The sequence below is a fragment of the Arachis ipaensis genome, chromosome B5 (genome assembly GCF_059453495.1).
Source record: "Arachis ipaensis isolate K30076 ecotype BB chromosome B5, ASM5945349v1, whole genome shotgun sequence".
NCBI lineage: Eukaryota > Viridiplantae > Streptophyta > Magnoliopsida > Fabales > Fabaceae > Arachis > Arachis ipaensis.
The window spans coordinates 6,245,418-6,307,655 of record NC_142440.1 but is presented as its reverse complement, the minus strand read 5'-3'; the positions used below and the strand labels follow the sequence as shown (position 1 = coordinate 6,307,655).

Here is a 62,238-nt window from a genome sequence, read left to right as displayed (position 1 = left end):
CTACATATTATTCTCTTTCTAGCTAACAATATGGTTGTAAGTTCTCCTACTCATACTCTCTCGGATTATAATCACTCATAATTAGGAATAGGAATTGAACAAGAAAACAATTTGTTATAATATCTTTATAATAATACTTTTAGAGTTGATTTTCTTATTAAATTTTGTAGTTATTTCCTGATTTAATTTGGATAAGATTTTCAGTACCATTTATAAATAGAAGAAGGATAAATTAGTGTGTAAACTAATAGAATTTATATTAACTGATAAAATAAAAGAAATTAGTAATATAGAATTGTAATATATAGAAGAAGGATAAATTAGTGTATAAATTAATGAAACATAGCTTAGTAATTTGTCTTTCAAAGAAAATATTAAAAATATCTAAGAAGATAATTTCTCATTCCCAAATGTCTTCATGTTTTGCTTTCACCTTGCTCCTATATTACCAAGCATTTTCTTGGATTACGAGACACAAATCGTTGTACTCCTCTAAAACCATATCCACGGTAAGTCTCATTCGTGTGGAGTCGTTAATCTGCTTGGAGCACCAACAATATAATTCTAATTAGAAGTGTGTTGAAAAAATTATGTTAAAAATATTTTGTTATAAATATGACCTGAATATTGAACAAATTACTTGTTAAAACTACACCCAAATTACTTGTAAAGATTACAAACCTAAAAAGTAGAGATAGAATAGCAACATATAATATAAAAGAAGCAGGACAGAACAAATACAAAACAGTAATGTCATAAGACAATATTAAACAAATTAAAAAAAGAAATACCAGACAAATTAACATGATTTAATCTATATATATATATAAAAAGAAATACCAGACAAATTAACATGATTTAACCTATATATATATATATATATCATGGATTGGATATTTGTGTGTTTTGTTTTTGATATATTAGTTTGATTGTTATTCAACAAGGTCCTATTCCATTTTTAATCTTTTATGTACTGCATAGCCACTTATTCCTGAAATCTCTTTAGAACACAAATTACTAGCATTCAAACATGTTTTACAAAACGCCCCATTTTAGTGTCACATAGGATACTCTAATTACATGGCTACACTCTTGGTCCATAATAGTTAGGGGTAAAAAAAGGCCAAGCGGCCTGCAACCTGGCCTGTGTTTGGCCTGTCCTGGTCTGACCTGTTATAAAATAGACATAGGCTTAGCCTGTTATAAAAGCCTTATTATGTTAATAGGCCAGGCTCAGGCTCATTAATTAGCCTGTCAGGCCTGTCTGGGCCTTTTAATATATAATTATATATAAAAATATTTTTTTTATTATTAACAAAATTATAAGATATTTTAAATTTACTATATTTAATTATAAATAACTGTGTATATTTTAAATACTTTAAAGTTTAAAAATTCTTATAAATATTAAATATGACATTTTATATATAAATATGTTTATTAAAAAAAAAATTTTTTAAATAATATTTTTATTTTTGTAAAAAAAAATTAGCAGGCCTTTTAACAGATTTCAGGCCAGGCCAGGCTGAATAACAGGCCAGGCTTAGTACTCTGAAAAAAGCCTATAGCAGGCTGCAGGCCAGGCTCAGGCCAATCAACTACATGACAGGTCAGGCCTGTTAAGAACAAAGCCTGGCCTGGCCTGACCTGTTTCCACCCCTAATAATAGTATAAGCTCATATGCTGCATAAACTCATGGTCCATACAGTTGCTTTTATAGTAGTACTCTATCCATACTAGCAGAACAACTTCTTGCTTCAACAACCATCTAGGACTCATTTCATTTGCATCAATCTGCCCTTTAGCCCTTTATGCATTATCATAAAAAGAATGCTCTTTTTGTTTAGCACAAGTACATCAAGTATCTCTAGTTAAGATATGTATCAGATATATCAAGCAAATAAAAAATATTATGAAAAGTAGTTGAGTTCTTAATTACAATGAATACAATTTAATTTTAGATGTCTACACTGAATTGAAGGAAATCTCTTTTTCGATTCAACCCACACTTTCATAATACAGTATTCAGATATTAACAATTTGAACTCAACTACTAACCACTTGAACAAATTATTCAAATACCAATTTAGAATACAGTAAGCAAATAACAAAACATTAAAAAACCACACAATTTGAACAGCAGCCAATGATTTTGATGGATAATAATGAAAACTTGGTGCTGAATTTCATAGAATTGTCACTTCTTAAATGCATATCTTATCAAAATTCATGCTGGAGGATTCATTCTATACAATAAGCACCAAAAGAAAGTAATGGCATAGATCCAATAAATTACTATGGAAAGCCAGATTATAAGCTTACCACCCAAGGCGTCATTCTATGACCACCTAGCACCTTTACGCAACTTCCAATTTCACAATCAATTATATATCTTTACTATGTGGTCACTTCTGTGCATGGCAAACAAACAAATTCAATCACAACAGAAATCTTAAATTCAATTTGATAAAGCTTTAATTTCAACAGTCTTAATTTTTTTTAGAGCAGCAATTGATATAAAATTCAACAGAGTCATAAGGGTGCACTTGATATATACAAAACAACACTTAAACACTAAACTTCAATTATAAATTAGATACTGAAATCATAAAAGCACTTTAAGTATTACTACATACATAGCTCCTTTTAAGTACAGTTCTTAGGCATCAATAGCATTGCTCATGAGCTTTTCAAAAATTTCTTGTGAATAGAATTTTGTCATTCACGAATAGATTAAATCTATGGCATAATTAAGTCAGAGTAGAACACCTATTTGATATTTAAAAGATTAGAACCCTTATAAATTAGCTCCAAAAGCTATTATATTCTCATATGCTATTTGAATGATCAATATACCAGTGTGGCCTAACTCATACGGTAGAAAAACAAGAGTTATTGACCAAACAGTTGAACACGACTAACCAGTATATAGATACAGAGAATTTTCTCAATTCATGGACTTATATTGTTCTTTGACTAATAAATGACAAAGAACTATGCAAAATCTCTAAGTGGAACCTAAGCAATACAAGCATGGTAACATGAAAAAAAGGGATTAGCATATTTCTTTTAAAATCCACCGATGTATTTGAAAAGTTTTATATGATCCACAATCTCACATCGTGATGATAAATTTCACAAATAAAAATTTTTTCATACCATGCAAATAAAAAAAAATCATTAACTGAAATAATTTTTTCCGAAGGGTTATTAGATGGTTTAATCAAGTCAATTTATGCACCATTGAAAATGTAGAGAATAAAGCCCTAAATTAGTCCTTAATCTTTCTTCGAGTAGCCACTTTAGTTTTTACTCTTTGTTTATTAGTTTTTGTCCTTAAACTTATTGCGAGAAAGTCCCTAAACTAACAAAAGGGCACAATTTAGTCCTCACTTCAAACAACCAAAACATACCAAAAGAATGGACTGATCTGTCTCACAATTTGTAAGTTTCAGGAATAACAAACGAATAAACAAAGATCAAAGATGAAAGTGGTCACTCAAAAAAAAGTTGAGGCCAATTTTAAATTTTGCTCAAAATGTTGGTGTCCCTGCAACTAATCTTTCATCGTCCTTTAAAAATAGTAATCAGTATTTTTAATTTGTTTTGATGGGAAACAAAATAATCAGTATTTGAAACACAAAAACAAGGAATTTCATAAAAGTGCAATTACCATCTTACTTCTCTTAGCCTCTTTATCACTGTCATTACAATCATCACCAGCAGCTTTTCTGATAGAGTATAGCAGCAGAAACCTAATCAAGAACGGGAACAATATACTACAACTAAGTTAATTCGAACATCAATTTCGTATTTAATTAAACTCAAATCATATATGCGGGTTGCGCTGCAAAGATGAGCAGACGAGAGAGACGACACAGGGAGAGGAAGAAAATGGATCCATGAATTGAAAAGGCATAATGATTAACTAACCTCCAAGCGTTGAGGCAGCGTCTTGCGCAGAGGCAGCAGCGTCTTGCGCGGCGGCAGCAGTAGGTGCGTGGCGGCGGCAACAGGTTGCGGCGGAGGCGTGTTGCGGCGGCGAGGATATGCGAACGAGATTTGTAGCAGATAAAAAGGATGAGAGAAAGGGAGGAATTGAAATTGGATGAAAAACCTAGCAGACCTTCTCTTCACTGAATGCTACTAATCTGAAATAAAAAAGAAATGGGAGAGCAGAATTAGGATTTTCCAATCCGCACTCTATTTGGGAAGGAGATTGCTTCAATCTCGTTGATGCTCTCCAAGAACTCTAATCTCTCTCAGTTTCTCGTACCCGAAAAAAGGGAAAAGGAATAAAGTTTAAAAAATTAATAATTGGAGGGATCAAAATGCAATTAGTAACCTTTTAACAAAAAAAAGGTACATTTTGTAATTATTTTTATAAAGGTTAATGATACTCTTACAAAAATATAGGAGTAAGGAATCCATGGCCAGTTATTTAAGTTATGATATTGAAGATTTGATGAATTAAAGGATTAAGAGAAAGAAAAAAATAAGTTATTTTCATTTAAAAAATTTAAAAAAAAATAAAAAATTCTCTTAAAAGTATTTGTTTGAATTATTACACTTTATATATTATATACTCCTTATGTACTCCTTATGTACTCCTGCTAAACAAAATTATAACACATAAGTCTATATCTATTATAAATAAAAAAAATAATCTAGACATAGTTGTGCAATTCATTCAGAAAGCGACTCAGATGGTGACAGAAGCGGTGATAGAAGTGGTGCTGACAGAGGTAGTGGCATGAAATAGGCAGGAAAGAGTCTCTTTACAGCTTGACAAACCAGGAAAATTAATATGGAAGACATTGACAGCCAGGAGTTGATTTTCTCTAGAAAAGGATTGTCTGAAGATTGAAGGAGGCGTAAGTTGGGTTGCCTTTCAACAATTAATGTGGCTAATTATGATGTTGAGAGTTTGATGAATCTTAAGGAATTAAGAGATGAAAAAAAAAATTCTTGTTTTTTAAAAAAATATTTATAAAATTATTATATTTTATATATTATGTACTCTTTATGTACTCTCACTAAAAAATTACAATAAATAAATTTACATTTATTATTGATAAAAAATAATCTGAATAACAATTATTTTCAAAAGGCACGGTAATAACTTAGCTAATATTTCTCTATTTGCTTCTGAAAAAATATTATTTGTACCACAACGTTATATAAAATTTAATTGATCGAATTTAGTGAACAGCAATTTCAATTTAAAAAATTGATAACTCTAAAAATATTTGAAAAGTATAAAAAGAAATTAAAATTTGTTGGAAAAAAAAGAAAAGTGAATCTACATAAATAATGTGTGTATTTGGATTGTAGTTTGTCAAACTTTTGAATAAAAATAATTTTATAGAATTAATTTTGAAGAGAAGTAAATTTGTGCAATTCTATACTAAAATTGATTTTGATAAAATAAATATTGTTTGGGTAATATTAGTTAAAATCACTTTTAGATAGAAAATTACAATAATGTTATTTTTTATGCATGTTTATTTTTTGGATATTTTTTCTAATATATTTTTTATATAATATATTTTTAGTACTCTTAATACTTTTTTTTAGCGTCACAAAAAAAATAATACTTCTTTATTATGTTATTATTATTATTATTATTATTATTATTATTATTATTATTATTATTATTATTTATAATTAATTTTTTGTTTAATTTACTTTACCTAATGAAATCTGTAACATCCTACCACATAGAGTTTTACGCTTAAGTTGTAAAATAGAGGTGGTGTGGTATTACAACCTCTAAATTAAAATATATACATAATAATATTGAAAAGAATACAGTATACAAGGAGCCTTAAAAAACAGGTAAAGCAAAATCTCAAAATAAAAAGCGCAACGCTCCGGAATCGAGATTACTTGCGTGCTAAGAAAACCAAGGTTCATAAGTGTAAATAAACAGAAAGTGAGAATAGAGGGCCAAAAATACAAAATAACAAGCTCCTAACTCAGCCTGCGAAGCTAAGGCTGGCCGGAGAGTATTTACATAGGTATATACATAGCCCAAAGCCCCAAAAAAATACATACATATAAGCCTTGTTCTCCGTAAACCTCTAAAAGGTACAAAGTAAAGCAGTAATATACACAAGAGGAGAGTCTAATACATATACATATCAAAATATCAGAAATAAGCCCCAAAATGAAACCACTTCGCGGTAGAACTCTAGACGCCTAGTGAGGTACCTCTCGACCTGCATCTGAAAAATACAACATTGTATGGAATGAGAACCGGGAGTTCTCAACATGGTAACGGTGTCAACATACATAATATATAAGGTCCCGAAAAAGCCAAAGACAATCCTAAAACTCCGATACTCAAATCAAAAGCTTAAAGATTAAACTAGAAACTATAAACAGGGTAATCTTCTAAAGCTCTTAGTTCTAACTCACTCGCTGACTTAATTCTAATTTACTCTATCAATCTCTCAATTTTCCCCAATCATCCAGAACTCACCCTCGTCACTCCTCCGCCAGACGAGGGCATCTCTGTTGCACAGACAAATAAAGCATACAAAGAAAACACAAGTAGGATACAATTATAACATGTAGCAAGTATAACAAGTAACATAATAATCACAAAGGTAAACCCAAGTAAAACATAGCAAACAAAACAAATATATGCAGATGATGTATGTCTGCCATATGACTGATGAGTCTCATCTGTCAGTTATAAAGCCAACCCGACAAGTCCGGTAGCTAACCCTGGATAAAACACTACAACAAGGAACAGGTATTACTCGTCTTCCCATGCCGGTGTTTCGCCCAACCCGGAATAGGTATTACTCGTCTACTCAGGTAGGTGCATCAACCATAACCCGGGTAGAAATTACTCGTCTATCCACAGGCCATGACTCGGATAGGAATTACTCTTCCATCCACAAAGTCATATCTTGGATAGGGATTACTCGTCTATCCTCAAAATTATAACTCATCATTTTAACATTCATAAATATATATTCATGCATAATTCTCATCAAACTCATAATATCAATCATGACAATCAACATCGCATTGTTCTCAATCCTACCTTATTCATCACTTTCAGCATCTTCCTTCAGTACTAAGTTACCCCCCTTTCATAGCTTAATCTCTTCATTATACTTAAAACTAATATTTATGGCATAAAAGAGTGAAAATAGAGGTTTAGAAGTTTTAAATCATGTTTAAAATACAAAAATTGAGCTTGCTGAAAAAACAGGACTCATAACTGCAGATTTCATAATTCACATTACCAACTTCCGGCGTCCATAACTTCCTCTAATAAATTCTATTTTTTACAAATTTATACCATTTTAAAGCTCTTGAAATTATCATTAATTTGAAATAGATTTTATTTAAATCCAAAATTTAAGGCTCAAGCTATGAAAATTCATTAAAAATAAGCTTTTCCAAAGATCACCAAACTCCTATTTTTACCAAAACCTCATTTCATACCCAAATATTTCACAACCAAAGCATCACCAAAACTCAACTCCACACCTCCCATTCATTTTACAACACACCACACTCAATACTCTCAATTATTCAATAATTCCCCGCATATACACATATATCTTCACAATTCCTCAACCCAAATCAATAACAAATATACTCATATATATATATAGTTCCCATGCCACACATACTAACATACGCATTTAACCCTTTCATTCAACAATTACCAACAATAAATACTTCATTCCACTACATAGTTTTTGATTGCGGATGGCGGCTCATGGCGGTGAGCCAAAAATCCGCCATAAAGTTATAGCGGATGGCGTTGCGGAAAATGGCGGAAATGGCGGATTACCTAAAAAATACACATATATGTACAAAAAAATATGCAGAAAAATTGCAAATATAATAAACTATAAAATCTATCTATATAAGCAACTTTCTAGTCATAAAACATCCAATTAATATAGCAAATATAGTAGCAAATTTAACAAATAAACATAACATCAAGTTCAAATCATAAGTTCATAACTCAAAAGTCATAAGCAAGCCATAAAATAGAAGACACAACATAAAAACTATAGAACATCTAGATTCTAGCTCTCATCAAATTCATCCAAATTAACACGATTATTATCATGTCCCTCTGCCCCCTCATCATCATCTGATTCGGTATCATTGAATTGAATCTCCTCTTCTTGTTCTTCTTCATTTTCAGAATCCTCTTCATCTTCAAATTCTGGTTCTTCCTCTTCCACAATTACTGCCTTTCCTTTTCCTTTTTTTGAAGCCTTAGACCCACTTGGTCCACCTTTTGCACCACCTCTTGCAGTTGCAGGTTCTTTTCTTTTCCTATTTTGTTGTCTTCTAGTATTTGTTGTAGGATCATGTCCTCCCATTGCTTCAAAAACAAGGTTCCAACTCAAAATGTTGTCATCTTGATGAACGAAATCAGCATCATCATCCACACTATCATCTCGAAAGGTGGCAGTCCCAATTTCTCCCACTAACCACTCATTACACTCATCAATATCATTGAGTGCAATAGGGTCAACTTCATCTTTGAGGTTGTACCTCTCGATGAGTTGTTGGTTATACTTTATGAAGACCAAACTTTCCATCCTTTCATGATCAAGTCTATTTCTTTTCTTAGTATGAATGTGCTCAAATATACTCCAATTGCGCTCACATCCAGAAGCACTACAAGTCAAGCTCAAGATCTTGATAGCAAGGTCTCGCATGTTTGGAGCTTCATGCCCATATGTCCGCCACCAAAATGCTATAAAATTAAAATAAATTTGTCTAAGCCTTTAACCAAACTAAATTTATAAAGCTTTGTAAAATTTATAACAATCTTACCGGGTGAAATCTTTTTCCTTTGAGATTTTGCAAAATCTGATCCAAAAAGTCCATAGCCGGCCTTGTATAGTGCTTGCTCCTCCAATATCTTCTGTTGCACAGCTTGACTTGGCACCAATCTAGTGATGCACTCAAACCACCCCTTTGTAACTTCTAAATCCAGCTCAATCCGAGGGTTGTCATAAAACAACTCGGGATTTAGAAAATGACCGGTTGCATGCAATGGACGATGAAGTTGGCAATTCCATCTGTTGTCAATGATTTTAAAAACATCATTGTACTTGCTCTCATCATTAAGAAATGTTTTCATGATGCATTCCTTTGCCTTCTCCATTGCTTCATAAATATATCCCATTGGTGGCTTCTTCTCTCCATCAACAAGTCTAAGCACCCGAACAAGAGGGCCCATGATCTTAAGGGTGTACTTGACATGATTCCAAAAAGAGGGCATGATAACAATCTTTGTTGCCTCCCTCCCCTTTGCCTCCTTTGACAACTTATTCTTTGCCCATTCATCCGAGGTGAACATTCTTCTCAAATTTCCTTTCTCCTCATAAAGCCTTTCCAAAGAGAGAAATGAAGTGGCAAATCGGGTGACTGCATGCCTTACCAACTCCTTGCCATTTATGAAGTGTCTCAACATAGCTAACGTGCTAGAGTGACTATAGGTGAAGCTAACCAATGAAATGGCCCTTTTTATGGTTTTTTGAATTAATGGTAACTTCCCAATGTCCTCAAGCATCAAATCCAAACAGTGGGCAGCACAAGGAGTCCAAAACAAATTTGGCCTTTTCTCCATCAGCAACTTACCAGCAAGAACATAATTACTCCCATTATCAGTTGCAACTTGAACAACGTTGTGCTCACCAATTTCCTCGACAACATCATCAAGAAGCTCAAATAATTTCTCACCAGTCTTCACATAATCAGAAGCATCAATAGACTTCAAAAACATTGTCCCAGCTGGAGAGTTTACAAGAAAATTAATAATGCTCCTTTGCCTTTTATCCGTCCAAGCATCTGACATAATAGAGCAACCATACTTTTCCCATTGCTCTTTATGACCCTTCAACAATCCTTTGGTGTAATCCAACTCCTCATTAAGCAGTGGAACTCTTAGAGCATGATAACTGGGAGCAGGTAAATTGGGACCAAAGCTTCCAACAGCCCACAACATTTCTTGAAAACTCTTCAACTTTACCGGGTTCAATGGAATCCCAGCTTGGTAGAACCACCGTGCTATGTATCGATGAACTCTACGAACTGCTTCCTTATTACATGCTTCTTTGATGTTCTGCTGCCTCAATTTCTCTCTTTTGTTTCTTGCAATGGCAGTTTCAGGTTTTCTAACAAACAAGTCCATTGGACCTCTAGCACTACTTGCACCCCCTCTAACACTACTTGCACCCCTTCTAGCTGCTGCCATTGGAGCTGGATTATAAGGTTCATCAATCCCTTGAGCATCTTCCTCCGACAATCCAAACCCCAAACTCTCTAAGTCAAGTTCCCTAGCATTGACACTCTGTTCTTCGGTGCTTCCCGGGGTAGCACTTTGTCTTCCTCGATTTTTTTTTATGGTAATACTCCCATAATTCAGCAATAACATCTTTTGGAACCATTTTACATCCAGCAACGTTTCCAGGCTTGATCATTAAGTGCTCTTTTGCCCGTGTGATGCCTCCTTTCATAATTTTTCCACAAAAAGTACATACGGTGTCATTGGTATTTCCTTCTTCTACTGTACTAATATATTTCCAGCCTGGGTCAACTCTATTAGAGCGGACAGCTGCAGCGGGAGCAGGACCAACAGGGGCAGCACCAACAGTGGGACCAGCAGAGGCAGGGGTAGGAGCATTAGAATCAAGGGCTTGTCTAGAAGTGGACATTGTATACTGAATGCAAAAAAATGGAGGAGGAGAAGTTTAACACTGTCACTGATTATTGAGAAAGAATGGGTAGAAAGAATGGGCAGCAGGGAAGAGAGGAAAGAAAAAGATAGGAGCAGACTAGCAGAGAAGAAGGGGCACGAACCAGCAGTGTCAAAAGGTGATGAGCAGCAGTGTTGAGAGAACAGAGACGGGCGGCGCGTTGGGTGGCGCGTTGGGCGGCGCGACGGGCGGCGCGACTGAGGGCGGCTCGACGGACGGCGCGACTGAGGGCGGCGATGGATGAGGGCTGGTGAAGAACTCTGGTTCGCAGAGATGAGAGCACAGAGACGAAGAGAGGAAATTTTTTTTGAACAAGAGGCAGAGTAGGGAGTTATGAGTGAGGGGCTGAAAATTAGGGTTAGTGGTTAGTGGGATCTGACCTAGGTTTATTAAATTACCCTAACTACCCTCATTTTTTTCTGGAAAACCCAAAACAGCCCGCCATTTCCGCCATACGCATTGCGTCCCGCCATGGCGCCACCGCAATTGCGGCCGCCATGGCGCCCCCCGTTATAACCCCATCGCGGCGTCCGGTGAATGGCAGCAGGGTCAAAACCCGCCACGCCATACCGTTATGGCGCCGCCATAACCGCCATTTCAAAACACTGTTCCACTATCATGAATGGCTCAACATTTACATCAAGAATTGCTAATCTATATCAAGTACACGAATTCAACTTCCATCAAACTCAATCAAATTCATCATCAAACACCAACATCACACTTTCAACAAAATCATCAATCACTACTCATTCTTAATATCATTTAATAATTCCATCAAAGTTACTAAACATTAACATAACTACACATTTCAACTTATCCTATAGTCATCTAGCTTATGTTTTCACAAGACATTATATATTACATACGAGAAACCAAAACCATACATTGGCCAATTTTCGCACAATCCAAAACTCTTCAAAATAACAAATCCCTCTTTCTTGCTCCACTCCTCAAGTTACCAACAATCCAAGCATCCTATTAACACATTATAACTAATTTCACAAAATTACCAAAGTTACTAAATTGAACATCATAATTATAATGAACCATGAGGGTTAGAAGAGTTCTCACCTTCACCCACTGATCCTTGAGCAATACTCACAAGGAGTCAAGGCTAGTAAACCCCTAGAACATGAAAATTATCAAGGAATTGAGTTCTTCAAACCCAAACCAAATTTAACACACCAGCAGAAATGGAGTAAGGTAAACGCGAGTTACTTACAGTTTTGTTCCGACAGAATTAAAGAGCTCGATGAGCCTGACGCGTGGCCACAAACGGCATGCAATTCCGATCGCCAGAGCAAAAGTTATCCCACTTTAAAGGTCAGGTTTTTACGAAACCCTCTTCCCCTAACTCACTCTTTCATTTTAACGTGACTATTGCAGAAATGGAAAGAAGGAGATGCTGAAATGGATTTTATATAAGTGAGTATGGGGTTCGATTCACTCGGTTGAACCAGTTTTTGTTCGATTCGCTCATTTGGCTCATTTTGGGCTAATATTTTTAATATTAGTGTCTGATTTTTTGCATTAATTATTTTTTTACTCATTTTCACATTCTAAATTATTTGTTACACAAATCCAAACCGCCCCGGGTTGTCGTTTGTCGGTTTAATGCTGGTTCGCGATTTTTCGTAAAATTGCTATAATTTCACGCTCTCAACAAATTTCCGAGCGCCGTTTTCTCTATTAGTTCTTTAAATTAATATTCTAAATATTTTTAGCCATTTTCCGACAATTTAGAATATTTTTAATTTATGTTAATTATTTTTTTATCATATTAAAATGCCGGGTCTTACAAGATCAATAAATCATATTATAAAATAATAATAATAAATATAATACACAAAAATTATATATAATATTAAACAAAAAATTAATAAATAATACAAATAATAAATAATAATAAAAACTCATATAAAAAGAAATAATAAAAATTCTATAAATAATACAATAAGATATATAAAAAATAAGGTTGATAAAAAGAAAATAAATATTGAGTGTCAATAGTTAAAAACCTGTTAGTAAAACGCAAAAACTAAGAATGGTTGTTTCTTGCAAAGAAAAAGATTAGTCAAACCAAAAATAAAAATTTTAAAAAAATTGAATAATATTTTTTTTTAACGAATTTGCCAAACACACCTTTAATATTATAAGAAACTTGCACTAAAAACATACACAAATAATTAGTATTATAAAAAGGAGGTAAATTCATGATTTGTGTGTCTTTTTGTTGTTTGATATATTAACAATGAGTATAAAAATAATTTAGATAAAATGTTAAATTGTTAACAATAGACAGTGGTGCAAAGGGGACTGCTACCTGTTCTGGATATTTCAGTTTTCATGTGCCCAAAAAAAAAAGGTATCCATCTCAGTTGTTGGAATTATTTCACACAAGTAACTAATGAATCTGATTACAATGGATCACAACAAAGGGGTAGATCATCATCATCATATTGTTGATTTTTTTTTTATTTTGGTGTACTCATAGTGGATTAGTTGGTATTATACCCTTTCGGCCTTTTATTTTTCCTTTCATAAAAATGTTTAGGCGTTTAGCATATATGATCCGGGGCTTACAATACTTGTAATACATATTGGGCCATTTAATCTTTAAAATAATTTCAGAAACTTATCATAAGGCCCAAATAATATTAAACATAAGGGAACATAAGTTTAGAAACTTATTATAAGGCCCATACAAAAAAAATAATATTATAAGGCCCAAATGGTATTAAAAATAATGGAAACCCTATATTTCATCATTTATATTTTAAGAGATTCTTAGCCGCGTTGTCGCGGTTTTAGATATTCTCCAACGTTATTATGGTAGCATTTGGACTCATTTAATTTCTTGAGCTAAAACTAATTCAACTTAATCATCAATAGCAAGAAAATTAAAAATACAAAAAAATATAAGAGAAAAAAAAATTTAATGGAAAGAATATTTCACTACACAAGTATTTATTATAAATGACTCATATTTACAATTCAAATTCTCACTCCTATTTATAGTTATTCACTCTTTTAATGAACGGTTAGAATTAAATCTAATCAACTGTCTAATCGAATGTCCAAAACTTTTATTACAAAAATCTAATTTACTACATCTTTTTAAATATTTCTAAATTATTCTATACCCTCTTCGTATTTTTTACATATATTCACACTCTTTTAAAATTTTCTAGGGTCTTTTAAAACTTTTCGAGACATTTTAAAATGTTCCGAAATCGTGTAAAACAATCTCAAACACTCTTAAATATTATACAAATACCGTTAAATGATTAAATATAACATCTTAAAATTTGTCGTGACAACATGATCATATACAAAGGTTAATTTATGAGGGTCTGAAATAAGTGAAAAGATATTAAAAATGGCATGGTTTGGAGTTTGAAACCTTGAATTATACCGGTGCACCAAAAATGGAGAAAATGACAAAGAAATAGAAATGATAGGAGTGTGAAGGTGAAAATGTGTCATGTAATGTAAGCATCAATGTGTAATATGTACGTGACTGGCCCTAGCAGTATATATATGACTATGAAACACCAACAGAACGGATATGCATTGTTCTGAAATCTGAACAATGATCATGCCATCAGATTTTTCATTTTACCAAACCCCACCCCCTAACCAGAATAAATTAATAAATAAAAAGTGATAGGCTTTGGCAGGTTTTCATGTGATTGCACAATCATAGAGTGTGAAAAGATCGTACCATATTGTTGAGCAAGAGAGATTCATTATGTTCTTTCTCTTTCGCAGACACAGGGACAGATAGGAATGTGCCATTGTATGGTGGGACTCCTCTGATCACAATACAACAAGAACCCAAAAAAAGCACCTTACCCTTCATTCTCACTTTCCTCACTCACTCTCTTCGTTAAAACCAAAAACAATATATTTATTCAACCACCAAATTACTATATGCTAACTTAACTAGAGATCTTGAATTTAAATTTTATGATTATGCAACTATGTTAAAACTTGAAATGAAAATTTGCCACCCAAAATAGCCTCATCCAACTGGAATACGATTGATTGGCTCTAATAACAAAAATTATCAGTAAAAAAAAAATATGATGTACACATCAAAATTAATTATTAAATTAATTTAGTAGCTGACTTTTTATATACGCAATTTATTTGTAAAAGAAATGAAAAAAACCCAAAATCCACAGCTGTAAATGCATGTCCTGTAGTGATGATAGCCAGTGACTAACATTCTGATGAAATTAGTGGGTTTTTGGTGTTTCAAGGTTCTACTTGTCTTATACATTATCGTACTAGAGGTTGTGAGGGTTATTCTAAAATTCTAAAGCTTAGGCTTATTATTATGGTTCTTGTTGTTGTAGCATGCAGCAATTATTATATAATGTTAGCTTGTTGTTGGGGTAAGGGGTAAGGGGTAAGGGGGCTCGTCACCCAAAGGGAGAGTGTGTTTCCCTTTTCGGCCTTCCTCCTTTTTCTTGCTTATTATCTGCATTTTCTCATTTGTCTTTCTATGTTCCATCACTTCAAAACTTGCAAAACATTAATATAAATAAAATATATTTTGCTTCCTCTACTTTCTCCTCATCCTTCTTCTCTTTTATTCTCTGAAATCATACCCAACTAACACTCTAGCTTTCTCCACTCGCTCTCATCAAAGGCAAATGGGGTGTGATCATTGTGGTCAAAGACTAAGCTTTCTTAGGTTCTCTCTTCTCTTTCTCATAGTTTCAAGCTGGAGTCACCATGGATTTGTTGCTGAAGGTACATACATACATACATACATACATACATACATACATACATACATGCATGCATGCATACATTCACATCACATGAGTATAGTTTTGGAAGCTTCTAATAGAAACCATCTAACCAGCAATTTACCTTGTGTTTTTGTTCTTAAAAGGAAGAAAGAGTCTAAAACAGAAGGGTTCTCAAGAGGTAGTGAGTGAAGATGATAAGATGATGATGAGAGCACAGATAGGGTCAAGGCCACCAAGGTGTGAGAAAAGGTGCAGGTCATGTGCACACTGTGAGGCTATTCAGGTTCCTACAAATCCACAAGCTAAGAATTCAAAGCTTAAAACAATTGCTTATGCAAGTGGTGAAGACAATTCCAACTACAAGCCCATGAGTTGGAAGTGCAAATGTGGCAACCTCATTTTCAACCCCTGATGCTGCCTCATTTTACAATTTAGTAATCAATTTGTCAACTCTGTATATGAATTACACACTGCCAAGTGATTCTTTCTTCTTTTTTTGGAGCCTTTATTTTTGTTTTTATTAGTGTCTTTTTCTCTCTGAGGAAAATCTGTTTTTTCTTTTTTTTTTTTTTGTATGCTAACATCATAATTAAGCCCAGGAAATAATCCTTCATTTCTTTCATGGCAAATATTTAGTTTGTAATCACCTGAGGATGCTAATGCTGATCATTCTCCGACATGCACTGTTCTAGTTGGCTTAATGTAATGATTCTGTTGGTTGCTCTAAATTAAGTGAACCTTTTTGTCATAAGAATCTCAACCTGTTAAGTGTTAAGAGCAACATGGTTGCTGTGTTCTGTCCATTTCTAAAATTTTGGGGTGCTTGTAATTACACATTTTCTTCTTATTTTTTTACTTTACCTACTCCATTCTTTGCTAAAATATATAAAATATTCGATATATGCATGCCACACAATAATAAAAAAAAATGGTTATTATTAAAAGATTTGACATATTTATCTGAATATATTTAAATGAATCTCCTAACGTTTTATAGTACTATCTTGATGTATTCATGAAAATAACCTTGTCAAAAAGAATGGCTAACACATGAATAAATATCCGTGCCCCTCTTCAGACTTCACTACTAACATTTTAGTGAGGATGGGGAGAAGACTTAGATACAAGATTTGGGTACAAGTTGAAAAGGATTTCACCAAACATGGCCCCAGGCCCTGTTTGGTTTGCCTCAAGGATCCTACACGTAAGCATGAGGATCGATCTTTTATTTTGTTTTATTTTATTTAAAATGTCATGCTGTAATATCTTATCATAACTTTGGTGCTTTTGATTGTGACATGCTTTGGTCAGTACCTTGTGCTAGAGCCAAAACTTGAAACAAACAAATTGCAATCGATGGAAGCAACAAGATATAAATTGACATGATAACTTTTGATTGTCCTCTTAAATTTGGTTCGCAATATCCCTACCAAAGTGAAAGAGATTGATTACTTATTACTTATTAGAGTTGTCTTGAGCCATTATTAGGTTGCTTCCATTTAGATTTTTCTTCTCCTCTGTCCCTTGCTCCTTAATTGGAGTGAACAATCTAGAATTCTAGATGGCTACCTCCAACATCCACAACATTTTTTTAACCAAACTTTACTTTTAAGTTCTATATATATTTCCACTATTATTAAAGTCAAATTGGACTAATGAATTTAAGTAACAGAGTTGTAACTTTTGTGAATGCTTGGAGAAGTGTAATTTTTCTAAATGGATACGTTGCATTTGAGTCTCCATTCTTTGTGCTGCACAACTGGAGCATCACTTTAGATAATGTGTGGTCAAATGGCAATAGGCACTGATAACTAGTCACTGAAGGGATGCAGTGAAACTCCTTGAAGCAACCTAAGACTAGTGATATACATACACGGCCAAATATTTTTTCCAATGTCACAAGAAAAATGCAAATGCCTGCTGTTTATTTTCCAATAACGTGCCGTTGAACTCTCGTGTCCGTGAATACAGGGGAAATGGTTAGTTGGAAGGAAACTATAGTTTTTATTTATTTATTTCTATTTCAATGTGACAACACAATAAACTAGTCACATGATGTAACTCAATTCCCATATTGAACCTGTGGATTGGTATATCAAATAGTGAGGAATGCAGGGTCACAGCTTCTGTTTTGAGTAAAGTAAGAATATGTGTAGCGTTCACTACTTCCACACATTTCCATTTCTCATTTTTGGTGCTGAAAAGATGGAACACAACGGAAATCTTATACTAAGATGTTTAATAGCTTCAAACTTGTGATTTGTATAATTTATTTCTCTCTCCTATGCAAAATATAACTCTGTTAGTTTTGGAACAAAAGAAATAATTTAATAATATACTTCAGAATAATAGGTTTCATGATGTCAATTGAAGTCGGGATTGATTGATTTGCACAGCCAAGCTTTGCATAAATAAGCTGCAAACAGTGTTGTCTTTAAAAAATCCATTTGTCCTGAAGCAAATTTTTAACGCCTCATATTACATGCATAGCTTCTGTACTATGAGCATATAACTCAATGAAAAAGCAGATTGTGAATCTAAATGGTTATACATTACAGCCGTGAGTTATTATGTAGCTATAAATCTGCACATATTTTGAAATCTTAATCTTGGGTTTAGCATACTAAAAGTGACTAGCAGTGATGAAGAGACTTTAAGAAAATGACTAGAGGAAGAAGAGAACCTTTGCGATAAAAGTGGATGGAGATAGAACCAAAACAAGTTATAGTGTGATTTTTTAGACTAAGCGATAAGCAAGAATGGAAACAGAATATATGGATCAGTGAGATTAGATGAAACAACACAATGGATGTCACGTGAGGGAGGAGGGAGAGCCTCCCATGCACATGAATATGAAGTATGAACATGAACATCCTAAACTCAAAAAGAAAAGAAAAGAGAAGAGAAGAGAGATGATACTATAATATAAAGAAAGAAAGAAGAGAATGTTTTGTGCAAAGGTGAAGACAGAAACAAAGTGAAAAAGCTTAAAGGGGACCACTGGAAGAAAAGAAAAAAGGGGGTTCAGGATTCTGATTCCAATCCGTCTCCACGTCCATGGGGATGACCCTTCGTCAAGTTTTTTTGTGCTGTAAATATCAGGAACACGGTTGTGAAGTTGCCCCATCCCTGTGGCATGGACAAAATGTACTGCTCTCAACTACACAGCAGTCATACTTTAGTTGCCATCTGATGTTGATGGCCATGGCCATGGGGGCCAGTACCTCACACCACACGATCCTATAACGCCCTTTTGTCAGGGCATTTTCATTTTTTATTCTCATGCATTTTCATTTTTGAATAATACCAACATGGGGCCTGTGATCCTTGCCTGCCAGTGTGACAAGACCCCTTTACTCAATAATTAAGGCCCCCCGCCCGAGATCATCCAAACAACTACTGTCCTAGAAAACTTGCACCTCGTTTTCTATCTCAAATATATATTATGGAGAGAGTTGCTAGCCCACTTCAACATAATTAATTCAGGTGAACGCAAAATGTGATACATAAACTACACAGGTTTCAATGACATCGAACCAGAAATATTCACAAGGGGCTTGCTTCGGATAGCAAAGAGCACGCATACATTGGAATGAACTACTAAACTAAGCTGATATAGTTTGGGGCATGTAAAGCACAAGTATCCACTAGAAAACATCAAGTATCACATTCAGAAGGCCCAATATAAACCTACTCGGCACAGCAAGATTAATTTATTTTCATAGGGTTGACCCAACGGTCGGAGGTCATGATTCCAACAAGGTAACCTAAGTTTTAAACCAAGTGATTGAAGCACTTGGTAGTCACTGATATCTCAAGCTTGGAGAGAGTAATCTGAATCTGTTAGGAAGATACAGGGTAGATGTGTTAGGAAGGGGTAGATGAAATTGTAAATGTTTCCATTGGTGGTGTTATTGCTTCTCAGTCAGATGAGATTATTGTATATGGCTCTCGCTGCATTGGGCTGGGCCTTCCCAGCCTAACTTCAACCAAAAAAGTTTTAAACAAAGTGATGTCGCAGTCCAACTAAAAAAAAAGTGAAGTCTCAGCCACGAAAACAAGTGAAGGAATTTGGGATGAGGCTCCAAGCTCCTAAATTCAACCATAAAATCAGGGATAAAGCCATAACAGAGTTCAAGAGAAGATTCAAACCCTGACCAAAAAGAAAAACTTCAAACCAATATTCTAGGCACACGAAGATTTGGTTTAGTGGTGGACATGTTGGCCTCTGATGATGTTCACCTGGGTTCCAATTCTTGGAGCTGGTAGACAAGAAGATCCATGCATTAAAGCAAGTCAAAGTAGATACACCACACCAACGGGTGCTAGCAATTGCTTCACCAGATCATCTATATATAAACTCCACAAGATGATTGCAGTAGCAGCCTAGCAGGTTCCAGACTGCAGACTCCAATCAAACCACTGTTTAACAAGCTCGCAAAATTCTACTAGCCAAAGTGACTAACTGCAGGAACCTGGTGAGTGTGGCAAATCATGTAATGGCTTGCAGTTTTGACATATGGAATTGTAAACCAAGGATAAAACTAACTCGAAACAGCATAACATCCTACTCCTCATCATTATTCCTTCTTGACTGGATTTTGACTTTGGAAAACCTGATTTTGTTTTGGTGTAAAAAGATGCATGCTATGAGCAAAGGTCCTGGAGTCCTCGTTAGAACTGGTATCAATGGTAGAGAGAAGAATATATGATTGTCTATAAAAATTGGGCATTTCTTCTAAAAGTAACAAGAACCCTAAATTGAATTATGAGAGTTCAGAGAATCCCCGAGCCCTCAATCTCTCCCCAAAAGACTAACCAAATGGCAAGACCCTACCCTCTTTAAATTATTCCCTCATACTATTTCGTGACTAATTAACTGTAACTATTCCCCTTACTAATGGTATCCTAACAATACTCATTATCATGAAGGACTTCACTCGGGCATAGTTAGTAATAGTGATTATGTGATATACAACCATAGAAGCCACAACAAAACGGTTAGTTGAACAGAGTAAGAAGTTACCTTCAAAACGAGACATAGCAGACCAAATTTACTTACTGGAAGCCACAATAAATGGTTTTTATTTATTTATTTATTTTTAACACTTATGGAAGCCACAAGAAACAATTTAGCAGGCCTAATACATTTCTTGTCACATTTGCACTGATTTATTGGTGAATTTTATATAGAACCATGTCTAATCCGACTAGTTAAATTGGTCATGTATTTTTCAATTGAACATATGAATGTAAGGTAAGACTTCAGGCTGATTCTTCTCACTTATGATACATAAATAAAGTAAAAACGGTAGACAAAAGCTGGCATATCACCATATTCAACAACTCAAACAAGAAACAACCAAGCAAATTGAAGGTTGTCGATAGCATACAACCATATGCTTTATTCAACTATCATCGTCTAGTTCAGTATTCTGAGAGCAAAATGCATTAATACAAGAAACACAATATGTAGTTGGCATACGTGTTAAGATTAACAATGAACAAAAACAATAAAACAAAACTAGAAAATGAGTATGAGCATAAGTGTTCATTCCAATATGACAAAGTAATATAGGTACGTGCCAAGAAATGTAAGCAATCCTAGAAAGGTATTATTATACATAACCATTTAAGAGCATGTTTCATCCTAAATTACCTATTGTGATTCTCGAAACGAGTCTGGAAGGGCGCCAAAAACCTGGGTGATCATCGATTATTTATATGGTTGAGCAGCACACATATTTAGCTATCTCCGAAGGGATGTTATCCAGGTCCAATTCATTCAGCTCGCTATATATGAATCCAATTAAGTCATGAACTTCCCTGATAATCAGTGCTGTGCCCATTGAATCTCTTTGATGTTGATACCTTCCTTCACCATTTCGTAAAGTGGACTCATCTCCCTCAACTTCTCCACCTGCTTAACCGTGAGTTCAACCGCCCTATCAATTTCCTTCTCTGTGGTGAACCTCCCAATCCCAAACCTAATGGAAGTGTGAGCCATGTCCTCATCCACACCCAATGCTCTCAACACATAAGAAGGCTCCAAGCTTGCACTGGTACAGGCACTGCCACTAGATACAGCAACCTCCTTCAACCCCATAAGAAGACTCTCCCCTTCAACATAAGCGAAGGACAAGTTCAAATTCCCAGCATAGCGCCTCTCCATGCTTCCATTCACCACAACCCCATCAATCCTGTCTCTAATCCCATTAAGCAACCGCTCCTGCAACATGGAAACCCTCCTCTCATCATACTGCATCTCCTTCATTGCCAACTCACAAGCTGCACCCATCCCCACGGCCAAAGGGGTAGGCACAGTTCCACTCCTAATCCCTCTCTCTTGTCCACCACCGTTCATCTGAGGCTCGACACGAATCCTCGGCCGCCTCCTAAGATACAAAGCCCCAACACCTTTAGGTCCATAAATCTTATGTCCACTCAGAGACATCAAACTCACATTCCACTTTTCAACATCAATAGGAATCTTCCCCAAAGCCTGAGCTGCATCAGTGTGAAAAGGAACATTGAATTCCTTGCAAATCTTCCCAATTTCCTCAACAGGTTGAACCACCCCAATCTCGTTATTGACAGCCATCACAGAAACAAGACCTGTATCAGGCCTAATAGCAGCCCTAAGCTTCTCCAAATCAACCAAACCATCAGACTCAACGGGAAGATAAGTGACATCAAAACCCTCCTGCTGAAGGTAGCGGCAAGAATCAAGAACACACTTGTGCTCCGTCTGGGTGGTAATCACGTGCTTCTTCTTCTCCCTGTAGAAATGCATCACACCCTTAATGGAGATGTTGTTGGATTCAGTTGCCCCTGAGGTAAAGACTATTTCTTTGGGGGAAGCGCCTACAAGGGCCGCAACCTGAGACCGTGCTCGCTCAACAGCCTCATCCGATTCCCAACCGTAGAAGTGTGTTCGAGAGTGAGGGTTTCCGTAGCGAGAAAGGAAGAAGGGGAGCATGGCGTCCAGCACGCGAGGGTCCACCGGTGAGGTCGCTTGCACGTCCAGGTAAAGCGGTCTACCGGAGATTTTCACCCCTTTCATCGTGATTCCCGCGGCGTCTTCATAGGGTTGGGACGAGTCCGCCGCCGCTGCTGTCGCAGTTGAAAGCGGTTGGCTGCGGAAGAGGATGCGGGCGGATCTTGTGAGGTGGTGACGGAGATTAGAAGCAAGTAGCTTCGAGGTCATTGGATCAGTGAGTCTGAACGTACCTTGCTTACTGGTTTGGTAAAGAAAGAGAGAGAATTTGAAAGGGAAATAGATAGAAACTGAGCAGTGATAAACCTAATTCAGGATTTTGCTTTCAAGGAGGAACAAATGCCCATCATGTCTATCAAACAGTAGCTTGCACCGCTCACAGGCGCGTTGCATCTACGACTCCCAAGCCGCGATTTGCCTCACTAGTCACTTTTACTGCTTATTCTTTTACTTTTCACAATTTTTTTTATTATAATTAATTAATTATTCACATGGAACTTTTTATTTTTAATATTAGAGTGGTAGTAGTGTTTTTTTAAATTGTGGATTGTTGGGATATTATACTCAAATGTGGAATAGTATAATTATAAAAGCGAAAATCGGACCGTCCGATTTATTAGAAGTACAGAAATCGGACTGTCTGATTTCTAGAGATCCACAAATCGGACCGTCCGATTTGTGTTAAAAAAATTAAAAAATTTAATGTACAGAAATCGAAGCCTCCGATTTGTGTACTTTACACGGTTTTAAAAAATACCAAAAATTACAATATTAAAGTATATCACCACTTCTACTTCCATAACAAAAAAAATTAGCCACATATTTATTGATAATTGTTGAATATTCTATGTAATTAAATTATAATATTATATTTTTTTAAACACATTTAACTATTTAAGTTCACTTAAATATAATTACTTCTCCACATATTTAATTTTATTGTATGCATTTTTATTTATTAATATAAAAATTATTTAAAATATTGTATATAATTAAAAATAATTTATATTTTAATATAAATATCAAATTTATACTATAATGTATTTACAAAACTATATGTCGTATCTCTATGTTTAAAAATAAAATTTACTGATATCATTTTCCTGTGTTATCCTTCCTACTTCTTAACAGTAGTTGATGGGGCAGAGAAAAATTGAAAAAAAGGGGTGAGCGTATGACTTGAACTCTCAGATATGAAGTCTGAGATACACGCGCACATTCCTAATTTTGGGGAATCTGACGGTGGAAGGGTTTTATGGTAAGGTTTATGAGAAGCCACGTGTTTGGTTTTATTCCACCATGGGTTTTGTTCACGTAGTGCTTAAATTAAATTAAATGGCGGTGCTCCTAACATTTTCAAAAGACGGCGTCGTTTTACCTTTTTCATTTTCTCTCTCTTTAGTTTTGATGGACTACTTTTGAAGTTAGTGGGAAAAACAGTTAAAAATAAACTAAACTAGTTTCAACTTGCAAGGCTATATATAAATGAGTGTGAGGTCTTGTTGCCATTGCCATTACCATCTCTGCAAATAGATCTTGTCCACACTACATCGGTATCAGATCCAAAAGCATTCAATTCATCTGAGGGAAACTCCAAAAGCCTCTTTCTTATAGGTAAGTATGTCTTTTTGTGACTTATTATGGTTTCTGTTGTTATTGCGATGCTTCTTCAGTTTGCCATTTCTTTTCCATAAACAAGTTTAGATCTCTGTGAATGTCTTAAACTTTGAGCATGCCTTCCTTTAGCATTTCATTATGTGAGTCTCTCGCTCAATTCAATGTTCATATATACTGCTGTATTATGATTTCTCGAACTGAGTTGGCTCCTCAATACGCATATGCTGCTCTTTCCATTGTTCTCTGCTACTGATTTCAGATTTGAACTTTAAATCATGAATTGATATATCCCATTCTTACACTGGTAAATGTTCTAACCTCGCGTATGTGATCTTGATTTTGGTAATAAAATATCTTTTTTACTGGTAAGCTTAAGCTATTTGTAGTTGTAGATCGGCCTGCATACTATATTCTAAATGTGAATCTTTTAATTTGTTGTTACTCTTGGTTCGTTCTAATCAGTTATTTATCTTCACCTCTGATCAGGCTTCCGAGAAAATATTAAAGAAGGTGAAATTTGGAGGCTCGTCATTCAGGACTATTCGGCATGTTCAGGTCATCTCAGAGGAGCCCGAGATCCAAGGGCTTCAAGGTGAAGCATGCTGTACAAATATGTGTTGTGCTAGCCCTTTGCATCTGGCTGGTTTATCAATTCGGACCCAGCCGCCACAAGGAAGCATCTATTAGCACTGAGGTTGTCAAGTTAGGGAGGAAGGACCTCACCCCTAATGTGGAGCAACCTTCTGTTGTAGATGCAAGGCACAGAGAGGAAGAGGATGAAGAAATCAAGCATGAAGAGCAAAAAAAACCAGATGATGTTAATGGTGTGGAAGATGAAAGCATGAAGCAGAATAACAATGAAGACAATTTTGAGCACGCACAGGATTCAGCAGATCAAGGGACTGAAGAGAGATCCGAAAATGCTATGATGGAAAAGGAAAATGAGGATCATGACGATAAGGTAAACAAGGAGAGTGATACTGAAACGAAGGAGAGTGAGGGTAACAAAACTGAGGGGGAGGACAAAGAAAATAAAGAGAACAATGAGCAAGAGAAAGAAGAGAACAAAACTGAAGGGGAGGACAAAGAAAATGGAGAGAAGAGTGAGGAAAAGAATCAACAAGAGAATGAAGATAATAAAACTGAGGCGGAGGACAAAGAAAATGGAGGGAAAAGTGAGGAAAAGAATCAGCAAGGGAATGAAGATAGCAAAACTGAGGCGGAGGACAAAGTAAATGCAGAGAAAAGTGAGGAAAAGAATCAGCAAGAGAGCAACGATAACAAAACTGAGGGAGAGGGCAAAGAAAGTGGAGAGAAAAATGAAGAACAGAATCAACAAGGAAATGAAGAGACAAAGACAGACAATAAGGAGAATGAAGATACCAACCAAGACAGAAGTGAAGCTAAAGATGGAGAGAAAGATAGCAAAGAAGAAGACAAGGAGGAAAGCAAAGCAACAGAAAATGAAAAAGACAATGAAAAGATTGAGGAGGTGGCTTCATCTGAGGAAAGTGAGGAAAAGAATCAGCAAGAGAGCAACGATAACAAAACTGAGGGAGAGGGCAAAGAAAGTGGAGAGAAAAATGAGGAACAGAATCAACAAGGAAATGAAGAGACAAAGACAGACAATAAGGAGAATGAAGATACCAACCAAGACAGAAGTGAAGCTAAAGATGGAGAGAAAGATAGCAAAGAAGAAGACAAGGAGGAAAGCAAAGCAACAGAAAATGAAAAAGACAATGAAAAGATTGAGGAGGTGGCTTCATCTGAAGGTAGGCTGCAAGATGGGGATAATGCCTCCACTGCTGAAAACAAAGAAAACAATGAGTCAATCCCAAATGTAACAGAATCAGTGAATGACTCTACTGTCAAAACAACCAACCAAGAAAACAGTAGCGAGAATCAGGCTGAGACAGAAAATGATTCACAGAAGAGTTCCAATACTGCTGGGTCAGATGAGCAGCAGCAGAATAATCCCTCAGGAGACAATGCAAACACCGACGTGGAGGAAACCAGCCAGACAAATTCCGAAGATTCTAAGTCAGATGCGTCGAGGCAACAAGCTGATTCCGCTTCAACAGATTCATCAGGAACTCATGAGACCAATGCGGCCAACGGCGAATACAAGGACACATCCGGAAGTTCTGCTGAGGGTGAAAACCACGGCAACAATTCCAGCCAAGAAGGGGTAACTGTGAACAAAGATGCTGGCCAAGACCAAGAGGTTCAGCTTACTTCCACTGATGCTTCATCCGAAGAGAAGAAGGATGAATCCTCCAGGTCAGAGAATAGCGCAGAATCCGGGGAGAATGACAACATCAGTTCTGCTCAGACCAACACAAACGGTGACAACAGAAGTGCTAATGATGACACAAATGCTAACCAAACCAACTCCTCCGAACAAAACACAGAGGGATCAACAAATTCCGAAAGTAGTAACAATGCTGGGCAGAATAACTCAGATGGCAATGAAAACGGAGGTGATAGTCATGATGTGCCAGTAAATACTTCTGATTCTTCCAGTTCTGAGAAGAAAGACGCATCCTCTGAGAATAATAGTGCTGACAGAATCAAGGTTGAGAATGAGAACAATGTTGAGGAGAAGAAGAGTGAAAATGAAGAAGGAACTCAACAGGAATCAGGGGAATCACAAAAAGAGAAAGATGAGTCAGCAAACACAGATGATCATGGCAACTCTCAGCAGAATGATCAAGGCAACTCTGATTCTTCAAACTCTCAGAGCGCGGCATAGATATGGGAACCATTCCAGGAACAAATACAGAAATAAGGGAGGTATGATGTCACTGCTGCAAAATGGTAATTTAAATAAATGAATTGTATCCTCTGCTTTCTTCTTGTAATCCTAGTAATTCTTTTGATTTCCTTACGTGACCAATATGTATCAAATTTTTGTTTTCTATATTTGATCATTGCTAATTGCAATTTGCATTGGCAAGATTGTCCACAGAAGATATCAATTTGCTTTATTTCTGCTGCTTCAAAATATGTAGTCTATGAGTATGAACTCTTTCAGCTTTTTTCACCTTACAAAAAGGAAACACTAAACAACATTCTTATCTCACGAGGCATTGGTATTACTATTACTAGACAGCGATCTTAAACCCGAAGTAACAACAACCAGTGACTTTATGAATGGGTCCGAGCATAATTGGTATTGAAGACTAGCACATAGCAACTAGCAAGATATTATCTCTAAGTAGAACAAAAAAGATGTGACAGGATTTTTCTTTCAACTTAATCTTTTTCACTTGAAAATTAAACCAAACATACCCGAATTTGATTGTAAAGACCACTTAATAGCTTAGACAGTTGGCCTTTCACTACCTTGATGGCTACTCGGCAGCTAACATAACATAAAACGACAATTTAGCTATAATAGCTAATGCAGGCTAAAACGGCAAGTCGCTTTCTCAACATCTTATACTTTCACGAAGAAAATTCATTTGTGCAATGTTCCGGTCAGATTTTTTTATAAGCTTTTTTTGTTATATCATTTACATTATATTTTAAGTACTTCCAAAATATTAGCAGATTCATTGAAGAAGCTAAAATTGAGGCAGAATGAATTGACCAAGTAGTGAGAGAAAAAGTACAAAGTATGGTACCCGTTTTATTATGTTTCAATTTCAACAAATTAAACCAAACAAATTGAATTAAATAAGAAAGACCATATAGTCAAGTGCTAGTTGTAGATAACAGTTCCATAAAATAATACGAAACTACCATCAGTGTTTTCCTTGAAACGTTGACAAGAAATAGGCTATTGCCTGCTGCCTTCAAATACCTCACTCGGTTGTCGAAATCCAATAATCGAATGCTCCTCCTAGTGGTGGTCCTTAACCTCGAAAAGCCCATTTGGACCTGTTTATCACAGAAGAATCACTTCTACAATAAGAAACTATAGATAATTGAATGGTCCTATTCTATTGTTCAAAACACCACATGCACACAACTGGCTAAACTTCAATCAATGGTAACAAAAGCATAAAAGTGTACTTTAAGGCATTGAAACATGATGATCTCTCAAAGTTCCATATGTAAATCACATCTAAATCTAAGTGAATAATATGATAACTTCGAGTTATATTCAATTTGAAGACTCAAATTGACCCCTAAAATTACAATTGACTCAATTTAGTCTCCAAAATTTACAATAGTAACTCACGTTAGTCCCTAAGTTGATTTCTGTAAATGGCGTGTTGATTTTGCATGTTAACTTGTTAAGATTTGGACTCCTCACTTAGATTCTATGTGACTAAGACATACTAGACCTCCTAGAAGTTTAATTGGCTCCACAACATCCTCGTGAAGACGAAAATAACAAGTTCAATTTAAAAATTTTACGGCTTTGGATGCAACAATCAAGGTTTTGAAACTCTGATAAATCTTGATCACATAGAACCTGGGTGAGAAATCCAAATTACAAGAAGTTAATGTACCAAATCAACACCATTAACCAAATCAACACCATTAACGGAGATTAGCTCAAGGCTTAATGTGAGTTACGATTATAACTTTCGGGGTCCAATTTGAGTCCATTGAAATTTTAAAAGTCAAATTGAATCCGATTTCAAATTTCATGGGTCAAATTGAGTATTAACTCGATAACTTCACATTATTATATGCAGCTTTCTTCTTTGTTCTACATCTGATTGAGAAGGCTGCTTTTACGTTTCATGAATATTAAATTTCTTAAAAGAAGAGCTACAATTTTATGATAAAAAGGAAAGACTTTTTGCAGAAGTTGCTGAACAAAGTCCAATTGCCAAAACTAAACAATTCCAAATTCCAATAAATGATTTTTGCGGAAGTTGCTTAGAGAACATATATACATAGACACACGGATTAAAGCATTCTATGAGAGAGATATACCCCATGGAAATTCCTTGTTGCGGATATGCAAATATGGGTATGGCTGCATAAGAAAAGAGAATAAAGAAATTAGAGATAGAAAGAAATGGATATTCTTATGAATTATGATGAATGTGTTAAAACAAATTTGAGATGTAACTAACAAGCTAATAAAAACAAATAATAGAATGCAGTAAACGTAAATTTTCAGACAAACCATACACAGACTTTGACCTAAAATTGAGATTTATTATAATCATCATAGATAAAAAAACGTCTTTATCCTTCAAAACTTAAACTCCTAGACCATAAGCCGTCTTGATTTTCAATCTTATGGTCAATTTCTTAATAGAAAGTAGAACTCAATAAGAAACACAAATATCCCCCTTTTGGATTTTAGTACAATGAAACAATATGATCATGGTATGTCGTATAATTTCAGAGGGTGACTGAACTCATGCCAAATTGAACTTAACACTCATAAAAAAACAGGTAATAACATGTGATGAGTGGAAAGCAAAAACTTACAGGAGGTTCTTCATGGTGCGGGTGGCCTTTTGAAAGAATATAAAAAGCTAAACCTGAGCATGTAGCCATGCCTAGATACGTAATCTTCTCCCACTTGGCCGTCTCATCTGAAACAAATCACAGCAGAAAAACAATAACCAAAGCAAATCATTTTAACGAAAAAAGAAAATATAATTCATAGAAATTATTCATGAGAGCTAAATTGGATTTGGACTGAAAACTATATAATATTGTGCCTATTTTGTAAGGTGAATGTTACATTGATTCTGCAGTCTAAAATGTTATTATATAAAAGCACGTTGAGGTTAGGTTAGCTTCAGTATCGAATTCAGCAACAGAATAAATACAATGTAATTTCCACAAGGAGAGTACATAAAATGTTCTGGCGATCCAGATTTGAGAGAAAAACGAGATGCATGCAGAAACTAAAACCGGACGCACGAGAAGATTACAGGAACGTATAAACAATCCAATCTTATTGTTGAGAGAAAGAGAGAGAGAGAACAAACATGCATCATCGTGATGAGGAGAAGAAGAGAAATTTCGCTTGGGAGGGGGTGTGGCACGAGGGCTTCCTCGTAAGGCAGTTCTAAGAGTGGACCGCGCGAGGGTGCTTGCCATTGCTCAATCAATGCCAATGTTACCGAAACAGAAATCTTGTTATGCGTTTTAAACTTGTCAGTAATGGAGGCCGTAGGAACAGGGAAAGCCCTGTAAATATGGACAAAGTTTCAGAGCAGAATACGTCAAATAAGGATTGCATTTTTATGTTATCGTTATAAACATTTTCGAATTTTTTTTTTAAAATTTTAAGTTAAATTTTAGTTTATTAAAAATAATTGAACACGCATCCAGCATATTATTTCCTAATTCCTGTATCTACTTACATCATTTCCTAATCTCAATGCCTTCTTTGAGAGAGGGAAAAAAAAAAAGTAAAATTTAAATTTTGAGAACAATTTTAATATACAGTATATCTAATATTCTAATGACATAAAATAATTATTTTTTTATTAATTACGTAAATAATCATCTAAAAAAATAATTATTTAATAATATAAAATATTTTATAATGTTAATATATTAAAGTTAAACTCTATATATATATATATGTGGTCTAAAAATTCGCTTTGTATTTTTAATATGGAAGGTAGAAGACTAGAAGGTGATGTTTTTAAATAAGGTGGAAAGTTTATGTGTTTTTTATTTATATGGATATCATAAATCTGACTCTCAGATTTGTGGTATTTTAATTTTATTTTTTTTTTGATAACCACAAATTTAAAAGTTAGATTTGTGATTTTAAAATTTTTTTTTTTAAATGCAAATATGAGGGTCAGATTTAATTTTTTTTATTTTAAATTTTTTTGAATATACAAATCTGACCCTTAGATTTCTCTACTTTCCCAAATTTAAGGGTTCTATTTATTACTTAAAATTTTAAAAAAATTTAATCCATATAAAAAACACACTAATTATCCGTAACGATGAATTATACACAATTTTTTTCCATATGAAAAAAAAAATAGCCCTAAAAATTTTGTTAGAAATTAGAGAGTAAGAGATGCATCTTGATTCTTGGGAAGGTAGGTGAAACACTTAAACTTCTAACACATAATCGAAGCTGCTTCATCGCAGGAGCAACACACTGTGCAACGCATGATTTAGCAATCACAAAATAGACAACAATTTTAGCTAAGAGCCACATTCAAATCATTGAAGTTTAGTACTGGAACAGACCAAGCCCAATAGATTGGACAACTAAGTAAACAAGAGCATACAAAAATTAAAAGACAAGGTAACAAAACAAGACTCTATTGAGAAAAGAAATACATTGAACTTCAAATTCCAAATCAATAGTCCTCTCCATCTTCTCCTTCATCGTCTTCTGCAGCCTCTGCACCAACCTCCTCATAGTCCTTCTCAAGAGCAGCAAGATCTTCACGAGCCTCAGAGAACTCACCCTCCTCCATCCCCTCACCAACGTACCAGTGAACAAAGGCCCTCTTCGCATACATAAGATCAAATTTGTGGTCAATGCGGGAGAAAACCTCAGCAACACTGGTGGAGTTTGAGATCATGCAAACAGCCCTCTGCACCTTGGCAAGATCACCTCCTGGAACAACAGTTGGAGGTTGATAGTTGATTCCGCACTTGAATCCAGTGGGACACCAGTCAACAAATTGAATAGTGCGCTTGGTCTTAATAGTTGCCACAGCTGCATTGACATCTTTAGGCACCACATCACCTCTGTACATGAGACAGCAAGCCATATATTTTCCATGGCGTGGATCACACTTTGCCATCATAGAAGATGGCTCGAATGCACTATTGGTGATTTCTGCAACTGATAGCTGCTCATGGTATGCCTTCTCGGCTGAAATCACAGGTGCATATGATGAAAGCATAAAATGGATCCTGGGGTATGGAACCAAATTAGTCTGGAATTCAGTAACATCAACATTCAAGGCACCATCAAACCTCAAAGAAGCAGTCAGTGATGATATCACCTGAAAATATTATTAATGTAAAGAGAAAGTCAGAGTATGATCTCATTTAAATAACCAATTAAGCGGAATTTCTTCAAATGTGTTAACAACATCATACTTGAGAAACTAGGCGATTAAGGTTTGTGTAGGTTGGTCGTTCAATGTCAAGAGAACGCCTGCAAATATCATAGATTGCTTCGTTGTCAAGCAGCACAGCAACATCAGTATGCTCCAAAAGGGAATGGGTTGAAAGGACACTGTTGTAGGGCTCAACAACAGATGTCGAAACCTGTGGGGAGGGATACACAGTGAAACCAAGCTTGGACTTCTTGCCATAGTCCACTGAAAGCCTCTCTAGAAGAAGGGATCCAAGACCTGAACCTGTACCCCCACCCACAGCATTCATCACAAGGAAACCTTGGAGACCAGTGCAGTTGTCTGCAAGCTTTCTGATACGGTCCAAGCACAGATCAACAATCTCTTTCCCAACTGAATTTAAAAAGACAGTGGTATTAGCATGAAACTAGATTTAAATACAGAAAATGCACAGGTTGTTGAGGCATTACTGGTATAGTGGCCACGAGCAAAGTTGTTTGCTGCATCCTCCTTTCCGCTAATGAGCTGCTCAGGATGGAACAGTTGGCGGTATGTGCCAGTCCTCACTTCATCAATGACAGTGGGCTCAAGATCTACAAAAACTGCACGAGGTACATGCTTTCCAGCTCCAGTTTCGCTGAAGAAGGTGTTGAAAGCATCATCACCTCCCCCAACGGTCTTGTCACTCGGCATCTGGCCATCAGGCTAAAAGACCACACAAGAAAAATGATCAAGATCCAATTAATTTAAAAGAAAACGTGAGGATAGAAATTAATTGTTCCCGGTATTCAAAGAAAAACAATGCTGATAGAATCTTCGTGTTAGCACGGCACGTCGAGACCAAGTGACTAACTATACAACCACTCATTCTAATTGAAGAATGTTAAAAGTTATGGATGTTTTATTTATTTAGATCAAAGTGGATCCAGATCCACTACATTTTTGTCAATAACCAATACATAATTCATTGATATAGTAAAGGCAATACTCTTGTACTCCTAAGTAAAGCAATATTTCAAAAAATTGTGGCAAACGTAGCAGAAATCCAGGCCTTGTTAAATTTACATTCCAGATCTATCTACTAAAAACAGCACTACTAAACGCATTATGTGAGAAACAAAATTATATACTCTAGATCTACACTGTAAAATTAGTTATACTCGGCAAGATTAAAGAAGATTCAAATGTCTTAAATCTTGACTTGAAGTTTGAAAGATCTAGATGGAAGAAAGAAACAAATGACAGCAAATGTTGAAGATCCAGCAATCCACGCAAAATACAGTGAAAGTAAACCCACAGCGATCTATGAACTATGAAGTAAGGAAGCAAAAGACAAAAACAGTGAAGGAAAATGGTGGTATGGTTATGGAGGAAAATACCTGAATGCCGTGTTCGAGGCAGTAGAGCTCCCAGCAAGCATTTCCGACCTGGATACCGGCCTGACCAATGTGGATCGAAATGCACTCTCTCATTTTCGCAGTTGAATCACACAACGAATAAGGAGATCTAAATCTAAATCTAAGTCGAAGGGAGAAGAAGAAGAGCGGCGTGTATTAAGACGCCTCTCTGTTGCTGAAAGTGTGCTTGAGGCTCTTGGGGTTCTCTCTTTTTATATAGCGGTTGGGGAAGAGTGCCGTCCCTGTGACTGTGAGGCATATTTTCATTTTAAAATAATTTAACCGCGGTTAACGTTTTTTGAATTTCTTCTCATTACACCGGGGTTACCTTTGTGCCGCTAGCACTGACCCAAGTTTATATTGGGCTGCTTTTGCTGCTTTGCCATCTGACCATTACATTACACTTTACAGGTTGTTCTATTCTACACACTGAATATTTTCTTTTCTTTTTTTTCTTTTGTTGTTTTTTTTTTAACTTCATTAATTAAAAACAAAAATTCAAGACACAATCAGTTTAGTAATAGTGTAATACAATGCAATATAAAGTATAGGAAAATTTTCAAATGATCCAGTCGCCTTTACTGGCACTTTGTTATACCATGTTGCAGTACCATTGAGATATATAGTTAAAAATGTTGACGGTGTAGATTTATTGTGGGCTAGAATCATAGAAGAACGGTGTAGGCTCTTCCCTAGACCTGTTCAAAGCTTGACCTGAAAAGCAACAGGGGTATTGACATTGAGGGCAGATGGCGTGTGTTGTCAATTTATAGAACCGCAGCTGTTAACTCAGCTCACAAGTGGAGCCGTTGGAGTGAGTTGGGTTTTTCTGGACTAAAAGGCATGGGCCTTTGATTTTTTTTTTTTTTTTTACAAGTATCGAGATTGATTGGGCTATGTGAAATTTAAGTATAGATGGTTCTTTCATTAGTAATGTTGTAGAGCAAACAAACCCTAACCAGAGCCAAGCACCGTCACTGCCTTATTCACTCACTTGTTCTTCAAACCCCATTCTTGAATCAAAAAGCAACCCTGCAAAGCCTACCCTCTAGACTCCAAAGGCGGAAACAGCAACTTGTTCTTCCAGGACCCTACTGACGGTGAAAGTTGATGACCTACTCAACTGACGGTAGAGGCAATAACATATCAACGCCCACCACCCCAAGGACCGGGGGTTGTTTCGTCTTCAGCTGCTGCCAGGAAAAATACCGCAGGAAGACAGCGACTGACCTTTGAACAGGGACGACGTAGCGCGACGACGTTCACGCGGCACTGGTGAGTGTCTACCTTTAGAGACAAACGGCTCGTCCCGGCATGAGTAGTCAGCTATCAGGACAACACAACTAGGAAACCAACTGTGACTGGGCCGGCGGCAACTTACCCAGAGAGGATGACAACTGACAAAGTCCAAGTGAAGGCGCGCTTCCCGTCTTCGGCTTGGCATTTCAAGCAAGGTGAGATCGAGGGGGAGCGTTGGACAGAGTAGCAGTGACGCTGGTGAAGACCCAGGCGAAAGGTTCGATACAGGGGACGAAAGGCGAGAAGATAGGCTTCAAAACGGGACAAGGCACCGGTATAGGAGCAGCGGCTGCAGTTTGGGGAAGGAGGATGCATCCAGTGCCGGGTCCAGTACCGGGTCGTGTATAGGGTTGAGGGTTCCGGTTTTCTGTGGTCTGGGCTTTCTTTTAGCCTGTACCCTGACCTAAAACAAAAAGTGTAATCTGGTGCGAGGTTTGTGGGTCACTTTAATTGTGGCATGATGGGTGGGCTTGGGTTTTGGTTCGGGTCGGCTGGAGTTTTGGTTCGGGTAGGATTCCTTTGTCTTATCCGAAGACGAAAAGAACAAAATAGGTGAGTCTAGAAGTTTTCAAGTAACGATAAAAGATAATAAAAACTCTATCCCCGCTTCAACACAATCAGAATCAGAGACGTGGACTCCATCGTTTCTATAATGCGTTCTGGTTTTCCTCGTAAGTCGTCGGGTTTATGTTCTCCCATTCAGGTGTGTGAATTTGTGCGTTAGTGATTTGAAACTCCGTGTAGATTTTGTTGTGATTTATTGTTTGATTGACTCTGAAACATGTTTGACAGAGGCTGAGAGATATGCATTCGGATGGACCTGAAACACCCTCGGATTAGTTGGATGAAATCCTGGATGTTGATGTTAGCGATTACCGTTCAAGTGTACATCGAGGCGGGACAACTGTAGGTGGCATAGACCGACATTGAAAAAAGGTTAAGTTTAACCACCATTATTTGGAGATCGTGATATTTTAATTTTGGTTATGAAAGAGGTTATTGATTTGTTAAATTTAAATTGTTTAATTTATTTTATATAAATGTTTTGTTATAGAGTGCTGTTGGACTGTATGGGATGACTGATGCAGATGCAAAACCAATATTGTTCTGCCAATGCAAAAGCAATTCAGTTAGTGTGTGTCAATTGGCGATGTGAGTGACCATGAATTTTGTCCTTCTCTCATATTTATTTTTTTTAATCAGTTGATGATTGCCTTACAATTAGTTGATAATTACTAAAGAAATGGATTGGTACTGGTAAATAATCTCATACGTATTTTATTGGTGGTCTAAACTACTGAATAAGTTGATAATTACCTTTGTTTCATGTCGCATGAAAAGTTGCTGGTTTTTCAGTTATCTTTTATTGTCCCACTTGGAGATCAATTTTGTTGCTTGAATGCTCATATTGAGTAGTATATGAAATGGTGGTAGTGAATTGTGAATTTTGATTGGTTAAAATCTTGAAAGTACACAAAGTATGTGTAGAAAAGCTTCTAAAATTTTTTGTGAAACTTTTTGAATTAAATATATGTGTTCCCGTCCTGGAATGACGATAAATGTAAATGCTTCTAAATGCCTTCATGAAACGTAGTAAAAGAATTTGTGTACCTGAAGAGAACTAGATGATACTTCACATTATAAATTTATGTCAATTGAAACTTTGAAAGCATATTTAATTTATGAGCATTTCATGTGGTCCATGCAAACTTTCTGAGTTCTTCTCTGGTTGTGGTGGTTTACTCCAGAGAACACAACAACGGGTAGGTTATACCTGTTACGGCCGTACGTAGCATCGAATGCTAGGACATCGCTGAACAACGAATAATCTTTTCGAAAACGACCGTCGCTCCAAAACAAGTTGCACAAGTGTTGCCCTTCCCCCACCTTATACCTCCAAAATATTTTTCCATCCATGCGTCTAAGACCTTCGAGGTACCTTATAGCTGCATTTACATCTCCCCCTGCTTGTGCTGCAAATGACTCATAGATCTTCGGAATGCTAATCCCAATGTCCCTCATGCTTGTTAGCTGAGCAACTTCGACCTCAGATATCTTCCTGTGTGACCGTAGATAATCTACAAGCTTCCCAAATGCCAGTTCGTGATTATGTTCCTCGACAAAACGTGACACATACTACTTCCCGCTACCGTCTTTTCTCTTGATCCTCATCTCGGCAAGACATCTGCATCGGGTTACTACCTTATGCTCCCTTATGCGATCAACATTTTCCAACCATTTTTTCTCTCGAAATCCTTGCCGGTTACAAACAAAAGTAAACCTCACAATATCCCCGGCAGTGTTTCTAACCGTCTTACCTCGCCATGATGCAAAGCCATTTAGTCAGGTGTAGTTGTTATAGAAGTCACTGGCCTCCTCAGGTGTAGAAAACTCTATTTGAAGGACATCTTCGGCTCGCAACCCATCCAAACCCAAAAAAGCGGGCAACATAGAATCCCCCGCACTTCCTAATCGGATACCTCGGCATCTACCTCGACAACCGTATCAAACAGTGTCTCCTAAAAGAATTTAAAAAGAAAAATTCTTTCATTATCAGCTGGCCTTATTTAAAATGCATTATTATCATGCAACGGCAACTAATTCATTCCCCAACAGTTACTCTAATTAACACCAACGGAATGAATAACATATTAATACACATTAAAAGTAAATAACATGAAAATCTGAAAGTTTAAATTAATTTTTAAATTATGTTATCGAAATTCATATATTAATAGTTAATAATATGGTGATTAATTCAACAGTATCAACTTGAACTATATACATCCACCGAATGAATATTTATTCGTTATTAATTTAACTAAATTTACATTTTTATGTTACAAGTTAACATAAAGGATTAGAGGTTATTCCTTTAATTTTATTGTATGGCCACTGAATATTTATTTGTCCAACTGCCTATTCACGTCTAATATTTTCGATGCTCATTATCACAAATGCAACTAATATGTGACAAATTTTTTTTAAGTTTGAAAGTTAAAATATATATGAACTATATTTTTACACAAAAATGATTCAGTATACCCATCTACTTCAAATCAACTCGCACCCTACACATACTAAATGCAACGAATACGCATCGTACCTGTTGAATCGAAACACAAACATTGTCATCCATCCACTGATCCCCCGACCGGCTCATTCCACATGCACGGCTCCTCGCCAAACTTGCTGTTTGATGCCATCATTTACTGTAAGACTAATTTTTTTTGAAAATGATACAAGTACATTGATTTTTCAGTTTAACATTACTGAACTCGTGACCTCTTAAGCCATTATGGAAAGACTATGTCATTTGAACTATAACTCCTTGGCAACACAATTAATCATACAAATACAATAACACGACTATGTTTACTGATATCAAATTTAATTAAAATGTTAATTTAAATTACATCTAGTTAAATTTTAACTTAAAATTTTAAAATACATATTTCTATTTTAATTTGTTGATTTCATTAGGAAGACTAAATTAAAAAAAAAAAGGTTAAGACAAATTATATCTTTTGAATTATTCAACAATAAAAAATTTAAATTTATGTACTCAACTTTAGTACTATTTTTAGTTAAGTTGTTCTTCGTAATGAAATCAATAATTCAAAATATAGAAAGATATAACTTTCTTTTTTAAGTTAAAATTTAAATTGATATATTTTGAATTAAAATTTTAATTAAATATGATAACAATAAACGTAGTCGTATTATTGTATTGAAATGATTAATTGTCTTTATTCAGTTTCAAGACAATTTACGGTTGAAAATCAGTCATTTTAATTTGAAAAATGAATGTACTCCTACTTTTTTTAAAAAAGGATCAATCAAACCGCTTCTATAATTTTAAAATGTTTAAATTAAAATATGGCCTATCTCACACTTATACATGTATATAATACTACAAATGACATCTCTCTCAAATCCTTTCCAAACTCAATAAATTCTACGTTTGGGCCATGTACACCATCCTCGTGTATTTATAGACTCATACTCTTGATCAATCGTTTTGGATCTTAAGCTTTATTGAGTTCAAAGAAAATCGTGGCTTAGTACTCATGGGGTCTGCCAAATTGAGCATAAATCGTGGCACCGTTTTTGAGGGTTATGAGATAAAAGTAAATCGTGCCAGGCTGTGGTGGTTTAGTCTTGAAATACGTCAAACAAACAACTACGATTTACTAACAAACTACTAAACTTAGCCATCAAACTATTTACGTGTTATTTTTCACAAGCCATTCATTCATAGATCGTCCTATGGTGTAGTTGTTAACATATTATATAAACCACAACACCCTGCTATGATTTATATATTACTACACAATGGGTATTCACATTTTGAACATCACTTTAGGGAAATCACACAAACTTAGAATGGGGTTATTTTATTTAGGTGAAAAAGCCTAAATCAGATTTACAGGATTATCTCAAAGCAGAAGTGTGTGGCATCATACGAAAATGTTCGAGCTTTACCAAATTCTAAGGATATAAAAAACAAAAGGATTTACAGCAATAAAGGATTTGGCTAACGGATTATTTACAGCAACAATCTCAACGTTTAGTGATGACATTAACCAATAAACTCAATGCGGTCAAGTTTTTCAACAACACAACATTTGCTCAGTCATATGTTTAGCTACAAATTGAGCTCAAACCGACAATCACACATCATTCTAATTTTCAACAACAAAATTAAATTATGATAGTTTTCAACCACATCAACATTGTCAAATTCTACTACGAGAAATCATTATTTTAGCAACAAATTAAACTTTCAAACACATAGTCAACATGCAGCAACGAATTGGCAAAAAAAAATCGAATGGAGCTCACCTGCCCAAGGAACTACACACGGCAAGGGTAGATAACCACCATAACGAACGCTTGAAGCAATGACATCACACGACCACCAACGACAGACTGCGATGACCTTCACCTGTTATTAACGTCACTGACGACCTTCGGTGCCAAAAGGTGCGTTCCTACTACAGCGATGAACAAGCTCTCTGATACGTCGTAGGTTGCCCGTGATCCCGATCCCCGCCGTTATACAGGTGACAGATCTTAGAGGTGACAGTCACAAGGAAAACACACACAGAAAAGCGACACGATGAGAGCTGAGGACAGAACCCAAGCCTGGACGGGTGGGTGCTCACCGTCACATTAGGGCACCAGTGGTTTCCAAAACGACGGTGTTTTTAATTCCTAATGAAAAATAATTTCCCTTGCACCACCCTCCCTCCTTGGAACATTTTCGTAACAGGCTTCATTTTCTTTCCCAAACTGCATCACCAACACTATCATTATTCCAACAAAGCCAACAATCACACAAAGGCCCATAAAAAACCCTTCAAAAATTTAATACAAGCCCAAATTCAATTAATTTTGCTCTAATCAGCCCAATGGATGCAACTCTTAATCCAGCTGGCTGAGCTGCAACTTGGCTTCATTTGTGCTTTAAGCTGATATCGGATCACTACCCTTGTGGTCAATTTTCACTTTATTCCAAGGACATTCAGCATATCTCACAACATGCTACACGACAAAAACACAACCGAGAATCTATCCGTACGTGGATCACCAGAGTTCCAGAAAAGTGGTCTGGATCATTGGAAAACTTTCCTAAAGTATATATACAGACTAAGAATGTGTACAGAGATATTACTATCCAGAAAAATATTTAAATATAGATAATATTTTATCTTGGTAAATAGATTTAAAAGTTGTCTAACATATTAAACAACAAATGCACTGTGAAAATAAAAATTATCATATTCTTGTTTGTAAACTTTGGGATTTTTTATTTTATTAAATAAAATAAATGTAATATTTACCAAAATAAATATTTTTACACGTATTTACCAAATTAAATTCCGTTGTCATATCTCGTTTACAGTGTAAACGAGATAATTTTTCACGTATCTCGTTTACAGTGTAAACGAGATATGGTAAGTCAGGCTGAGACGTGTAACCCTTGGTATTCTTCACACACATTTCATATCCTTCCTCTGTCTCTTTTTTCTCTAAAAAACAAAGCTGAATGGCCAGTAACAATCCATTCATAGTTGTGCTTCTTTATCCCAATTGTCGTATGAGAAATGACGACAACGGGGTGACATTTGAGTGTCAGGATCCGATATTGTTTTGCACTTAGCGTGTGGAGACGTTGTCGGATTTGAAGAGTTTGATATTGAGCAAGCTCGGTGGGACACAAGCGAGGGAAATCGGAAGGGTGGCATATAGGTTGCTGGCACCCATGGGAAATGGAGTCTTCCAGTTTCGACTATTTCGACTTTACGGGGACAAGCATGTGCGACTGATGTTCGACATTCACGGGAGAATCATGTGTGAACAGGTAATGGAGCTGTCCACCGAGGTGGGTCACGGTGGTAGTGGGGGTTCCGTACATGAAACCTATGTGCAGGACGACCGACCTCTCGCACCACCGCCCATTCATGTCACGATTCCGGAGCATGAGGCAGAGGAGTGTGAGAAAGAGTCTGGACGACATGCATGAAAAGATCCCGGTTTCTAACATCTGTGGAGTGGATTACAACCTAGACGAAGGTGTAGAGTTTCGGGTCGGACACAGGTTCAGAAGCCGAGCGGCGGTGCTTCAAGGTGTGAAGAACTAAAGTATTCGCAGGAGTGCTGAGTACCGAGTGATCGAGTCCGACCAGTTAAAGTACCATGTGCAGTGTCGTCAAGCTGACAGTGGGTGTCAATGGAGCCTCCGTGTGGCCCTTTGTCAGAATCTCGGATACTAGTAAGTTCAAGTTTAATTGTGAATTTGAGTAGTTTTGTAGTTATGTTATTTTGGTTATAGATGTTGTGTAAGAATAAATTTTTTGTTGTGATTAGGGAGGTTCGGAGGTTTGGTGGCCCACACAGCTGTTTGGAACCCATGCACCATGTCTTAAGACCATCGTCAGTTAGATAGCAGTCTCATCTGCAGAGTCATATTGCCCTTGATTCAGTCCAATCCGTCTGTCAGTATCCCAGTCTTGCAAGGGGCACTCCAGGCAAGCTATCACTTCAAACACTCATACAGAAAGGTATGGATGGCAAAGCAGAAGGCAATTGCACGGATCTACGGTGATTGAGAAGAGTCATACAACAAGGTGCCAAATTTACTTCAGGCACTGCAGAGCTGTTTCCCCAGCACCATATGTGACCTACGCGTCAAACCGTACTACGAAGGACACCTCATGGTGCGCAACTGCTGCATTTTCGACAAAGTATTTTGGGCTTTCCCGTCACGTGTCGAGGCCTTCAAGCATTGCAAGTCATTTTTCTCTGTAGACGACACACATTTGTATGGCAAGTACGGTGGAGTGTTGCTTATAGCGGTGGCACAAGACGGGAACAGCAACATACTGCCAATTGCTTTTGCCATTGTTAAGTCTGAGAGCACCGATGCATGGTCGTTCTTTCTTACTAATTTGAGGTGCCACGTCACCCCACAAGATGGCTTACTGGTTATATCGGACAGATCTCAAGCCATCAAGACCGCCCTAAGCTCCGATAATAGTGGGTGGCATCCCCCCAGGGCGTTCCATGCCTACTATATCAGACACATGGCTGCAATGAGCTGGTTCAAGTCAGCCGAGGACAAGCGATACCTCATAAACGCTGCTTATTACAGTTCAAGTTAGGCCAGGTATGAGTGGTACATGGATGCATTGAGGGGCGTCTCCTCGGCGATGGCAAACTGAGCTGGTCGTTTCAGAAAAGGAGATTTGGCTTCAGCATTGCAACAGTGGTCGGAGGCTTGGACACATGACCACAAAACTGTCCGAGTGCCTCAATGCTGTGTTGAAGGGGACACGCTACTTGCCGATTTTGGCCATTGTACGTATCACGTACGAGAGATTGCAGAAGTTGTTTGTTACAAAGGGAGGGAAGCGCAGAGCCAGTTAGCGGCCGGAAACCGCTTCTCACAGAGACTCTTGGCGGCCATTGAGAAGAATAGAGAAGGCATTCCGAAGATGTGTGTGACCCATTGCGATAGGCGGGCCTCCGTGTTTGTTGTGGAGGAACTAGAGCCGTTCGAGGGATGGAGTCATGGTTCCTTTCGGTTTGGCTTTCGGAGGGCACATGTGATAGCGGTTTATTCCAGTCTCTCCACTATCCGTGTTGGCACGCACTTGCCAGGTGTGTCGCCGCTAGCATTGAGTGGGTCTCGTATGTGCATCCAATCTACAGGCAGGAAGCGGTGTTCAAGGTGTACAAGATGGAGTTGCCACCCATTCCCGACGAGTCGCTGTGGTCGGAGTGGCATGGGACGATGATGCGCCCTAGCCCAGCCATGTGGCGAAAGGCGACTGGAAGGCCAGTGTCCACCAGATTCCAGAACGATATGGATGACGTCGAGCGACAAGAGAAGCGGTGTGCCTTAAGAATACAATATTTCAACTTTCTAGCCTACACATGTCTCTACATTACATATTCGATAATAGCCAAATCCTAACTACAGCGTTATAAATGCTAATAACATAGCACAGGAATAACAGAGTTCCAAACTAATAATAATTATGTCATACCAACCTAGCACAAGCGGATAGAGTTCTAAATTAAGCCTACAGACCTAACTCCTAACTCATATACCAACGTTCCAGATCTTAATGACTACCCTAACAATGACAACATCATTAAATTTAACAACCATAACAAAACTAACCTCGAAGTCAGCCGTCCCGGCGTAATGTGTCGTCTCGTTCAGCCTGTTGATGTCCCCGTCATTCCCGGCTTGGCGCGCCATCACCGCTTCGGTCAAAGGTATAGTAAAAAAGGGTTAAAAGAGGGGAGAAAGATGTTGACAAAGTCAGACTGGGGCCCGGAACTAAGCTATAAACGACTTCTATATATAGGCACGTACATGCCATATCTCGTTTACCGTGTAAACGAGATATATGCATTGTCATCTCGTTTACACTATAAACGAGATATGGCAAGAGAATTTAAATCGATAATTTCTCGTTAAAATATTTATTTTGGTTAATATTATATTTATTTTATTTATTAAAATAAAAAATCCGTAAACTTTGCCAAAATTCGAATAAAACTTTAAAATTAGTCTCAATATTCTGTGTGTGTTTGTATATCATTAAGTGGTAAGAAACATTTAATAAATATTCTTTTCCAAAATTTTTGTATGTGTGACAATTTTTTTCAAATAAAAATAAAAATATTAAAAAATAAAAAAATATTTTTAAACAAATTTATAATTATCATTTTTTAAAATTTTTTATTTTAGAAAAATTATTCTAACATAATAAATAAATAAATAAAAATATTTTTATATTATTATGTCTAAATATAATTAATAAATACAAAAATATTTTTATATAAGATATCAAAATGTCAAATTATTTTTATTTTCTAAAAAATATTTTAAAAAATCACTTAAAAAAATATTTGGTTAGAAGTTCCTCTACCAAAATATCACATGGTAACGATTATTAATAAAAAAATCAACATAACAAGATTACATCTTCAATTTTTTTATTATTTAAAAAATAAAATGTGCAACCAATAAGAAATCAATAACAAAGATGTAAACATGACAAGATATGATACTAATTTTTAACATAAAACAGTTCTTTATCTTCTTTTTTATTATTTAACATAAGAATATCGCAATTTTTTTATGGTAGTGAAAAAGGTGTTTTCCCACAAAATAGTGTGTTTTTGTTGTTTTAAGAGTATATGGTATGTTGCAAAAATTGCTACGAAAGATTTTATTTTTAAAAAATAAAAATCATTTTTTTCACAATTTCATGACTTAATTTTTAAAGTGGTCTATTAGATTTATATTGTACATTAATTTGGTTTTTAAATTTTCAATTATTATAGTCTCTAAGAGTGAATTTTAAACATCATAATAATTTATTAATCTCTTTTTGACAATAACTCAGCAAATAGAGTGATGAGCTAATATTTTCTTATCACGTTAGACAATACAACAATCATATAAGGTAGCAAGATTTATATTGTGATCCAATTTGATTCTTCTCCTTTTATAACCCTAAATTCCTACAATTCCAAACCATCTAAAAAATAATAAAGAATAGCATAATTTATTTTTTTGAGATATTGTACACATCATAATTAATCAAACTCTCAAACTAAATTCTAACATCATATACTTCTACTCACAAACAACATTCAAGGCCGTTGACCACAATTTTAAACAAAAAAAGTTATAAAGAAAAATATAATTTACTGACTCCAGCATCTCCTCACACAATACACATGTCCCTTCACCCTTATTAGTTTGTTTTTTGTATTCGGCCCATTTATTATTACAAATCACACGATGATTTCAATTTAAGGTGATACCAATCCTCTTTATAGATCATAAAAAATATACTTCATAATTGGCTCCCATATATCTTTTTTTTGACTATGTTGGTGAATAATTTTACATTGTATCTTCCATTACTACCATATTCATGATGAACCAATCTATACCTCATTCATAATCATATATAGTGATATTCTAATTTGATACAACAAATAATCTTAAAAATTTCTCTTGTAGTAACACATTCTCAACCTATATATGTTTTCAAAACCTCATTACTTCACCATTTTCAACACATTTTTTTCATCCCTCATTACATATACATCTCATTTTTTTTCTTGCAATACTCATTATCTCCTTCCATAAACCCATTAGATCCTTTAAATTATTATGCTCTTCCATTGGCATGTTCTTATCCACATCATAACACAATTCGATCAATTTTTTTTTCATAGTAGTTCATTTTTATTTGAGCATCTCTATTACCACTTAAACAATATGGTTGTATTTTTTTATTTTTATATACCCAACTCCAAGACTTTCGTGCTTTTTAGCTAGGCTTTCGAACAGTGTTTTATTTGGTTGTTGGTATCAATTTCTCTTTTTTTTTTTGTTTCAAAAGAATCTCTTTTACTCTTGTATAATTTTTTTGTAACTTTTTTTAGCATTTTGAAGAGACTAAGAAAAGTACATAGATAAGCTATTTATCATTGATTTTATAATTATTAGTATCTCCGCCTTTATCAACAAACTTGGCTTCCAACTATTTAGTGATATATTGCATGTTTGAGAGTAAGATGTGCATCCTTAGCTTAGCCAACCAAGGTGGATTCTTGGCTATTTTCACCATAGTGGGGTTGTTAACCTCGCCAAGATTGGTGACCCAAGTGACGTCCCGGCGTCAGTTTGGTATCGGAGCAAGGTCGGTCCTCGACTTGCTCCGGTAAAATTTTATTTGGTTCGTGGGTACGGTCTTTAGTGCGGTTCTCTCGTTGGTACGAGTCGTTGTCAGTATGGATTGTTTGCTGCGAAGTTCCGAGTAATATCGTCTTTTTTTGGTGCCTTTTCTGTTGGTGATTATCATTCATTCCCATCATCATCATTGGTGTATTCCCTTCATCATTGTGCATCCTCAGCATCATTACAACATCAACATCCAAGCATCAGTCTCATTGCACAATAGTAAAAAATGGCTCCAAAGCGTAGAACTATTCAAGAAATTGAAGTGGAGGAATTACGCCATCAAGTTAAGGAGTTGCAAGAGCAACTTGCAAAATATGAAGCTACTCAACATAATCATGGAAACCAGACTGAAGACAGTCCTTCTAGCAAAGAGTATAATGCAATTCCATTTCATTATTCTTCTTCATCTGAGGATTTGTCTGCACGAAGAGCACGACACAATACGACTCACAAAGCTAAAGACTTAGGAATCAAAATTGATATTCCTGAGTTTGAAGGGAGACTCCAACTTGATGATTTTATCGACTGGCTTTGCACAGTGGAAAGAGTATTCGAGTTAAAAGACATTCCAGATGACAAGCGTGTGAAGCTTGTGGCGATCAAGTTAAAGAAGCACGCATCAGTATGGTGGGAGAATCTCAAGCGTCAGCGAGAAAGAGAAGGACGGAGCAAGATCAAGACATGGGATAAAATGCGCCGTGAACTAAGGAAAAAGTTCCTTCCAGAGCACTACAGGCAAGAAGTTTTCATCAAATTTCACAATTTGAAAGAAAAATAATTGACCGTGGAGGAATACACTATGGAGTTCGAAGAGCTTCTTATGAAGTGTGGCATTCAAGAGCCTGAAAAATAAACTGTTACTCGCTACCTCGGAGGGCTTAATGAGGACATTGCAAACATTGTTCAACTACAACCATTCTGAACATTGGATGATATTACAAGACTAGCGTTAAAAAAGGCAAATAACACAGAAGAAGAACAATCGCTTCTCAAAAGAGAGGGGGGTGGTTAATCTTCCAAAGTAGAAATGGATTCCTCAACAATCCTCTAAGGCGAGTCCTTTAAAAAGTTCACAAGCCAATAAGGAGCACAACTCTTCTCGCTCTATTGAATCCAACAGAAGGTGTTTCAAGTGCCAAGGATTTGGGCATATTGCTGCTGATTGCCCAAATCAAAGAGTTATCACTTTAATTGAAGAAGAAGACCGTGAAGAGCTAGGTGAAGAGTTCGAGAAGGAGGATGATATTGACTATGATGCTGAAGAGGAGGTTCCAGCAGATTATGGTGAAGCTTTGGTGGTTCGCCGCATTTTGGACACTGCCATGCTAACTGAAGATGAAGATGGCTCCGCCATAACATTTTCCACACAAGGTGCGCTGCCCAAAGAAAAGTATGCAAGGTCATCATTGACTCCGAAAGTTGTGAGAATGTTGTTGCGGCTTATATGGTGGAGAAGCTGAAGATTCCAACTGAGGAACATCCTCACCCTTATAAGTTGCAGTGGCTGAGAAAAGGGAATGAGGTCAAAGTGACAAGGCGGTGTTGCGTTCAATTCTCAATTGGGAGTAAATATACAGATGAGGTATGGTGTGATGTCATCCCAATGGACGTATGTCACTTGTTGCTAGGATGTCCGTGGCAATATAATCGTCGTGCTGTCCACGACGGTACGTATTCCTTCTTCAAGGATGGAGTGAAGATTGTGTTGACTCCACTAAGACCTGATGAGTACGAGAAGCAAGTTGAGCCATCCTTAATCACAAGGTCAGACCTTAACAAAACTCATCGAAAGTTCAACTTCATGTGTTTCTTAGTGATTTGTGAGGAGAACAAAGAGACCTTGTCCGTGCATGAGGATGTCAAGCCTTTAATTGAAGAATTTTCTGATGTGGTCCCTGCGGAGATCCCTAACGGGTTACCACCAATGCGAGATATTCAACATGCCATTGATTTTGTCCCTGGTGCGGTGATCCCAAACAAGACAGCATATCGTATGAGTCCTAAGGAGCATGACGAGTTGCAACGCCAAGTAAAATATCTCCTAGACAAAGGCCTAGTCAGAGAAAGTGCTAGTCCTTGCGCTGTTCCTGCTCTGCTAGTTTCAAAGAAAGATGGTTCGTGGCGTATGTGCATTGACAGTCGTGCTGTGAATAAGATCACCATCAAGTACATGTTTCCTATTCCCCGACTTGATGATCTGCTGGATCAATTACATGGTGCTGTTATCTTCTCTAAGATCGACTTAAGGAGTGGCTATCATCAAACCTGTATGAGGCCTGGTGATGAATGGAAGACAGCTTTTAAGACACGAGATGGATTATACAAATGGACTGTTATGCGATTTGGCCTCTCTAATGCACCAAGCACCTTCATGTGCTTGATGAACCAGGTATTCCAATCCTTTATTGGAAGTTTGTTATTGTTTACTTTGATGACATCTTAATATATAGTAAGGATCATGATGAACACCTAGTCCACCTACGTCAAGTATTTGCAGTACTTCGAGAGCAAAAATTATATGCTAGTCTCAAGAAGTGTGACTTCTTGACAAATAGAGTCATATTTCTGGGATATGTTGTGACAAGTCAAGGCATTGAGGTGTATCATAGCAAAATTGATGCTATTTTTAAACTCCAAATGCGTTGCATGATATAAGGAGCTTCCATGGATTAGCCTCGTTCTATCGGTGATTCATCAAGAATTTTAGCTCCATTGCTGCTCCACTTACTGAATTTCTTAAGCATGATACCTTTACATGGAGTGCTAAGGCGCAACATAGTTTTGAGGTTGTAAGGGAGTTATATGAGGGAGATCAAGATTTCGGAGAAATATGGACGTGCTGCTTGCAACAACCCTATCAACAATTCTTCATTCAAGAAGGTTAACTTTTCAAGGGCAATCAGTTGTGCATTCCCCGTTGTTCACTACGCCAATCAATTATCTGGGAGACCCATAATGGAGGATTAGCAGGACACTTTGGAAGGGACAAAAAGTTGGCTCTCATAAAAGAGAAATTTTATTGGCCAAAACTTGGGCGGGATGTCATTCGACACATTCAGAGATGCCGCATTTGTCACATTGCTAAAGGTGGGAATCAAAACACTGGTTTGTATAAGCCATTGCCTATTCCGAAGGCCCCATGGGAAGATGTTAGCATGGACTTCGTTGTGGGATTACCTAGGACACATAAGCAAAGGGATTTTGTTATGGTGGTTGTTGAGCGATTCTCGAAGATGGCTCATTTTGTACCTTGTCATATGACAGATGATGCCTCCTACATACCAGATTTATACTTTAAGGAGGTTGTGCGCTTGCATGGTATCCCTCAGACAATAACTTCAGATCGAGACGTGAAATTCATGAGTCACTTCTGGAGGACTTTATGGAGAAAAATGGGAACTCACCTACAGTTTAGCTCTGCTAGTCATCCGCAAATGGATGGTCAAACAGAAGTGGTCAACAAAAGCCTGGGAAATTTGCTACGAAGTTTTGTGGGAAAACACCCTCACCAGTGGGATCTTGTTTTGCCACAAGCCGAGTTATCCTACAACAATTCCATTAGTCAAACAACAAGGAGGTGTCCGTTCGAGGTGGTATATGGCAAGTGACCCCTGAGTCCTTTAGACCTTCTGCCGTTACCAACTCCTCGAGAGTATAGTGCAAATGCCGATGAACGTGCTGAACAAATCAAGAAGCTCCACGAGGAGGTACGACAGAAGATATTGCGTCAGACTGCTCGGTATGAGGCCCAAGCCAACAAACACAGGAGACCAAAATATTTTCAATGTCGGAGATTTGGTATGGATTCATTTGAGAAAGGAACGATTTCCTAAGTCTTGCAGGAAATTATCTCCTCGAGCTGATGGACCATTCAGAGTGTTGGAGCGCATTAATGATAATGCTTACAAGATTGAGCTTCCAGGAGATTATGGAGTATCTGCCACTTTTAATGTGGCTGATCTGTCACCTTACTATGAAGAAGATGTAGAATCAATAGAAGATAAGACCAAGCGTCTTCCAACCCAGGGAGAATGATGCAGGAGCATCTATTAGGTTATTAGAAATATTAGTTAAAGTAGTAAAGTTTAGTTATGTTATTATAATATGCATATGAATTAGTCCCACATCTCCTAATACTCAAAGGCTCCCCATCCCCTACTAGTATAAATATGCGTATGTACCCTTTTTATTTACAAGTTGAATTGATTGAGTTTTATATTTAAATAAGCTGTGTGATTATTTTTCTCTAGGCTCTTTGAGAGTAAGATGTGCATCCTTGGCTTAGCCAACCAAGGTGGGTTCTTGGCTATTTTTACCATAGTGGGGTTGTTAACCTCGTCAAAATTGGTGACCCAAGCGACGTCCCGGCATCATCGACCCTCCAATTAAGTGGAGGACATGGGTGCAAAAACTTGGGGGTCAAGATTCTTCATGGTCAAGATAAGGTCATAGCTGAGAAAAAGGGAAAAGTAAGATCATAGACAATATGCTCCATGGCAAGTCTATCTTCATAGTTTATAAATAGTTGAAATTCATAAGAGTTCTGAGACTTCTTCAAAAATACTAGATCATCACACATAAGCTTCCACCGAAATTTCCAGTCCCAGCAATACAATGGAAGATCATAGAGCATAAGTGCATGTGAGTGTTGGAAGTATACTTTTATTTGTTTTTCTTTTATTTTCTTTTTTCGTTTCTTTTCATTATTTGCTTTACGCATTTTATTTTTTACTTTTGTTCTTTATGTATTTTACTTTCTTTCAATTATAATTTTAAAATTTCATCTATTTTATTGCATTCTTTATTATTTACCACAATTTAAGCATCTCATACATTTTCATACGAACGCTAAATAATTTTCGGATCAAATTCACTCTATTTTAGAGAAGTTGTATTTACTTCCTAAATACTTGAAATTTTAATACAAAGTTAATTTAATATCCTATTAAAAAACTATATTAAAATTTATCAAAAATAAAGTGAAACAGTAATAAAAAGTTGAACCATTTACAACTAAGTTATATTTCAGTAATTGTCAAAGTTCTGACAAAAATGATGCAAACAAACATCATGACTTAAACGAGCCAATGTGCCAACAAAAGAGTCACAATCATAGGGGTGCTAGAAAAAGGCTACATAAATAAAATAAACAAAGGGTAAAACATATCTTTTATTTTTAAAATTTTGTTAAAAGTTTTTAAAATATCTCTAGGTTTTATTTTGTTCTAAAATTTTTTTTTGGTGACTGAAATAAATTAAACAAAGAAAAAAAAAACAAACAAAATAAGGAACTGCCTAAATAGAGGGACAGTCCCGTTCAAGACTACTCTTAAACTCCTCCCAAGGTGAAAGAAGCTCCACATGCGAAAGTTGTAACTTCATCGCCATCTTTGCCATAGTATCTGCCACCGTGTTTGCATCTCTCATAATCAAACGAAAGTCAACCCGCCAATTCCAATGCATGATATCTCTTATTTTGAGCACCAGTGGATCAATAAACCCAAAACCATCTTGAGTAACAAGATTAAATGCTTCCACACAATCCGTCTCACAAATAATATCTCGTTGACCCACATCCCAAGCTAAGAGATATCCTCTCCAAATAGCAAACAATTCCCCTTGAAGAATACTATTACTCTCAATCATTCCCAAACACCCCCTTTGCCAGCTTCCATTACAATCTCTAATAACACAAGCAAAACCAACACTATCACCCGAACCAAAATAACTAACATCACAATTAATCTTAAAAATACCAATAGATGGGGGATTCCAAAAACCATTTAGAGTAGAGGGAAAGGACATACGTTGTAATTCAAAAATATTCCTAAGCTCCTTTTCTGAAGTTAATGCCAGACAAATCACTTTTTCCGGAGGCCAAGTTTCATGGGGATTAAAGATGTCATTATTCCTTGCTCGCCATATCCACCAAAGTCCCGAAAAGAACTTGAACGGATGCTCTCTGCTATGATACAAGAACCAGTTCTTCAAATCCAAAGGATGACAAGAAATATCCAACCTATGCCAGACAAGCTGAGCTTTTGGACAATCCTGAATACAATGTAAAACCGATTCCTGGCTAGAAAGACATCTTGGACACCTATCCGATGACGACATCCCTCTTCTAAAGCGAAAACTTGCAGTAGGAAGAGCCTCCTTAAGGCACAACCAAGCCAAAAACTTATGCTTTTCTGGAACAAGTTGACGCCAAAGCCAAAGCTAATTCTACCGCTACTCCCAACCAAACAGCTGCTTACACAACCACAAGTAACCCTTGTGTGAGTCATAGACTTTGGCAGCAGACCCACTCCAATACCAACCCACTTCCGGACCTGCTTGTTCATCTGGATTGTAAGAGAGAATATTATCTTTCAAATTTTGAGATAAAGGAGAATAAAGAGTATCCAAATGCCACCTACCAACCGACCAAATATCCTGTATCCGGAGATTCGAATCAGAAATGTGAACATAATCCATCTCATTAGATAACCGTCCTTCTCTCCTCCAGCTAGAAAACCAAAAATTCTGGTTCAAATCTCCAATACACCAAGCAAACCCATCCTTTAACACTTCCCAAGCCTTGCAAAGACACCTCCAAATAGGAGAGTCCTTGTTCTTAGGATAACTGAAACAGTCATATAGAGATGATCGGTATTTGGCATCCAACAATTGGACCCATAGCTTGTTTGGCTGCTGGAAAAAAGTCCAAACTAGCTTCCCAAGAAGAGCAATATTTACACAATAAGGATCTCTAATCCCCAAACCTCCATATTTTTTTGGAGTAACCAGTACCTTCCAACTAACAAGATTCAATCCTCTTCCATCAACTTATCCTTTCCAAAGAAAATTCCTCATCATAGACTCCAATTTACTAATGATTCCTTTGGAAAAAATAGAGACCTGCATCTGGTACGTGGGAATAGCAGCAGCAACAGAATTAACCAAGCAGAGCCTACCAGCCCGATTGAGTAAACTTCCTTTTCAGCTTGCTAGCCTACTCCGAATCTTATCCAGGACACCATTGAAAGCTGAACGAGTCATCCTAGAATGGCTAAGGGTAACTCCAAGATACTTGCCCAAGTCCTGGACAAATCTGATAGAGGATACCCCAGTAAAAACCTCTTTTCTTGTTGCAGAGACATTCTTGGAGCAAAGTACTTTAGACTTCTCGATATTAATCTTCATCCCATATGCTTTGCAAAAAGTCTCTAAAACTAACATCACATTTTGCACTTGTCTCTTTGTAGCTTTACAGAACAGAAGCAAGTCATCCGCAAACATTAAGTGGGATATTCTTGGTCCCCCTCTAGAAATAGCAACCGGCTCCCACAAGCCTAAATCAACCTGATGACTAATAAAGTATGCCAATCACTCCATACACAACACAAAAAGATAGGGTGACATAGGGTCTCCTTGTCTAAGACCTCGGCTAGGAGTAAAGCCATTCAGACGACTCCCATTCCAAAGAATAGATAAGGAAGAAGCAGTGACACAATTCATAATCAAATTAAGTGTAGGAATAGGAAAACCAAAGCTTTTAAGGGTATGAGCTAAAAACCTCCAGTCAACTCTGTCATAAGCTTTCTCCAGATCAATCTTAAAGGCCAATGTACCTTTCTTTGATTTAGTCTTCTTTATAAAGTGGAGGACTTCTTGAGTAATAATGATGTTGTCAGGAGTTCCTCATCCCGGAATAAATCCTCCTTGGAGAGGGCCAACAATCTCCGCAAGATGAGGACGAAGCCTATTAACAAGGACCTTCGTGATGATCTTGTAAACTACATTGCAGAGACTAATCGGCTTGAAATCTTTCATAGATACCGGTGATTCAACCTTTGGAATGAGAACCAGTAAAGTCTCCAACATTTTCGGATCAAGAGGAACACCAGAGAATGCCTGCTTAACCATCTTCCAAACATCAAGACCAATGATCTCCCAATATTCTTTGAAGAAGAAAGCTTGAAACCCATCAAGACCCGGAGCTTTAAAAGAGTTCATGTGAAAAATAGCTGCTTTGACTTCCTCCATAGTAACTGGTGCCGTAAGGTTATTGCAAGCTTCCCCATTCAGAGAAGGAAGAGGCACATCACCAAGGCAACCCAAATCAACATCATCCAAATGACAGAATAAGCTTTTATAGAAAGACTCTGCTTCTTGACTCAGAACTTCTGGATCAGTTTCCCACACTCCATCCTTGAGAAAAAGGCCATGAATCTTATTATGCTTCCTTCGCGCAAGAGTTTGAATATGAAAGAATCTTGTATTCCTATCCCCGAACCTTACCCACTGCTCTCTGGACTTTTGGAACCATAGGAGCTCTTCTTGCACTAGAGTATTATTATAATCATCAAGCAACTGTTTCTCTTTCTGACGCAAATAAAAACTATCCACCACTTCCAAACGCTTTTGTAAATAATTAATCTGCTGCTCTAATTCACATTTCTTAACAAAAATGTTACCAAATACCTTTGAGTTAAACTCTAGTGAATTCTTCTGTACTTCCGAAAGCTTGCCATGAATTCCTCTATTACCAGACCACCATGACTGGTTCACAATATCCTTATACCCAGGATGAGTAGCCCAAGTAGCAACAAATCGGAAAGGTCGATTCCCTTTAGGATGAGGACGACCTTTACAATGCACCAGAATAGGGCAATGATCAGACTGAAGCCTATTTAAAACTTCTGCATAAGCCTCTGGAAAGATAGATAACCAACTACTATTTATACATACTCGATCAAGCTTTTTTGCCACGTCAACATAATTTTTCACCCTCCTGTACCAAGAAAACCGCCTCCCAATAGTCTTCAGATCAAACAAACCACTATCCCCTAATGAAGTAGCAAACATGTCGGCTCTTTGATGAGAAAATTGACAGCCCTTAGATTCATGAGAAAATTTGACTTCATTAAAATCACCAAGAACAATCCAAGGTCCTTGAAAAACCATGGATTGTGCAACAAGATAATCCCAAAGGAGAACCCTTTTATTAAATTGAGGACTGCCATAAATACCACTACACCTCCAAATTAAATTATCAAAGTGAACCTCAACAGTAACACCCTGATTAAAAGCATCAATGAACTTACAACAAACACCCTTCATAGAGGATAGAAACCAAATACCTCCCTTATGCCCCTCTGCTTCTACTATACCAATAGAGTGATACCCCAACCTTTCCCAAAATAATTTTAAATGCTTCATAGAGGATAAAAAATTTTTATTTGTATCAAATGTATTTTTGGTGACTAATTTTTAAAAAAATTTAGAATCAATTCAACAACAATTTCACAAGAACAACCTTTAATACAAGTAAACTAGACATAATTGTCATTAGGGATGGAAATGAGTCAAGCCAGCTCAAGCTCAACTCGTTAATAGCTCGATAAGCTGAACTCGTGAGTTGGTGAGTCGAGCTTGAGCTTGGAATTAAGCTCATAAATTAAATAAGTCAAGCTTGAGTTTGGATAAGCTCAATTTATTAACTCGTAAACTGGCTCAATTATATATAATATTAAAAATATATATATTTTTTGTGACTAAAAGTATAGATTAAATGTATATAGGATATGCGCATTAATAATTTAATATATATATATAAAGTAATAATATATAATTTTACATATATATTACTGTTCTTAATTATTTAAAATTTTATAATCATTTTTATATATAATTTTGACGTAGGATATAAATAAAAAATTTATAATTGATAAATAGATAATATATAAAATTAATCTTTTTTTAATATATATAAGTTATAATTTATTAATATAGAATTATAGATTATGTTCCTATTTGAGCCAGCTTGTGAACTTTCGTTAAGCCGAGCTTGAGTTTACGAAATAGGCTCGATTGTTAATGAGTCGAGTCGTGAGTCAAGCTTAATTTTCGTGAGCCAAGCTTGAGCTTGGTTTAGCTCGACTCAACTCGACGTACTTCCAGCCCTAGTTGTCATGCATTATTATTGGATTCGTTATAAATTGTTCGAAAATGTAGCTGTCAGAAGTATATTTGATATAAATTAAAAATATTAGGAATAAAATTAAAACAAAATAAAATATAAAAATATTTTAAATTTTTTTAATAATCTTCAAAAACAAAAAATATACTTTACCCATGAATCAGCTATCACCATTCTTTAAGTTTTACCAAATACATATAAAGAAAAAGTTTTTAGTTCTTCTTTCTTGGTATCTTGAATTTTGGTGTTGGCATGAATTTTATAAATTTTGTTATTTTTGATATTGTTCCTGAGCTAGTCTTTGCATGGAATTTATCCGAGTAGAAGTTAATGATGAGAAGATCTTTTTTATTGTGGACAATTTTCAGACTTTGTTAAAGAAAAAGGGACTAAATTGAGCATAATATAAATCTTACCACTTTATATAACTCCGCCAATGGAAGATGGACAGTTTGAATCAAATGCTTGATATCTTGCACGCTGTGAGATTGATAGCAGGTGTACCAAATAGAGTGGTGTAAAAATTTAATAAGGAATGCGTTTATACTACTAACTCATTTGTGCAGGTTTTACAGGAACAGACCGTGACAGACGATATCCTTAGCTACAAGTTCACGAATGGAATTTGGAAAGGACTAGTACCCCTAGAGTTGAGTTGTTTAATTAGTTTGTATTAGTAGGTCGAGTTAATACAAAGGATCGCTTGAGTAGATTCGGCATCATTGCTCGGAATGATAACGTTTGTGTGATGTGTAAAAAAGAAGTTGAATCTGTGCAACATCTGTTTGTTATGTGTGAGTTTGCTTGGCAGGTATGGTGCGCATAGATTGTTCATGTGGGTTGAGTTTGGTGCATTTCAGGGTCAATAAAAGAACACTTTGAGAGTTGGAGGAGGATGCCTATGAGAAAAGATGAGTGTAAAACATGGTTAGTTGGTTACTTCACAGTTATATGGAATATCTGGTTGTGTAGAAACGAATCCATCTTCCTGAATAAGGAAGCGGTCGTGGTGGAATGCATTGCTAGATCGGTCTGTAGTTGCAAGGAATAATCTAAAAGTACCTCATGTTGTTGATGGCTATGCCAGAGATAACATATGAGTTACTTCGTATCATTGTGGTGTATGCTCCACCACGTGTGTTGAGCTTGTTTGACTTTAAAAAAAAAACTGTTGCAGTATCTAACATAATAAGAGAATGTCAGTCTATCACTCTATTTGTCGAGTCATTACTAAAAAAAATTGACGATAGTACCATTAAAATCTTATGAACCAAATTGATATACAACATAAATACGAGAATCACTGAGTTAAACCCCAAAGTGGTCCCTGAGATTCACAAAATGCACCGATTTAGTCCCTGAATTCCCAATTGCACTAATTAAGTCCTCCAGATTGGAAAAAATGCATCACCGTGGTCCCCCCTTATATTTTTCGGTCATATTCCTTGCCGGCGGGAGTGACGTGGCGAATGAGTGCCACGCTGGAGTGTGTAACGGTTGGTTGATGTGGCAAATGAAAGTTTAAACCCCAATTTGGTCCCTGATCCCTTTTTAAACCCTAACTCAGAAGTAGCGTAGCACTTCTTCGTCCTCATCTGAGTTTGAATTGGGTTGTCCAATTTACTAGACATGAACCGTGTTGACGGCGATGGAAGAAAGCTTCTTTCCTCGCAGTAGTTGCCAAGAACTCCAAAGCCAACGGCGATTTTGAGGGACCGATCTCTTGTTCCCCGACAATCATTAATTGGAAGAGAATTTGATCCAAATATCAGCACAGATCCAAAGTTGAACAAAATGGAGATAGATTCTAGCTGATTTTCTACATTGAAGCCATCATCATTATCCCCACATGGAAGAACAATAAATCTGCAGATAATAATACCAATATTTTCCATCATAATTCATAACAACATAATAAATATTACAAACAGAAAATCAAACTTGGTTCATACATGAATGAGCTTATATTAATATCAAAGGCTTCTTGATTGCTTATTTCTATTGCCACACACGGTCCTATATGAAAACTATTCACAAAATTCCAATTCCTAACATAGAAACACAGATCCAGACTCAGCAAGCTCATGCTTCCTAAAATTCACTTTCATAATCACAAATTAAAAAACTAAGCATTTCATGCACAAATTTTGTGCCTTTTTTTTTCTCTTTTGTCAAGCTATCGAGCATTAAAATTTAATAAATTCTTTTTAAAAATGAATAAATTAAAACAAACCTGAAAACTGATAAGCATTTGAATGATATATTAAAGAAAAAAAAGGAAATGATGCAGAATTTATCAAACACTCAAAAGAACAAACACAAAATTCACGCTAAATAAAAGAAAGTTTCCAAAATCGAAACTATAAAATTGAGCTGAGAAAAATAAAAAATAAAAGGATCGAAGAAATCGAAAGGGAAAAAAAAGAACTGCGAAAAAATTATTATTATTTATCACATGATGATGAAAAAGAAGTAATGAGTACGAGAATGAGCAGGGAAGAAGAAGAAAAAGATTATGAGGACAAAGAAGTGTTGCGCTACTTCTGAGTTAGGGTTTAAAAAGGGATCAGAAACCAAATTGGAGTTTAAACTTTCATTTGCCATATCAACCAACCGTTACACACTCCAGCGTGGCACTCATTCGCTACGTCACTCCCGCCGGCAAGGAATATCACCGGAAAATATGAGGGGGACCACGTTGATGCATTTTTTTCAATCTGGATGACTTAATTAGTACAATTAAAAAATTAGGGACTAAATCGGTGCATTTTGTGAATCTCAATGACCACTTTGAATTTTAACTCGAGAATCACTATAAAAATCTAGTCTAATTTTACTTTTTTTTTTAATTAGAAATTGCTATTTACAATTTCATTACTTTTTTTAATTTGAAGAATAGAACTTGCTACCAACCATTTCGCTCTGCTAGTCTACTCCATATTTCAGTAAAATCCGAAAACAACTACCCTTTGGTATTTTGTGTCTCCCCAAGCATGATTTTAAATATCCCCCCCCCCCCCCCCCCCTTTCTTCTCTTTTCTCTCCTTATTAATCGCCTGCTAATCCCCGCTTGGCGTGGCACAATGTTGGCATGATCTCATTCTAGAAAGAAGACAAATGAGATTTTCTTTGATATCACAAGGTTGAAACACATGTTATGTGGCCAAATGTACAAAAACAGTTCATCCATTCACCAACCCCGTCACTTCATCCTCCTTAATCCTTTATTATTTCTCTCTAAATTCTTATATCCACCAAACCCGCAAGAAAATAATAAGAACCCAACGTTATGGCGGCACACATACATATATCTGCCACCCCCTCTATGTGGTCCAGGAGCCAGGAGGTTCTAAAGAGAAAGCACATCCACCATATCACATAATGCTGCTTATGCTTAGTACACCACCACACATAGACATTTGTCATGTTCCATGCAAAACAAATTCTTATGATTCGCTTCACTCTTGTTCAACAACAATTGAATTCATTCGCCTTTTATCTCTGTCCATAAAAACTAACAACAAATTAATTGCTATTCACTCAAAAAATGATAATCAGCCTAGCCTATTGTGCTCCCTAAAAAAAATCACGATTATGAGGATAACAACGAAGAAAATAGCTGCTAAGGTTGACTAATTGAACGGTAGTAATTAATAAGGAGGAGTAACTAAGTTGAAAGAATGTTGTTTAAGGCATTGTTATTGTGACTTGTGACTTGTGAGTGATGCTTTCTTATATCTGTTGATAGAATTGGAACCACGACTTCCATCCCTTAATCGCCGATCAAACCAAGAGAGTCCACCACATCTTCCCTGCTCCAACCCGCACGCAGAAGCACCAAAGACAGCACCCTCGCCTGCCACGTCATCTCCTCCATGTCCTTCACCCTCACATTCACCTTCTTCTCTTCTTCCTCTCCATGATCACCACCGTCGTCCATAACCATCATCATGTCGCGAATCTCCTCCTCCCTCCACCCTCCGTCTCTCAGCTTCCACACCGCCCCTTCCATGCACCCTCCAATCTCCCCTTTAAACCTTCTCCACCACCACTTCTTTGCCATATCCCCTTCCACCACCTCTTCCGCCATCTCCGACCAAAACCTTATTCTCCTCGCACTCTTGGCCGCCCAAACCGGCTCATCCTGTTCCCCCTCCGGCTCCGACATGAATTCCGCCTTCTCGAAGAATCCCGCCACGTCGAAACTCAACAACCTAAGATCGGCGCCGTGATCGACGTAAAAGACGGGATTCCCGGCTACGTTCGGCGACGCAGGGATGTAGCAATGCCGGTAAATAGGTATGAGCTGCGGAGCCTGGTTCAAGATGCGCCACGCGGAGCTGGTGGCCCGGGTCGGGTCACTGGGCTCGGGCCCCCAGGAAGGGTGCCAGAATCCGGTTTTTGAGACCTGACGGAGGATGGAGGAGGTTGGGAGGTTGAGGAGGATCTGGAGCTGCTGATCGGAGGAGGAGCGCCAGTTTGGGAAGCCCGGCGAGATCGGGAGGCCGTGGTGGAGGATAGCGCGGAGGTCCGGCGGAAAGGTGATGTTGAATTTTGATTCGAGTTGCGAGAATTCAGCATCGGAGAGGCCATCGGAGACGATGATGTTGGAGGATTTGAGGCGGTCCATGAGAGCGGCGGCGTAGGCGGCGAAGGAGAAGCATATCCGGTTGGGCCTTGGTGGCTTCTTTGAATAATTGGTGGTGAGGTTGGGCATGGTGGAAAAAAAGCGAAACGCAGTTATGAGTGTGAAGTTTGAAGAGATGAGAAGAAAACTGAAATGGTTACGTAAATGTTGTTGTTGTTGTCATCAGTCATCACTGTTCCGTTTTGAAGGCAGTGATGCACCGAATAAGGCGTAGCTCTTAATTGGGTTAGAGATTGTCGATTCTTCTTTTATACCATATGTAGTATGGAAGACATTAAGATAAAGACACTTTAAACTTTTTGTTTTTTAATGATATTTTTTAACTATTAAAATTAAATTAAATTAATTAATTTGGTTGAAAAATTAGTGAATTGAATTTTGAATTTCTCTAAATTAATTTTTTAATAAAAAATTATTATAATTATTTTTATTATAAAAAATAATTAAAATATTTTTATTATATATATATATATATATATTACTTTTAAGAATTTTAAATTCTAATTCTATAATTACAGAAAGAAAAGAAAAAAGATTAGGATTTAAAATTTTTAAAATTAATATATATATATATATATATAATAAAAATATTTTAGTTATTTTTTATAATAGAGATATTATAGTCATTTTCTATTAAAAGGATATTAATTTAGATCGATTTAAAATTTGGTTAATCGTCAAACTGATTTATTTGGTATAATTTTAATAATATAATATAGTTTAATTAATTATATGTGTTAAATTTTAATAGCTAAAAAATATATTTAAAAAAATACATTTTACACATCTTTATCAAAATAATTTTTATATAGTATTGTTTTTTTTTTTCTACTTTTTCAAAAATATTTTTGATGGTATATCGTTTGTTGTTGTTACATTCACTACAACAATATAGATTATTTTTTAGGGTTATAATGTGTAAAAGAAAATTAAAATTTGTCAAAAATAGTATTTTTAACATATAAGTGATTGTAAAAAAAATTTAAATCTTATTTTGATAAATATTGGTTGTCAAAAATAATTTGTTAGAAAATTTTGAGAACATATTTTCTGTGGTACTTATTAATTGTCAAAAATACTATTTATTTTGACACTTATTGACTATAAAATATTTTCAACAAAATTTTTTAATAAAGAATGAAATGAAATCTTGAAACTAAAGAATAAATTGAGATTTTGAAGATAAAGAATGAGTAGTATAATCCTAAACTGAGAGCAGTGTGATGTCAAAATTAACAGAGCCCAAAGAAGAAGAAAAATAGTGGAGTAAATTGAAAACAAATGAGTATCAAAATTGAGGAATAATTTTCTACGGTCAAATTATTCATCAAGAAAACATAAAAAATTTGACATTTGTGATATTTGTCAAAAATAAAATGTTAAAATAACTCTATTTTCTTGTAGTGATTGAAAAGATGCATAATTTATTGAGATAATATTCTAATTTACAAATTAGTCTCGATTTAATTTTTAAATTTTAATTATTTTTATTTAATCTTTAAAATTTAAGAACATGATTTATATTAGTTTTTG

The 62,238-nt window shown here is 36.3% G+C and overlaps 7 protein-coding genes across 7 annotated transcripts; 2 read left to right on the top strand and 5 right to left on the bottom strand.

Moving 5' to 3' along the window:
- Positions 1–7,742: 7,742 nt before the first annotated feature.
- Positions 7,743–10,610, bottom strand: LOC148563276 (uncharacterized). Its single transcript, XM_088486706.1, has 3 exons — positions 8,824–10,610; positions 8,267–8,743; positions 7,743–7,819 (listed from the first exon to the last, which is right to left on the bottom strand). Exons 1-3 carry the CDS (start codon positions 10,427–10,429, stop codon positions 7,743–7,745), a joined length of 2,160 nt encoding a protein of 719 aa, XP_088342832.1. The 5' UTR covers positions 10,430–10,610.
- A 4,586-nt stretch (positions 10,611–15,196) lies between these two features.
- LOC107641654 (EPIDERMAL PATTERNING FACTOR-like protein 2) lies at positions 15,197–16,163 on the top strand. The gene is made up of 2 exons (XM_016345134.3): positions 15,197–15,515; positions 15,661–16,163. Exons 1-2 carry the CDS (start codon positions 15,416–15,418, stop codon positions 15,927–15,929), a joined length of 369 nt encoding a protein of 122 aa, XP_016200620.1. The 5' UTR covers positions 15,197–15,415; the 3' UTR covers positions 15,930–16,163.
- Positions 16,164–20,885: 4,722 nt separating this feature from the next.
- NFS1 (nitrogen fixation S (NIFS)-like 1) lies at positions 20,886–22,899 on the bottom strand. The gene has a single exon (XM_088487864.1). It carries the CDS (start codon positions 22,722–22,724, stop codon positions 21,351–21,353), a length of 1,374 nt encoding a protein of 457 aa, XP_088343990.1. The 5' UTR covers positions 22,725–22,899; the 3' UTR covers positions 20,886–21,350.
- A 1,063-nt stretch (positions 22,900–23,962) lies between these two features.
- On the top strand, positions 23,963–27,096 carry LOC107642664 (uncharacterized). Its single transcript, XM_088488810.1, has 2 exons — positions 23,963–24,128; positions 24,618–27,096. Exon 2 carries the CDS (start codon positions 24,679–24,681, stop codon positions 26,881–26,883), a length of 2,205 nt encoding a protein of 734 aa, XP_088344936.1. The 5' UTR covers positions 23,963–24,128; positions 24,618–24,678; the 3' UTR covers positions 26,884–27,096.
- Positions 27,097–27,713: 617 nt separating this feature from the next.
- On the bottom strand, positions 27,714–30,254 carry LOC107642671 (cytochrome c oxidase subunit 6a, mitochondrial-like). Its single transcript, XM_016346093.3, has 4 exons — positions 30,041–30,254; positions 29,532–29,638; positions 29,025–29,067; positions 27,714–28,013 (listed from the first exon to the last, which is right to left on the bottom strand). The coding sequence occupies exons 1-4, from the start codon at positions 30,150–30,152 to the stop codon at positions 27,976–27,978; spliced, it is 300 nt and encodes a 99-aa protein (XP_016201579.1). The 5' UTR covers positions 30,153–30,254; the 3' UTR covers positions 27,714–27,975.
- A 966-nt stretch (positions 30,255–31,220) lies between these two features.
- On the bottom strand, positions 31,221–33,845 carry LOC107642666 (tubulin alpha-2 chain). The gene is made up of 4 exons (XM_016346088.3): positions 33,496–33,845; positions 32,587–32,821; positions 32,139–32,509; positions 31,221–32,041 (listed from the first exon to the last, which is right to left on the bottom strand). The coding sequence occupies exons 1-4, from the start codon at positions 33,586–33,588 to the stop codon at positions 31,385–31,387; spliced, it is 1,356 nt and encodes a 451-aa protein (XP_016201574.1). The 5' UTR covers positions 33,589–33,845; the 3' UTR covers positions 31,221–31,384.
- Positions 33,846–59,117: 25,272 nt separating this feature from the next.
- Positions 59,118–60,926, bottom strand: LOC107642670 (uncharacterized). Its single transcript, XM_016346091.3, has one exon. The coding sequence runs from the start codon at positions 60,772–60,774 to the stop codon at positions 59,830–59,832; it is 945 nt and encodes a 314-aa protein (XP_016201577.1). The 5' UTR covers positions 60,775–60,926; the 3' UTR covers positions 59,118–59,829.
- Between the last annotated feature and the right edge of the window lie 1,312 nt (positions 60,927–62,238).

Excerpts from the sequence above, each read along its gene's own strand:
- LOC148563276 (XM_088486706.1), bottom strand. The coding sequence starts at position 10,429 with ATGTTATTGCTGAATTATGGGAGTATTACCATAAAAAAAAATCGAGGA. Across the intron at positions 8,744-8,823 it reads AAGGAAAAAGATTTCACCCG|CATTTTGGTGGCGGACATAT; the intron begins GTAAGATTGTTA and ends TTAATTTTATAG. Across the intron at positions 7,820-8,266 it reads TGGTGCAAAAGGTGGACCAA|GTAATCCGCCATTTCCGCCA; the intron begins GTGGGTCTAAGG and ends TGTATTTTTTAG.
- LOC107642664 (XM_088488810.1), top strand. The coding sequence starts at position 24,679 with ATGTTCAGGTCATCTCAGAGGAGCCCGAGATCCAAGGGCTTCAAGGTG.
- LOC107642671 (XM_016346093.3), bottom strand. The coding sequence starts at position 30,152 with ATGGCAAGCACCCTCGCGCGGTCCACTCTTAGAACTGCCTTACGAGGA. Across the intron at positions 29,639-30,040 it reads TCCTCATCACGATGATGCAT|ATGAGACGGCCAAGTGGGAG; the intron begins GTTTGTTCTCTC and ends GATTTGTTTCAG. Across the intron at positions 28,014-29,024 it reads CAACAAGGAATTTCCATGGG|GTCCAAATGGGCTTTTCGAG; the intron begins GTATATCTCTCT and ends TGTGATAAACAG.
- LOC107642670 (XM_016346091.3), bottom strand. The coding sequence starts at position 60,774 with ATGCCCAACCTCACCACCAATTATTCAAAGAAGCCACCAAGGCCCAAC.
- NFS1 (XM_088487864.1), bottom strand. The coding sequence starts at position 22,724 with ATGACCTCGAAGCTACTTGCTTCTAATCTCCGTCACCACCTCACAAGA.
- LOC107641654 (XM_016345134.3), top strand. The coding sequence starts at position 15,416 with ATGGGGTGTGATCATTGTGGTCAAAGACTAAGCTTTCTTAGGTTCTCT. Across the intron at positions 15,516-15,660 it reads CCATGGATTTGTTGCTGAAG|GAAGAAAGAGTCTAAAACAG; the intron begins GTACATACATAC and ends TGTTCTTAAAAG.
- LOC107642666 (XM_016346088.3), bottom strand. The coding sequence starts at position 33,588 with ATGAGAGAGTGCATTTCGATCCACATTGGTCAGGCCGGTATCCAGGTC. Across the intron at positions 32,822-33,495 it reads GCCTCGAACACGGCATTCAG|CCTGATGGCCAGATGCCGAG; the intron begins GTATTTTCCTCC and ends GTGGTCTTTTAG. Across the intron at positions 32,510-32,586 it reads TGCTCGTGGCCACTATACCA|TTGGGAAAGAGATTGTTGAT; the intron begins GTAATGCCTCAA and ends TTTTAAATTCAG.